Source organism: Oryctolagus cuniculus, chromosome X, assembly GCF_964237555.1.
Source record: "Oryctolagus cuniculus chromosome X, mOryCun1.1, whole genome shotgun sequence".
In the NCBI taxonomy this organism is placed as follows: domain Eukaryota; kingdom Metazoa; phylum Chordata; class Mammalia; order Lagomorpha; family Leporidae; genus Oryctolagus; species Oryctolagus cuniculus.
In genome coordinates, this window is record NC_091453.1 from 46,875,424 (window position 1) to 46,947,512 (window position 72,089).

The window sequence follows — 72,089 nt, forward strand, 5'->3', positions numbered from 1 at the left end:
AGGTCCTTGCTAATGCACCTGGGAAAAGCAGCAGAAAATGACCCAAGGACTTGGGTCCCTGCCACACACATAGGAGACCTGGTTGGAGTTCTTGGCTCCTGGTTTCAGCCTGGCTTAGGCCCTGCCATTGCAGCCATTTGGGGAATGAACCAAGAGATGGAAGATCTATCACTCTCTGTCTGTCCCTCTCTCTAACTCTGCCTTTCAAACAAATAAATACAAATAAATCTTTAAAAATTAATAAACACATTAAATAATCTAAGTTCACAGCTTAACAAACTAGAAAAAGGAGAAAAAATAAACAAATTGAAGCAAAAGCAGTGATACTGAAAATTAAAAATTAATATAATCCAAAGCCAGTACTTCAAGAATATCAACATAATTGGTAAACCTCTAGCAATACTGACACACAAAAAAAGAGAAGATAGAAATTACTGGTAACAAGATTGAGTAATGGTATATGACTGCAGGTCTAAAGATTATCTTATGTAAGATGATATAGCAATATATTTTAATAATTCTATACACACAGTCAACAATACGGTGATGAAATAAACAAATTCCTCAAAAATCACAAATTACAAAATTCATACAAAATCAATTAGATAATATGGATAGCCTTATTATGATTAAAAATGAATTCATAGTAAGAAATCTTTCGAAAAAGTTTTCATTGACAAATTCTATCAACTATACCAATTTTACATAATATCTTTCTAGCTAGTGAAATAAGGCAAGAAAAGAAAATACATACAAACTGGGCAGAAATAAATTATTTTGCCATTACTTTTGGAGGCATGACAGTCTATATAGAAAAAATCTCAATCTATGGAGTTGGAGGTATGCTAGAACTAATAAGAGAGTTTAGCAATAATATAGTATATAAAGTCAATGCAAGGGGCCAGCGCTGTGGCACAGTAGGTTAATCCTCTGCCTGTGGTGCTGGCATCCCATATGGGCACCGGATCTAGTCCCGGCTGCTCCTCTTCCAATCCAACTCTCTGCTATGGCCTGGGAAAGCAGTACAAGATGGCCCAAGTCCTTGGGCCCCTGCACCCAAGTGGGAGACCTGAAAGAAACTCCTGGCTCCTGGCTTTGGATCGGCGCAGCCATTTGGGGAGTGAACCAGCGGACAGAAGACCGACCTTTCTCTCTGTAACTCTATCTCTCAAATAAATAAATAAATAATCTTAAAAAAAAAGTCAATTCGAGACAAATCAACTGCATTTTTATGAACAATTAGAACATCATATCATTTGTCAATAGCTTCAAATAAAATAAGATACTTAAATGTGCATCTAATAAAATATATACAGGATCCATATGCTGACAACTACAAAATCCTAGTGAAAGACATCATTAAAACCCAATAAATGGAAAGAAAACATTATTCATGTATTGGAAAAGTCAAAGAAATAAATTCTCCCCGAATTGATTGATATGTTCACATCATTCCTTCCTACAAAAATCTCAGCTTTATTCCATGTTATATACTGAAATTCTTAATCTAAAATTATATGGTACATCAAAGGAACTAAAATAGGTATAAAAATTTTGAAAAAGAAGAATAATGTAGGATAGCTCACTCTTCCTATGTTAGTGCTTATTGTAGATCTACATTAATCAACTAGGGCATTATTGCTGGGGATTTGGAGACACATAGGTCAATAGAACAGAAGAGAGAGTCCCAAAGTAGACTCAGACAAGCACAGCCAACCACATTTCGACTAAAAACGTAAAAACAAGTCAACAGATAACAGAGAGCTCTTGAATTCAACAGTGGTTAGGCATCCACACTCACTCCCCCCATATAGAAACTTTGATCTCAATCTCATACTTTATATAAAAATTAACTCAATATATACTGTGGTTCTAAATATAAAATGCTGGATGGAGCACAGTACTATAAAGGGCACTATCAGGAAGTTCTTTGAACAATTCTATATCCAGATTGTGGTGGTGCTTATGAAGATCTTTCTACAAATGTGATAAAAGTTGATAAACACACGCACATACATAAGGCACAGTAGAGAATGTAAAATGCTGGTGAAATGTGGGTTGAAGTGTACATGGAAACTATGCACTAGTTTAAAACTTCTATGTGGGAATAAATATATTTCAAAACAGAATGTTGTATGAGACAAATGGAACATGTTTGAGAAGTGTAATTCAAGGAAAAGGAAATTAAATGAAAAATAAAATCAGAAAATGAATTTAATAAAGTGGAATACAGGGGCCGGCGGGTAAAGACACTGCCTAGCAGTGAAGGCATCCCATGTGGGTGCTGGTTCGAGACCTGGCTGCTCCACTTCTGATCCAGCTCTCTGCTATGGCCTGGGAAAGCAGTAGAAGATGGCCCAAGTCCTTGGGCCCCTGTACCAGCGTGGGAGACCAGGAAAATCTCTTGGCTCCTGGCTTCGGATCTGCGCAGCTCCGGCTGTTGTGGCCAATTGGGGAGTGAACCAGCGATGGAAGACCTCTCTCTCTTTCTCTCTTTCTCTCTCCCTCTTTGCCTCTTCTTCTCTCTGTGTGTAACTCTGACTTTCAAATAAATAAAATAAATCTTTAAAAATAAAAAAGTGTTATACAAATTGGATGGAATGATGTAGAAACTGAAACAAGACAAGAAATACAGTATAGATTATCAAATGGAACGAAATGGGTATTAAAACAAAAGACAATGAAATCTGAAATACAATACAAGATAGGCTATGAATTAAAACAGAAAATGAAGGAGTCAGCATTGTGGTGTGTATGGTGAAAATGCGGTTTACAATGCTGGCATCTCAAGTTGGAATTCCAGTTTGAGCCCGGCATACTCTGTTTTGAATTCAGCTCCCTTCTAATGCACCTAGGAAGGCAGAAGAAGATGGTGGAAGTACTTGAGATCATGACACCCACATAGGAGACCAGCATGGAGTTCCTGGATTCTGGCTTTGGCCTGTCTGCTGAGGCCATTTGGGGAGTGAATCAACAGATAGAAGATATCTATTATCTATCTATCTATCTATCTATCTACCTACCTATCTATCTTCTATCATCTATCAACTATCCATCTCTATCTCTCAATCCCCTGTCTCTCTCTGTAGCTCTGCCATTCAAATGAATAAATCATTAAATAAAAGCAGAAAATGCAGGGGAAGGTGTTTCACAGTGGTTAAGATATTGCCTGGGATACCCAAATCCCACATTGGAGTGCCTGAGTACAAGTCTTGCCTCTACTCTGAATTCCAGCTTCTTGTTAGTGTGCACCCTAGGAAGCTCAAGTGTGTGGGTTCCTGCCACCCAAAGGTGAGAACCAGGTTATGTTCCTGGCTCCTGGCTTTTGGGAGTGAAGCAGCAGATGGGAGATCTCTTCTCTCTCTATTGCTCTCTTTCACCTTCTTTCAAATAAATAAAAATAAATAAACAAAATACTTTAAAAAAATAGTTCCTTTCCTCCATCATCATGGATGGTTTTGCTACTAGTCAGGCTTTTTAAAAAAAATACTTTATTTATTTGAAAGACAGAGTTACGGAGATGGATACAGAGAGAGAGAGAGAGAGAGAGAGAGAGAGAGATAAAGAGAGAGAGAGGTATTTTCCATACACTTGTTCACTCCCCTAATGGCTGCAATGACTGGGGTGGCCCGGGCCTAAGCCAGGAGCCAAGAACTTCTTCCAGGTATCCCAGGTGGGTGCAGGGGCCCAAGGACTTGGGTCATCTTCCACTGCTTTCCCAGGTGCATTAGCAGGGAACTGGATTGGAAGAGGAGCAGCCGGGACTCGAACCTGCGTCTGTATGTGATGCCGGTGCTGTAGGCAGGGACTTTAACTTACTGTGCCACACCACCAGTCCCTAGTCAGGCTTTGTTGACTACCTGTTTGTCTGATCTTTCTGTTAAGCTTCTGGCAAATTTGCTTCTGTTGGTGTCTGTTATGGGCACAGAAGGACTTTTCTCCCCAAAATTCATGCAAATGTTTAAACTCTGATATATTCATGTTAATGATTGATTGATTGATGGTGACTCGATCCGATGATGGAATCTTTTTTTAAGATTTATTTATTTATTTATTTAAAAGGCAGAGTTACAGAGAGGCAGAGGCAGAGAGAGACAGAGAGAGAGAGAGAGCGCAGAGAGAACTTTTCTATGCGCTGGTTCACTCCCCAGATGGCCGCAACGGCCGGAGCTGCACTGATCCGAAGCCAGGAGCCAGGAGCTTCTTCTGGGTCTCCCACTTGGGTGCAGGGGCCCAGGGACTTGAGCCATCCTCCACTGCTTTCCCAGGCCACAGCAAAGAGCTGGATCAGAAGTGGAGCAACCGGGACTCGAACCAGCACCCATATGGGATGCTGGCACTGCAAGCGGTGGCTTTACCCGCTACGCCACAGCGTTGGCCCCAAATGATGGAATCCGAGAGGTGGGGCTTTTGGAAGGTCTTTTGGTTTTTGGGGACACTCCCTCAAAGGGTAGTTCTCACAAAAAGCTTAATTATTTGAGTTCAAGTTTGAACTAGGTTTCCTCTGCCTCTGCTTCCTGGCTCACCACATAAGCCTGTGCACCCACATGACCAGATTCCAACAGACCCTGGACTTATAGGCCCACCTGATCCTGTAACCTCAAAAATCTTTTATTTCTCAAAAAGCTCCTCTCGGGTACTGTTAAGTAATAAAACTTGGTACTCTGCGTTCTTTTACAGATGGAGACTTTGAGATTAGCATTTGAGTTTCTTCTACTTCAGGAAGGTTTATCATGTTTGAAAACTTATTTTATTTATTTAAAAAGCAGAAAGGCAGACATACATCCTCCATATGGTGGTTCACTCCCAAGATGCTGGAAACAACTGGAGTTGGACAGGCTGAAACCAGGAGCCAGAAACTCAATCCAGGTTTCCTATTTGGGTGGCAGCAATAGAAGCCCTTGAGCCTTCACTGGCTGCTTGTCATAGTGTGCATTAGCAGGAAGCTGGAATTGGAAGCACAGTCAGGACTTGAATCTGGGCACGCCTCTGTGGGGTACAGGTACCCTGTGCAACATTTTAACCACTGAATGAAATGCCTGTCTGTCTCCAGGAGTGTTCTGCTGAGCTGTGGCTCTCTCTACTGAACTTCTTTTTTTTTTTTAATTTTTAAAATTTTTTTTGACAGGCTGAGTTAGTGAGAGAGAGAGAGAGAGAGAGAGAGAGAAAGTCTTCCTTCCGTTGGTTCACCCCCAAAATGGCCTCTGCAGCCGGCATGCTGTGCCAATCTGAAGCCAGGAGCCAGGTGCTTCCTTCTGCTTTCCCATGCAGGTACAGGGACCCAAGAACCTGGGCCATCCTCCACTGCCTTCCCGGGCCACAGCAGAGAGCTGGACTGGAAGAGGAGCAACCGGGACAGAATCTGGCGCCCCGACCGGGACTAGAACCAGGGGTGCCGGTGCCGCAGGCAGAGGATTAGCCTATTGAGCTGCGGCGCTGGCCCTCTACTGAACTTCTACTTGGTCCACCATTTTGCTTGTAACTATTGTGTAGTTACTAACATCTGAATAGATGACCATGAAGATCTTGATTGTTTTGACAGTGTCTGCAAATAAAGTCAATCCAACTTAGGGAGATAGGTGGAACTCTGTTTTATAATATACCTCTCTATTTGGGTAGATGTCTACACCACTACACTTTTGCTGTGGGTGGAAACAGTGAAGCACCACTTTTTTGGAGTGATGCTCTTGCTCTATGACCAAGGTTCCTGAGAAGGCTGGAAGCTTCTGGTCTTCTTGGCTTGCCTCTATTATGAATCATTCACCTTAAGAGTACCTTGGGATGGGGGAAATCAGAGCACAACATTCTTTATGGGCTATCCTTGAAACAGGCATTCTACCCTGAGTTGGAGAAATTGGTCAAAGGCAGGGAACCATAGACTTCTTGGCTATGGTTGCCTGGAATCATTTCTGTAAGACAGAGCTGGAGGCTCATAAATGCCTGTGAACTATCCCTCTCAGGATTGAATGAGAACCCTAGAGTGAGAGCTAGAGGGAAAGGGAGTCCTCTTCTCTTGGGTACATCTGCCTGTAATAGAGCTTAAACACACTGAGCTTGGAAGTGAGGTAAAGAAAGAGTATGGCTTAAATGTTATAGATTCTCATTGTTTTTGCAGAAACTAGATTTCTTAAAAAATGTTTCTTCATATGCTATAAAATCCTGACGTTTTCAAGAGACTGATTGTTTTGTATTTTTAATGGTTGCTTTGCTGGGGGAAGGTCACTGAACACCCCGTCACACTATCATGTAGGTCTCTTCATTCTGTTTTCAAGTATGCATTTTTTATTTTTAATTGATTAACTAGGCAGGGAGGCAGAGCTTACATTGTTTCATGCCCCAAATGTGACAGCTAAGGCTGAGCCAAGGCTGAAGCTGTGAACCAGAAACTCGATCTAGCTCTCTCACATGAATAGCACGAACCCATTACTTAAGCTGTGACAGCTGCCTTCCAGAGTCCACATTAGCAGGAAGCTGCAATCAGGAGTGGAGAAAGGACTCAATCCAGACACTCCAATATGGGATGCAAGTGTTTTAACTGGCATCTTAACCACTAGACCAAATGCCTGCCCATCCTCCCATTTTCAAGAATTGTCTTAAATATTTCCTATACTTACAATGGGAGCTGCATCCTACTTTATGTTGTAACTATAAAAAATAATGGAAGGGCAGGTATTTGGCTTAGCAGTTACGACACTGATTAGGATGCTGGCATTCCACATCAGAGTGCCTGAGTTTGATTGCCAGCTCTGGCTTCGGATTCCAGCTTCCTGCTTATCCAGATTCTGGGAGGCAGAGCTGATGGCTCAAGTGATTGTATTCTTACCACCATGTGTGAGACAAGGATTGAGTTCCCAGCTCCTGGCTTTAGTCACCCCATCCCCAACTTAGCCATTATAGGCATTTAAGTGAACCAACAAATGGGAGCTTACACACTGTCTTTGTCTCTCGCTTTTTGTCTCTCTTTCTTTGCCTCTCAAATACATTTTTTAAAAATTGAAAAAAAAAGGGAAATAAAGTATTGTATTTACCCATTTTGGGGCACATCTTATTACAGTGGAACAAAGGTGGAAGTCTTGGCTCCCCATACTATCTTTACTAACAAAGGTGGAGAAAAATACACTTTTATCTTTGTTTTCTTTTTCCTAATGTTTGGCTGGGTTAGGTCAGTTATTTAGTTATTGTCTAAAAGGTTTACATCTTGCTAGGTTGCCCCTTTCCTTGCAGTTCGACTGGAGGGAGTCAGATTACTTTGGGGACTTTCTTCATCTGTGCTCCTCCTTGGCATTTCTTGGTTGGCTGGATTTTCTCATACCCAACCTGGGATACATGGGGCTAAAACAAAGTCCAGGGAATGTTTATGCTATTCATCAGATCATATGGCTCCAATATCCCTACGCCCTCTCTTTCAGGACCTTCCTCATATTTGTTTTGCATATAATACCCAGGAATTTTTAGTTGCACTTTATCAGGAAGAATAGAAGTACCTCTGTCTTTTTTTGATCTGGGACCTGAAAACTTCAATGGCTTTGCTATGAGGTGAATTTGGATGTAGCTTGATTTCACAGCCTGCAGACTCTGCAGGAAGCTGACATAGAAGAAGCCATACGTATTTGTGCTCAAATTTATACCTGATCCTGGCTGAAAAGCCCATGAGAGTATTTCAGGCATGGAAAGCCAAGACACTCTGGCAAAAAAACAAAAAACAAAAAAAAAAAAAACAAAACAAAACAAAAAAAAACACTTAAATGAAAGATCTCTGTGGCCAGCGCCGTGGCTCACTAGGCTAATCCTCTGCCTTGCGGTGCCAGCACACGGGGTTCTAGTCCCGGTCGGGGCGCCGGATTCTATCCCGGTTGCCCCTCTTCCAGGCCAGCTCTCTGCTGTGGCCAGGGAGTGCAGCGGAGGATGGCCCAAGTGCTTGGGCCCTGCACCCCATGGGAGACCAGGATAAGTACCTGGCTCCTGCCATCGGATCAGCGGTGGCCATTGGAGGGTGAACCAACGGCAAAGGAAGACCTTTCTCTCTGTCTCTCTCTCTCACTGTCCACTCTGCCTGTCAAAAAAAAAATCTCTGTGAGTGAGATCCCAGTGGAAAGCACAGGTCTTCAAAGAAGGAGGTACCTTTCTCTGAAGGGAGGAGAGAACCTCCACTTTGACTATGACCTTGTCTAAACAAGATAAGAGTCGGAGAACTCAAAAGGCTTCCATAGCCTTGGAAACTCGTGACTGGAGCATAGGGAGATTACTGATGCCATAGACAGGAGTGTCAATTGGTAAAGTCAACAACAGGAGTCACTGTGCACTTACTCCTCATGTAGGATCTCTGTCCTTAATGTGCTGTACATTGAGATTTAATGCTATAACGAGTACTCAAACAGTATATTTCACTTTGTGTTTCTATGGGGGTGCAAACTGTTGAAATCTTTACTTAATGTATACTAAACTGATCTTCTGTAAAAAAAAAAAAAGAAAAGAAAAAGAAAAAAGAAATTATCAATTCTCAACTTGACTCTCACTGGGATTAAACATGACAATAGGTCTGATCTGATTTCATCATCATTTAAAAAATCATCTATTATTTTTCACTTTATGTTTCTGTGTGGGAGCAAACTGTTGAAATGTTTACTTAATGTATACTAAACTGATCTTCTGTATATTAAGAGAATCGAAAATGAATCTTGATTTGAATGGAGGCGGGGAGGGAGTGGGAGAGGGGAGGGTTGCGGATGGGAGGGACGTTATGGGGGGGGGAAGCCATTGTAACCCATAAACCGTACTTTGGAAATTTATATTCATTAAATAAAAGTTAAAAAAAATTTATACCTGATCCAATAATTTGGGCTATTTATAAGGGAGGATTTGATACAGACTAGGACGAATACAGGTTCCATCCTCAAAAGGCAAAGCAATAAATTGAAGAGAACGAAAACCAATAGTCTTTAGAGGCTCATTCCTCAACTTCTTCTTGCAAATGGGGAAGCAGGAAAAAGACAGTTGGAAAAAATTTAGGAGATGTTTGGCAGAGTAGATAGATTACCTGTAGCATAGTAAGGAAATCCATTAGTAAGAGAAATGTTCCCTATATGGAAGAGGTTCTTAGTACTGGCTATTAATTAGAACTACCCAGGGAGATTTAAAAAACCTCTTAGATCCAGCCTACATTCCAAAAAGGTAAGTCAGGACCTCTAGAAGTGAAGCCTAGGCTTCACTATTTTAAAAATACACCAGATTGTTCCAGTATAAAACCAAGGTTAAGAATCGCTTCTGGGTTAGGGTGTTGATCTGGTAGTTCGGATGTCCACATCCCATATTGGAGTGCCTGGTTTGCATCCTGGCTCTATTCTCCATTCAGTATTGCTGCCAATGCATACCCTGAGCAGCAGCAGTGATGGCTCGAACAGTTAGTTCCCTGCTACCCACGTGGGAGATCTGGATTGAGTTCCTGGCACCTTGTATAAGCCTGGACTGCCTGTTGTAGGCATTTGGGAGGTGAACCAAGGAATGGAAGATTTATTTCTCGCTGTCTCTCTCTCTTTCAAATAAATTTTACAAAAGAATAATTTCTACATGGATTTTTGACTAGAGTTCGGAAGGTTCAATGAATGTGGATTAGAAATATATCCTATAAAAGATGGTAGTCAGAGGGCAGTGTTGTGGTGTAATGGGAAAAGTTGTTGCCTGCAATGCCGGCATGCCATATGAGCACCTGTTCAAGTCCTGGCTGTTCCACTTCTGATTCAGCTCCCTGCTAATGTGCCTGGGAAAGCAGTGGAAGACCGCCCAAGTTCTTGGGCCCCTGCACCCATGCAAGAGACCTGGAGAAGGCTCCTGGCTCCTGATCTGTATTGCTCCAGCTAATGTAGCCATTTGGGGAGTAAATCAGCAGATAGAACTCTCTCTCTCTCTCTCTCTCTCTCTCTCTCTCTGCCTCTTTCTCTCTCTGTAAACTCTGCCTTTCAGATAAATAAATAAGTCTTTTAAAAAAGATGGTGGGCCGGCGCCGTGGCTCAATAGGCTAATCCTCCACCTAGCGGCGCCGGTACACCGGGTTCTAGTCCTGGTCGGGGCGCCGGATTCTTTCCCAGTTGCCCCTCTTCCAGGCCAGCTCTCTGCTGTGGCCAGGGAGTGCAGTGGAGGATGGCCCAAGTACTTGGGCCCTGCACCCCATGGGAGACCAGGAGAAGTACCTGGCTCCTGCCATTGGATCAGCACGGTGCGCTGGTCGCAGTGCGCCAGCCTGACCAGCGCGCCAGCCGTGGCGGCCATTGGAGGGTGAACCAACGGCAAAAGGAAGACCTTTCTCTCTGTCTCTCTCTCACTATCCACTCTGTCTGTCAAAAAAAAAAAAAAAAGATGGTGGAGAGATAGAATCAAGAAAATATGAATTGGGGACTGGCAACTAAAGCTTCATGGAAAAATTTCTAACAAAAGACAGATCTTCGAATCTTTATACACACTGTTCAATATCATATTGTTACTGTTTTTATTCAGTGCACAGTGGTCTCACTTTCCAGTGTCAGTTGCCTGCAGTCTGAAAACATTAAAAGGAAAATTTTTGAGGTAAACAAGTTGTAAGTTTTAAATTACATGCCATTCTGGCATGATAAAATCCCATGCCACCCCACCCAGGAAGTGAAGCATCTTTTATCCTGCATATTCGTTTTGTACATGCTACCCACTAGTTAGTCAGTCAGTAGCCCTCCAGATTATCAGATCGACAATATGGCAGTGCTTGCTTTCAAGTAAACAAAATGCCAGAGTAGTATGCTGGCAATGTGGATATGCCAAAATGAAGCTGGAAAGTGCTTCCTTTAAGTGAAAAGATCTGAGTTCTCAATTTAAGTAAACTTAAGGTTACTCAACTTAGTAAAAACAAACTTCAAGGGGCTGGCACTGTGGCACAGTGAGTTAAAGCCCCAGCCTACTAGGAGCCAGCTTAGTGGGTAAAGCCACCTCCTGTAGTGACTGCTTCCCATATGGCCGCTGGATCCACTTCCATTCCAGTTCTCTGCTATGGCCTGGGAAACCAGCAGAATATGGTCCAAGTGCTCGGGCCCCTGCACACACGTGGGAGACCTGCAAGAAGCTCCCAGCTCCTGGCTTCAGATCAGCTCAGCTCCAGCCGTTGCAGCCATTTGGGGAGCAAACCAGCCAATGGAAGACCTCTCTTTATCTCTCTGTAACTCTGTCAAATAAATAAAATAAATCTTTAAAAAGACTTCTATCCATAAAATTATGAAGGAAAAAGAAATTGCTGTTAATTTTGCTGTTGCAAATCAGACTGCAAAATTAATAGCCATATCAGGTAATAAGTACAGGAAAATACAGAGTATATGAGTATATGAGTATATAATGTTTAGTACTATGCATAGTTTCAAGGCATCCACTGGGGATCTTGGATTGCATCCCTGTTAGATAAAAGGCTGGCTCCTACAATATTATACTGCTCAATGTAACATTAAACACTAGTGGTGTATATATTATTATTACTGATTTATTGCTTTAACCATGAGATCTGGTTTTATAGACTACATATAATTGAGTAGAAAAACATACCACAATCTATGTTTCTTGGTTGTCCACAATTACAAGAAGCTCGCTTTCTGAAATACAGTTTGAAGATAGGAAATAATCCCCAAGGGTAATCTTAATCAAATTTTATTTAAATGTCAGGATTTAAAAGAACTTATTCCGGCCGGCGCCGCGGCTCACTAGGCTAATCCTCTGCCTGCGGTGCCAGCACCCCAGGTTCTAGTCCCAATTGGGGTGCCGGATTCTGTCCGGGTTGCTCCTCTTCCAGTCCAGCTCTCTGCTGTGGCCCGGGAAGGCAGTGGAGGATGGCCCAAGTGCTTGGGTCCCTGCACCTGCATGGGAGACTAGGAGGAAGCACCTGGCTCCTGGCTTCGGATCGGCACAAGGCCGGCCGTGGTGGGGTGGGCATTTGGGAGTGAACCAACGGAAGGAAGACCTTTCTCTCTGTCTCTCTCTCTCACTGTCTAACCCTGCCTGTCCAAAAAAAAAAAAAAAAAAAAAAAAAAAAAAAAAAAAGAGAAAGAAAGAAAAAAAAAGAGCTTATTTAAAAAGAAGATGGAAAATATCAGTAAAGTTCATGTTCATAGATTAAAAAAAAAATAAAAGACTTGTTATTCACTCAGTTGTCTTCAAACCGCAGTTTCCAGTTGTCTTCTGTTTTCTTCCTCTTTGGGATCTCACAGAGAGTGAATCTACAGCAAAGTTAGGTCTCATTCATTGTGCATTCGTGTTGGAAAGACTAGTAGTGTTCATAAACCTAATATCCTTTGTTTACCAACTGAGAAACTGAGGCCCAGTAAAAAGAGAAAGGACCTTACTTACTCCAGCAAGGGAACAGTGGAGGTGAAATAAGAATTCAGATTTTTTGCATGCTCTCTCAGTGTTACCACTGGGGCAAGGAGAAAGTGTAATCAATATAGTCACTGAGACTACATGAGGATGATTAGCATATTAGAAGCGGATGATGTTACACTGGTGAGTAAAGCTTGGGAACTCCTGAGACTCTCTGGTGGAGCCTTTCAGATGCCACTGTGAGGGAGGGACTCAGGGGGTAAGCATTCTCTTTCCTCTATTAAGGTGGCAGCTGTGGCAATCACAGAAAGTCCTTGGGCCTCAGAGTCACACAGACTTGGGCTGCAATTTCCGTGCATCACTTATTCCTGTAAAACCATAGAAAAATCATTAAGCCTGTCTAACTGCAGTTTCTTCTCTTTTAAAATTAAGATTGGACAGAGCACCTACCACCTATGGACATCATGAGAATAGAATAGGACAAAGAATGGAAATAGAAAAGCGTGGGAGAGGTCATCGCAAAATATTAACTTCTCATTTACTTTGTCTTAACTGTACTATTCCTTAGAAATATTGTTAAGAATGAAATATTTTGGCTGGCGCCGCGGCTCACTAGGCTAATCCTCTGCCTGCGGCGCCGGCACACTGGGTTCTAGTCCCGGTCGGGGCGCCGGATTCTATCCCGGTTGCCCCTCTTCCAGGCCAGCTCTCTGCTGTGGCCAGGGAGTGCAGTGGAGGATGGCCCAAGTGCTTGGGCCCTGCACCCCATGGGAGACCAGGAGAAGCACCTGGCTCCTGGCTTCAGATCAGCGCCGTGTGCCGGCTACAGCGCGCCGGCTGCAGTGGCCATTGGAGGGTGAACCAACGGCAAAGGAAGACCTTTGTCTCTCTCTCTCACTGTCCACTCTTCCTGTCAAAAAAAAAAAAAAAAAAAAAAAAAAAAAGAAATATTTTGCCACTAGAAACTAAAGAAAAGGCTTTCTGGATGACAGCCACATGATTGCACAGCTACCCTCAATAGAGATCCATTTTGTCAGGCAGCAGCTGAACTCCCAGTACTCATGTGCACAACTTCTGAGACCTTAAAAGGATAATTGATAGGTACATAGAAATTTGCCACTCACACTATGAACATAAAGTGAAGTAATGTCATACATATCAACCCAGAAATATGCAAGTGTTCCTAGTCCCTAATAAAAATATTAACAATCACCTAAGAATGCCCTATTTGATAGTTAGATGACTTGTCTGCTGTTTTGATCCATCTTTTCATAAAGATCTGGTTTCTCCACATCCTTCTAGCATACAGAGTGGGAATTTACTGACAGAGACAGGCACAGGCACACACTGACTCCAAAGTAGATAGGAGCAGGGCCGGTGCTGCGGTGTAGTGGGTAAAGCCACCGCCTGAAGCACCAGCATCCCACATGGGTGCCGGTTCGAGCCCCGGCTGCTCCACTTCCGATCCAGCTTTCTGGTGTGGCCTGGGAAAGCAGTAGAAGATGGCCCAAGTCCTGGGGCCCCTGCACCCGCGTGGGAGACCTGGAAGAAGCTCCTGGCTCCTGGCTTTGGATCTGCCCAGCTCCAGCTATTGCAGACATTGCGGAGTGAACCCACAGATGGAAGACCTCTCTCTCTCCCTCTCTCTGCCTTTCAAACAATAAAAAAAAAATCCTTTAAAAAACAAAATAGGAGCTATTCACATATTAGTCCTTCCTCTGGCATCAGTATCATACACATATTAGAGGATTCAACCTCTCCTACTGTACTAGTATTTATAATTATGAGTGAAAATGGAAAAGCCTGGTTGGACTTTATAAAAGGCCATTTTTCATACAGAGGCAGTACAAACACACCATAAGCTCTCGCCTCTTACTTGTGGGTGATTCTCAATCCCTTTTTTCCCCATTCTGTTTTAGCTGCCTCAACATGTCCATTTGTAGCTGCTCTGGCACTTCCTCTTCCCAATATCACTTTTCCTACACCCACCACTGAGGCTGTAGTAGTTTCTGTCTTTCCTCTTTTGGTCTGAGTGATACTTCTTAAATCTTCCTCCTCTATGTTCTTTCTAGATGCTTCTTCTATTTCCTCCATGCTATGTCAAGAGCCCAAAGAGAAGATAACTGAATAGGTCTCAGGTTCTGTTCCTTTGACACTGAATTGAGTGGCATGTGTGTATGCATGTGTGTGTGCGAGAGAGAGAGAGAGAGAGAGAGAGAGAGAGGGATTTAGATTGTGTATGGAATTAGCCCTGACAACACAAGTGTTTGGAAAATAATTAAATTGGTAAACCAACAACAGAGATCGGTGACCAAAGAATTTTTATAAAGGTTTTATTGAGTTATATTTTGTATATTGTAAAATTCAACCATTTCAAATGTACAAGCAAAAGATTTTACTAACTTTACTGAGTGGTGCAACCATCATTAGCAATTTTAAAACATTTTCATTATATAAATAAGATCCATCATTCCTGTTAACATTTCATCATCTTTTCGTATTCCCAATTCCAGGACACCACTAAACTACCTTCTGGTTCTATTAGTTTGTCTTTTACAGATATTTTATATAAATGGAATCATACAATATGTAGTCTTTTATATCTGCCTTCTTTTATACCCAGCATATGCTGAGGTTCATCTACAATGCACCATGTGTCAGAAATTCAATTCTTTATTTTTGTCTAACAGTATTCCTTTTTGTGTATATACTATAATTTATTTATCCATTCATCAGTTAATGGATACTTGGGTTGTTTCCAGTTTGTACCATTTTAAATAATGTTTCTATGAATATTTCTTTGAAAATATTGTGCTGACAGATTTTTCAAAAAATTATTTTTAGTATATAATTATGAGTAGAATTACTGGATCGTATGATTACTTCAAATTTTAGAGGAAGCACCAGATTGTTTTCAAAAGTGGCTATACCACTTTACAATCCCACCAACAATTTATGAGGGTTTCTCATTTCCCCAATCCTTGCCAACATATGTTGCTGTCAGGCTCACAGAATACTAAAAATGGGAAAAGCTTGTTTTCCCTACTGCTTAAATAAAATTAAAGAGAAGAACAATATTCAAAGTTAAATGATGTCTCTTTAGGTGGTCCCTTGAATCCAATGAGATTGTAAACATAATTATAAGCCCTGCAATGGCAAGAAAGTACTCTTAAGATTTAATCACCCAGATGTTCTAGCTAGAAAATGCTTGCATTTAAAAAAATATTCAGAACAAAATGAAAATACACATACATACACAAATTCTTAGAGATTTTACAGACCTCAGAAAAATGTATTCTGTCCTCTCAGAGCTATGGGAGCCTTGACAAGGATCTGTAGCCCAAATGAGAATATAAACGTCATAAAATTTTTTTAAAAACTAGGAGAGCAAGAGCTATAACCAAGGTCTCCTGGGTGATAAGACAGTGAACCTCAGCACATACATCCAGTGATCTGATCTGTGCTCAATGATCAAAGACACATCAGCCAAAGGAAGAACCCTGGTTCTCTGAAAACAGAGGAATAAACAAGATATTTGAGTGTAATTCTGTTTATTGACTAATATGAAATGTTTGCAGAGCATCATAGACTGAACACAACCCTGCCAGCATCCACACATGCATACGGTTCAAGATTTAACAAAATCTCTATAAATAACTCATTTATGAGGAAAAAGGTAATTAAATGTAAAACATCGTAAAACATCAATGGCCTTGATAGTGAGCAGAAGAGGGGATAGATGGGAGACAGGAGAGATGAATATCTCAATGTGGCAGGGCTGTGTGTTGTATGAAGGGGAAGGCAGGGGTGCTTTAGTATCAACACCCTTACCTAGAATGGATCTGAGAACCTTGAAGGGGAAAGTTGCTCTCCTAGACTTCTGTCAAGAACCAAGTCAAGGTGTGTGGACGGGAAAATAATGGATCATAAAATTCAATTCATCTTCAGCAAACACACCCTTTCCCTGACAAACAAAACAACTTTCTTTTGCTAATTCAAATATGGACAAGTCAACTATTTTCTAGGCTCAAAGATATATGGAAAACGTTTCTATCAAATGTATTTTTATGCTTCAACTGACCAAAAACCTCCAAGGGAAAAAAAAAAAAAAAACACAAAAAGTACAGTGCTCAAACAAAGATGTCCCTGCTTTAAAAGCAATAAAAAAGAGATCTTTACAAGGACTGTCCTGGAGAAAACATTCAAATATGACATTGGCCATGGCCAAACAGCAATTATTAAAAAGAAAAGCATCCTTCACTTCACCTTTATCCAAGATACCTTAAAAAACAAAGCAAAGAAAAACAAAACTTATTTGCCCTATTTAAATGGCTTTGAACTTTAGAAAATGGGAACCAAGATGATTCTTGAGTACAACTTGGGATAATCACACAATGTTCATGCTATAAACAAGGTGCAGTGAAGGGGGCTGGATGTAATGTTATCATGTTATTATTATTGTGTTACAATCACTATCTTTCCCACAGAGCAGCAGCATGATATGTGACGTGGGTTTGAACCACAGCCAGGCACATGGTGACCTTTAAGTCCCTCGGCTTGCTCCAGCTCAATCATCCATCCTCTGTTTGGGTACTAGTTCTTCCGCTACCAGAAGGTGTAGACATGATTAATTAAAGTGAGTGGGATAAGAATAAACTGTCCCAAAGGGAAAAGAACAGAGAACCTCAAGGCCAAGGCCTAAACCTTGGCTCACACATATTTGCTAATACCTGTGTGAGACCAGGCTGGTTGATGCAGGCTTGTAATTCAATTGCTTCTAATCCCTAGTCCAGTACAATGGGATCACTTTGCTTTTTCCCAGGTGCTTGAAGCACCCTGATCAATGGGTTGCCCCAGTGGCCCTTTATGTGCATTTGTAGATAGATTAGTGCCTAAGTTGCCATTAATAAAATTCTATAAGCCAAAGTCTTTCTGTAAAGAACCCTCCTTTTATAGTAGTAAGACCTGATGATGAAGGATATATTCTGCCTAAGGTACTTAACTAAACACTAGTTAGACTAGTCCTGTGAGAGAGGACTTGCTGTACAAACTTCAGAAACATCCTCAAATAATAAAGAATAATGCAGTCTCAAAGGAGGTTGGGACTTTGCTGGTCTTCAGTTATATAGCTGGGATCAAAAAAAAAGGCAAAAAGACACTTCAGAAAGACTCAAAGGAGAAAAGGTACTGGGAGAGCTGGGATCAATTGACATGTCAATAAAAGGAGCAGTGGGGCCCTTCCTTCTCCTCACTTAGCTACTCCTAAATGGATTGTGGGAGAGAGAGGGCTGTTTTGGGAGGACTCTGTGAGGTAGCTTGGGGAACCCAAGCCTCCAAGGGAAGGTCATCTTGGCTCAGAAATGTTCTGCAAGGTTCCAAGAAGGCAAACTCCAGGTGCTACCTGCTGGAAGGGTAGAGTTACAGCACATCAAATATAGGGTGAGCCCAAGAGATTCAGAGAGAAATTGCTTGCCCTGCAGTATGCTGCAACACAATACCATTGCTTTTTATACATGTCCAAGACCCTCTGACTGAGCAAGGGAGTGTGGAGCACCTAGGGAAACCTGAAAACCTTATAGACCATAGAAGGCAGGAATTATAGGGAGAGAAAAGCAAAACACCCCTCCATCCTGCCCCAGTTACATTAAGATACAAATGCAATCATGGCAACATTTCAAAAGAACACTACACTGATGCCTCAACTAGACTATGAGGCTAGCTGCTTTTAGCTGGTGGTGGGGAAGGGCTGATTCAATCTCCTAAATTTTTCCCTATGCTCATTTTAAGGGTCATCGAGGCAGTGTCTAGTGAAGACAAATGACTGAAGAAAGCCATTAACACTCCCGCCTGTCCCTATACCATAGGGACAGTTTCTGCTCTATGTCTGCTTCCTTGGTCTCTACTGTAAGTCATGGGATCCACACCTGAGTCTAGGGGTGGATATGTGAGATAAGGAAATTTTCCTTAAATGTTAATTGCTCTGGGCAAGATAGGTACTACTGTTTGGCCTCTGTTTCCTCATCTTTAAAATAGGCATAATGTATGAATGAACCTTTTAAACTGTAATGCACTGAAGTGATATTGACAGTTTTGCTCGAATATCTACAATGTACCTATAGATTTTAAAGATGGGAGAATAGGTCTCTCTCACCTTTGAATTCAAGTTAGAGACTCAAGTTATCCATATGAAAAGCAGAGGTTCCTAAATTGCACAAAGGAGGAATGTGGGGGGACAAGTAGGATGGATGCTCTTACTAATAACCAGCCTTTATTGCCTATTTCACAAGCTAGGTGCAAAAGAAGATATACAGGAAGAAAAGGAAAAAGTCTGTCTGGCCTTGTAACCCCTCTCATTTTCTGACCTCTAGTGAAACAATGTTGAATGGAAAATCTCTTAGCTTCCCAATAGTGTTAGACCTGGCAGAGAATGTGCCAGATTGGTAGTCTGGGGGAGGAGACCTGGGCAGTAAAGAGAGAGGATAGATGTTGTATGATGGGCAAGGACATTACCTCATTGAGTGGCAAGAATAAGGGTCTTATTTTTCTTTCCAACCTTTTTCCTTCAAAAGTGAATTGTTTTCTGGAGCAGATGTGCTAGGAAAAATCAACCTTCTACCCCACAACACTGTCTTCCAGAACATTCCATGATATTCAAGAGTCTGTGAAGGCATCCTAGCCTTGCTGTTCACTACTATATCATTAACTTAAGACCAATCCTCACTTTCCATCTGTGGGACTGTTTTCTCACCTGCAAATTGGGGATGACAATCACTATGTTGCCCACTTCAGGGTCTATGTAAAAATCCAAGGAGATGATGGTTGTGAAAGCACATTGCAAAATGTAAAGTGTGGTGTATATGTGTGCATGTGTGTGCATACACATACCATAAATTCCAGCATTCTTAATCCAGGAAAACTAGACCTTACTTACATTCTTGATATTTACAAACTGAGCCATAACCAACATCCAGAATTAGATAAAGTGCTCCCAAAGAAGCTGGTTGCTCTATTTTTCTGGACGTTGTTTTTTTCTTCTAATTTGACCCATTATGAGGGAATGCACATCAGCCCAAGTGGCCCATTATGGACTGACGGGGAGACTTAAAAAAACAACCCATGAAGCTCATACCTGAGCCCTGAAGGTTTCATCTGTCATGCTCTGGAGAAGCACAGAGAGAGCAGTTCCACTTCATGCTGAGAAGCATGTAAAATTAGTGGCAAGAGCTCAGGAGAAATGGATTGGTTTTACTTTAAACCAAGAAAGCACCAAATGGTCCCTGAGCTGCTGTAGGGCCAGGCCCCAGTGAGAACTCTAGTTTCTCAGTGCCTCTCGTCCCATACCTCATGATCTTCACTGTCACCCCAAAGACAAATGCTCTGAGCTCTGTTTTGGCCCTGGGGATTTACAGACTGAGTTTGGAGCTTTAAAATTCTAGGCAATAGGAAGGGACAAAAGAGGCAAGAATAGAAGAGAAATCAAAATTAAAGGAACTTTAGGAAGTACCATATTAAAGATAAAAAGACATTGATTTGAATCCCCACCAAAGAAAAATAGAGACCTATTTGTGGGGAGTAAGACATTGGCAATCGCAGTGGCTCCAGAGCTATCACAGCCATGAAAGTCTAGGACATGAGTTGGGGAATCATGGCACCAGGCCTACCCCAAGAGATGCTTGCGTGTGTGTGTGTGTGTGTGTGTGTGTGTGTGTGTGTTGAGGAAAGAGGCAGTGCAGAGGAGCTAAAAGGGGAAGAGTATAATTTTTTCCCTGAAGTGCTAGACAGATGTTATCAATAGAGTTCTGAGAGGCTTCCCTTCAGGCCCACCTGACAAAAATGCAGGCCAGAAGATCTTACCCCATTCACTGTTGTTCCTTCCCCTTTTCTTATAATCAAGTCGAGGTAGGAACATGTCTGGCAGTCCCATGTTTGGTGACTCTGGCTCTCCAGGCTAATGCAGGGAAGCAAGAAATGCTGCAGATCAGTCCTGGGGAAATGGCGGAGAATGAATCCTTTGGTGGGATGGGATATGATGTATCCCATTCATAGTGTACTGTCTGTTGCACACACCAAATCCCAGGTCCCTGCTGTTCTTGTGCTATAGGAACAAGGCAGGAGAGTCCAGAGAGAATGATGGGACAAGGCTTCCAGGAGCCCAAGAGACCTAGAGAGGGAGCAGAGCAAGTTAGAAACATGAAGGCAATCTCACCAGCTCCCTCCTCTCCTAATTTGATTCGACTCCCCCCCTCTCCCCACCCCCACTCCACACCGAATACACGGGTTAGGCCAATAGTTTAGGATGCCAATATCAGAATTTGGCCACCTAGCTAGCTAGGGAGATGACAATTTCACCCTATTCTAAACTACTGTGAACATTCTTCATGAAATTGGATCTAGTTCTAAGCCCTCCATACTTCAGAGGAATCTAAAGCAATATTTTCTAGAGGGGAGATGCTGTTTTCAGGCCTGTTCAGGGATATCGCAAGGCAGAGGAAGCAGATGAGGTCTGTGTGGTCCAAGGAACAAATCCAGGACTCACAGATGGGTACTGTTGACAATCAAAGTTTTTTCCTTTATGTTGAGCTCAAATTTACCAATCATATACTATATAGTAGGTAATAGTGAGCTCTCTACCACTGCAAGTATGTGAGTAAGGACTATACAGACTATGGTGAGGAAACAGGTTGAATATCCCAAATCTAAGAATCTAAAATGCTCCAAAAATCTGAAAATCTTTAGCACTGACATGATGCCACAGATGGAAAACTCCACACTTGACCTCATGTGATGGGTTGCAATCAATATAAAGGTGCATTAAAATATTGTATGAAATTACCTTCAGGCTATGTGTATAAGGAATACATTAATTTTGCATTTAGGTTTCGGTCTTATCCCAAGACATTTCTCTATGTTTATTAAAATATTCCAAAATCTGAAAATTGAAACACTTCTGGTCCCAAGCATTTCAGATAAGGGATACTCAGCCTGTATTATAAAAGGGATCTATCCATGAATTAAAGGTCTTGCAGGAGGAATTAGATCAGATGACCTGGAAGGTATTTAGACTAGCTGGTTTGACATTAGTCATATTTTCTTAGGTAGGATGTAGAAAGGGGAAAACTACTGGGGTACATGGCAATATCCTAATGAAAAATTATATGGAAATAGGTGGCGAAAAGTAGTTGGTTAGTTGAAAATTAGGACTCCTCCCACTCTGCTTCATACTGCTACACACTACTGAAGTCTTGAGAGAGTAGTGTTGGCTATGGAATAATTACAATGGTGGCATTGGATGAGCTCTAGAATGAAAACTCCAGGTCTAGGCTTTAGCCCAGTTCTGCCACTGATTTTCTTTATGACTTTGAGCAAATCTCTTTTCCTCTCTGCTTTTCAGTTTCTGAAACTGTGAAATGAGGCTAATGTACCTGCTTAGCATAAAGGGCTGTTATGAAGGTCATATGAGTGTAGTAGATGTAGAAAGGATATATAAAATGTGACTGGAGGCGGGGGGGCGGGGCAGAAAATCTAGCGTGGTTTAAAGACTTCTAATACATCAGACACTGCAAAAGGTACCTGCACAAATGTTTTCCATTCAATCTTCCCAAGACCTTATGAGGAGGGTAGTACTGTTTATTTTTTACAAGTGAAGGCTCTGAGGCTCAGAGAGGTAAAGAGATTTACACAAGGTTCAATAGCTATTAGGTAGTGGAGGTTGATTTGATATATGGGGTTGTTAAATGACAAGGTTTTCTATTTTTCCTACTGTGCTACGCTGCTTGTACACGTGAGAGGATATAAACTGAATCTTTCTATTATACCCTGAATGAGTTTGCAAAAGGCCAGGATGGAGAGACTTATGTCATGGCAGCTTGGTCAGTTCCCTGGCAATTGTTCAGCCCCTAAGTGTGATGTCTGACTCGATCAAAAGATTAGCATTACCACTGTTGCCCCTCTACCCACCACCAGTGTTCTTAGCCTGCTGTTTTTCCTCCATCCCCAGCCATACTGCACAATAGCACTTCAGAGGGAAATTCCTGGAGGGCCATTCCCTAATTTCTGGTCGTTCTGCCCCACCTCTCCAGCTCACCTCAGTAGAGTTAAGGGCTGGCAACTTCAAAGGGCACATTGGGCTCCAGCCTGTCTCCAGAGCTTTCGTCTGCGTTCCCCCCCAACGTCTCAGCTCCAGTATAGGAGGCAGAGCTGGAAAACTTTTGCAGGTCCAACTCTGTGCATTCGATGGGGGTGTGGACCCAGTGGGAGTGGCTCTCTGAGGCGCAAGAGGCCATGGTAAAGGACTCCTGTGTGGGGAAGCCACGAGTCGAGCTGCAGTCGTCATCCAGGATGGGGTTAAGTGGCTGGATCTCAAAGATGCTTTCACTCACTGGGGACTCTGTGCTGGTCTCCTGGCCAGGTGGCTTGGGGAAGAGAGATTCCTCCTCTGCGGCCTCGTCAGCCTCAAACTGCACCGAACCTCCTGCAACTCGAAGCAGAAAGCCACTGGGTCACCCAAAGGCAGGGGCTTTTCTCAGCAGGACACCTGGTTTTCAAGCTACTGCTCCCCTTCCCCTTTGTAGGGACCAAAGTACCTAGCACCAGGCTGAGATAACATGTTTGAGAAAACATACTTACATTACCGCATCAGATTGAGGCTACCTAGTTCTGGCCCAAGAAGAGTTAATTTTTCCAGAGAAAGAGAAATTCTTTGTGGGAGATAGGATTTTGATACTCCCACTGCTACCGTGATCTTCATTCCCTGATGTCATGTCTGAGTATGTTACATTAAATGGCGAAAAGGACGCTGCAGATGGAATAAGGTGAAGGACCCTAAAATAGCAAAATTATTATATTGGTTTATCCAGATGAGCCCAATGTGATCACACATCCTTGAAAGTGGAAAAGGGGGATGGGTGTTGTGGCACAGCAGGTTAAGCTGCTACTTGTCAAGGCAGCATCCCATATCAGAGTACCAGGTTAGGTCCTGACATCTCTGCTTCCATTCTAGCTTCCTGCTAATGCACCTAAGAAGGCCATGGAAGATAGGCCAACTTCTTGGGCCCCGGGAACCCATATGTGAGATGCAGATGGAGTTCCTGGCTCCTGGCTTCAACCTGGCCCAGTCACGGGTATTGTGGGTTGTGGTCATTTGGGGGGTGAGCCAGTAGATGGAAGATCTCTCTCTCTCTCTTTCTCTCTCTCTCTCTCTCTCAATTTTGTGTCTGTCACTCTCTCTGTGTCACTCTTCCTTTCAAGGAGATGAAAATAAATAAACATGTTTTAAAAGTGGAAAATGAGGACAAATGAGACAAAGAGAAAGTGGCAGAGATGTGGCATGAGAAGGATTCAACCTGCCATAGATACTTTTGAAAATAGCAAGAGTCCATGAGCCAAAGCATGTTGGTGCTTCTAGAAGCTGGGAATGGCTTTCAAGAAACCGAGACTGCAGTTCTACAACCCAATGGGACTGAATTCTGCCATCTGCCTGAATGATCATGTAAAGAGAGTATCCCCTAGGGCCTCCCAAGAGGAATGCAGTTCTACCAACATCTTTATTTCAGCCTTGTGAGACTCTAAACAGACACCCAGCTGAGCCTGCTGAACTTCTGAACTATGGAACTTGTAAGATAAGCTATTAAATGTATAACAATTTGTTACAGCAATGACAGAAAAATAATACACCATTAATGCATGAGTCTGATTCAACAGCAGGTTACAGACTGAGAGCCTATTGGGTGGGTGTTTGTTTGACCTCCCCCGTTGTTATTGTAGCTCTGTTGTTTAATCAGACTCTTTGCCAGTGTTTCACACTATTTTACATAACAATCCAGATTTCTGGATTCTCTTGAAAAATTCCCACATGGTAACAAAGAGCTGGAGATAAGTAGTGGGTTTTTGTTTAGTCAAGGTATATGCCCTCTAGTTTGCCACAGACCCTACTTCTCTCTCTTGCACTTTTCACTGGATCTAACTTGCATATTAATCTCACCTACACAGCACCTTCCCCAAGTGAGGACATGCCTAGCCCTCCTTCACTCTATGGAGACTGTGAGGAAGTTGGCAGTCCTCATATTCCCACAGATAGGTACTACATTATTATCTTAATGACACAAGGTGGATTACTCATACCTACTTTGCTGAGGGAAGAGGAAGAAGACAGGTATCTCCCAGATATTCTCTCAAATTCATCTTGCTGGGCCCTAGGTCTCAGATGCTTCATTGTCTGTGTTGCATATCCATGCCTACATACTGGGCAATACTTCTTATTTAAGTCAGACACTGGGTGGCCCACCCAGAGCTACAATGTCCCAGGAGCTACCCAAGAGTAAAGGAGAGGGAAACAGAGTTTAAGAAGTGTCGTAAGGGGACAAAATTGTTTCCTTTGTATCCTACATCCCATGATATGCTAGATTCATCTCTGCATAAGCCAGGGGCATAGCCAAATACACCAATAACTTTTTTTCAAAATCACCTGGGAGGCCCCAGGAGGCAGATCTATATAAGAGGGATCTTCCCATACCAATAGAATGAGGCTTTAAGGCTTTAAAAAGTAGTGTTGTGGGGCCAGCATTACAATGCAGCAGGTTAAGCCTCAGCTTCTAACACCAGCATCCTGTATCAGGATGCCCTTGAGTCCTGGCTACTTTACTTCCAATCCAGCTTCCTACTAAGGTGCCTGGGAAGGCAGCAGATGCTGGCCCTAGTAGTTGGGTCCCTGCAACCCACACAGGGGATTCAGATGGAGTTCTTGGCTCTGGCTTTGGCCTGGCCCAAACCTAGCTGTTGCAGCCATTTGGTGAGTTAATCAGCAGATGGAAGACATCTCTATATCTCCTTCTCTGTCACTCTGCCTTTCAAATAAATACACAAATAAATATTTTAAAAAGTAGTGTTGCTTTGAACTCAGTAGGCTGAGGAGGAATCCTGAGCAATCTTGCATCCAGAAAACTTTATCTTCTTGCTGGATTAACTGATGTCATTGCCTAGCTCTCACTGGTGCTACACTGAATCTTGGTACCCTTGGCTGGAGTTCTAACTCTACCTGGTCCTGATCAGCCACTGTCCCACCTTCTCCATCTTTTCTGTCAGTGAGCTAATCTTTCTTTCCCATATTCTTGGCTACTCGATGAAGTTGTGTTGAAAACAGATCACAATGATATTGCAATTTTAAATGTGACCATGCATGTGGAATTTCATTTGGTCACTTCCTCTGCACTGCTTTTTTCCACTGCATCAATACTGCTTGTGGAAAAAAGTCTAAGCTTGTTAACTCCTTTGGACCCGGGGCTTTGAGTTATTCCCATTTGAGAAATAACTATACGGAGATCAGTGTCCTTAGAACTCATGCATTTTTATTACAGTTATATCTCAGATATAGCCAAGACTTCTCTTATTCTTGACATATGTAGAATCTATTCCTATTGGTATGGATATGAAGGCTTTGTAAAACAGCTTAGAAACCAACTAATCCAGTTCTCTCTCTCATTTTAAAGGTTAGAGAGAAAGAGGCTCGAAGAGCTGACTTGTCTACATTCACACAGTGGTTTATAGATAGATTTTAGATCTCATGTCTCCTGATTCCTCTCCCAAGAGCTTTCCTCCATGCTGTTTCTTTACGAACCCCTGAGAACTAAAGAACCAAGTGCCCTAAACTCTCAAAGTTGGCCTCAGTCATGTTTGAAGTCCCATACTTTCTATTGCCACCCCAGATATTTCCTGAGGCACCCCACTTGGATTTTCAATATGATAGAAAAGGTCCATTAATTCTCACTCCCAGAAAATGCCTCTTTTCTGCCATTAAGAACATCGCTCCTCATTCATGTGAAATGTGAAGCAGCCACCCTTACCACGCTGGCAATGTCTGTTGAAGAATTGCTTGCAGTAGAGGAAGAAGAGCCCCAGGAAGGCCAGGGTAAACACCACTAGCAGACTGCTCACCAGTGCAACAAGTGTGGCCTCCTGAGGGGGCACTGTGGGTGCATCTGCCTTCACTAAGCTCAACTGGAAGGCACCTGTGAGAGAAAAAAGTAGAGGAGGTAGTCAGTGTGAGCAGTCAACAGCTACTGTGCTTCCGGGCCTGGATTTTCTCAGGCCGTCACCCTCCCTGTGAGGGGCCTTTCTCCATTAGGGCCCCTATGCTTGTTTCAAGTTTTTGTAGAATAGGCAAAATTATAAAGAACAAAGCAGTGGCACTTGCCTATATTGCTGGTATGGTATAAATTAGTATAGTTAATCAAATATGTACATATCCTATGGTTTTTCCATGCCATAACTAGTTATATAACCTAGAAAATGGAAATGAACTAAAATGTTTGTGAGTAGAGCTGAAGATAAATAAATCATGATATGACTCTAAGGTCTAATGTTATTATATAGCAGTCAAAGTAAAAGATCTTTATGCATCAATATAAATAATCCAGAGGGAAAAAGAAAATTGTAGAAAGCATATAGTCTGACATCATGTTCATAAACATTATAAAATATACACTAGTAACGTGGATTTCTCATGAATATCCACAAATTCCACAAAAGAATACAAGTACTAAAACCTCAGTGGGAGAGTGTGGCAGAGACCTACAGAGCTCACCAATTACCCCCACACTCCCTTTTGTTCCTCTTTACACCCTTGCAGTAAGGCCATCAGAATAGTTCTGGCCAATGGACTGTGAGCAGAAATAGCATGTATCACTTCCACACTGAGGTAGTTAACAGTCAGTATATCTCCTCCACCTCTTTCCCTTTACTGGCAACTTGAAGCCATACAGAGAAAGGTCTTCATATGGTGAAAAGCAAATTTGTATTGTATTATGTCACAAAGGCCGGGGTTTGTTACTGTAGCATAGCCTACCAAAAGTAGTGGTATCTGAGGAGATAGAGAATGGGACTCAGAAAGTATCAAGAAGAGAATTCTGGGGCTGGCGCTGTGGTGTAGTGGGTTAACTCCCTGGTCTGAAGCGCCGGCATCCCATATGGGTGCTGGTTCTAGTCCCATCTGCTCCTCTTCCTATCCAGCTCTCTGCTATGGCCTGGGAAAGCAGTAGAAGATGGCCCAAGTCCTTGGGCACCTGCATCCATATGGGAGACCTGGAAGAAACTCCTGGCTCCTGGCTTCAGATCAGCGCAGCTCTGGCCATTGTGGCCGTCTGGGGAGTGAACCAGCAGACAGAAGACCTTTCTCTCTGTCTCTCCCTCTCAATGTCTATAACTCTGCCTCTCAAATAAATAAAATCTTTACAAAAACTGAAAAAAAATGGTAAGATTTAGTAACTTCATGTTCAATAACTGAATATTTTGCATTTCTGCATTTAAAAATATTTCTATAGTTTTTAAATAACTCATAATTTTAAAAATATATCAGTAACTTTTAAAAAAATTAGATAGATACTAGAAAAAGATGGCAGGCAAATAGATAAACAGATAGTGATAAAGCCATTTACTAAGCCCTAGTTCTTCATTCAGCCTTTCATGAGTCCTAAGCCTTAGGGATTCCTATAGACTTCACATAATAATAATAATAATAATAATAATAATTGATAAGTATTCAAATGTTGTAATTTAGAAGTGTTTTTAAGCATCCTTTATTTTATTAGACCTAGACAACTATCACATAAGGTATGAAGAAAATTATTATGTCACTTTTTTTTTTTTCAGATGAGGGGAACGAGGTTTGGTGATTTTGAATGATTTGCAAAAGGTTAGTTACATGAATATTACATTGTGAAACCAGGGTTCAAATCTAACTGAGGGGAACTTCAATCCTCAACAGAGGGGAAGTCTTTACTAGACTATCTTGCTGCCACCTAGTGGGTCAGGGAGGAAGCGGGAAAAGAGAACTGGATACACACACTGAACCTCAGAGGTGGGGGTCTGCTTCGTGCAGGGGATGCACTCTTGGTCCTGCAGGCCTCCAATACGTGTCTTTCGGTAAAACCTGTGGTCAACGCAATAAGAAATGGAAGGGTGAACAAATAGCAATGCACTTGGACCAATCTTTCCTGGGATCACCAATAGGCAGCTTCTAAGAATCTCACCCTCCAGAAACCAGCACCTGTCTCTTCTGATGATCTCTTTGGCACCAGCTCTGATTCTGACTCAGAGGCCCAGATATTCCACCTCTTTCCCCATTCACCATCCCTTACAGCAAAATGGGGAGCTAGTCCCAAAAGAGAATTATTGCATTGATACTCACCACTTCATACATTTCTAGGTCAACAGTAAAATTTACCTTGAATTTTGGTCCTGTACTAATAGTGTCAGTATCACAAAACAGCTGTTAGGTACTCATCTATGGCTGACAATGAGCTAGGAACATCACAGAGGGATCTTGGGAAGATACTGTTCTCCCCCTCTAGGAGTTCAAATGAATATGATATGTACAGAGAGAATACTTCAACTAGGGTTTGAGAAGTGAGGATGAGAGACATCTCCAGAGGTTAAAAATGTCCTGGGATGGGCATTTGGTGCAGGGGTTAAGAACCACTAGGGATGATCACATCACATTTCAGAGGGCCTGGGTTTGAGTCCTCATTCTACTCAGTTTTCTGCTAATGCACATCCATCCTTGGGGGCAGCAGGTGATAGCTCAAAGAGTTGGGTCCTTTCACACACATGGCAGACCTGGATTAAGTTCTGGGCTCCTGGATTCAGCCTGGCTCAGCCCTGTCTGTGGAAGGAATTTGGGGAGTGAACCAGAGGATGAATTTATCTGTCTTTCAGTCTCCACCTCCATCTCTCTCACTCTCTCTCTCTCTCTGCATTTCAATGTAAAAATAAAGAAATAAATCAACAATAAATAGATCGAAACATCCCAGAATAGCTTGGCCCAATACTGCAGGCTCACCTGGGCAGACAGTCCCCACAGACAGCATTAGAGGTAGGCGTGCAGTTGGCTTTCTGGACACGATTGATAACAGCACAGTTGATACAACTCTGACATCTGTGGTGGCCCCAGCTGCTTTTATACCTGCGGGGAGGGCAGGCTGTGCAGTATGCATCTCCCCCCTCTCCATAACCACAGTCCTGCCAAGAGATGGGACAGTGATTAACTTTTGTCCAGGAGCTTGGAGAAAGAAGAAGGTATGGGACAAGTAAACATGATATAGAGTAGTATTTTTCAAACTGCAAGTTGCAACCCCATTACTGGGTCATAAAATCAATGTACTAGGTTATAGTCAGCATTGGAAATTGAAATAGAACAAAACAGGATAATGTTATCAAATATTAGAGTACATAGCATGTAGCATAGCTAAGTACTGGTACAGGTCAGCATAGGCTAGGTTATAGTACAGCAAAAAGAAAATCCGAATCCCGTGTCTTAAAAAGTTTATTTCTCACAAACACAATTTTCCTACTCGAGTTTTTCTGAGGGCTCGGCTTTACATTATCCTCGATGAGGTTCCCAGGGTAACAGAGACTTCATCTTTGTGCTGAAATGATTGCAGCATCAGGGAAAAGAGAACATTGTGAACTGTGCACTGGCTCTTAAAGTTTTTCCCCAGAAATGACTCATTCCACTTTGCTCATATGTCCTTTGCCACACATACCAACTAATCATTAGTAACTTCAAAGGGTACAAGATAGTACAGTTGTACCATACGCCAAAAGACAGGGAAATATCTGTCAAACAGCTATAATCACTACCCACAGCAGTATCACCTTTATAAAATTTTTACAGATAAGATGTATGATCACTACAGTGTATATATCCAAAAAGTATGAAATAATTACATCAAAGAGACACCTGCTCCACCATGTATACTGAAGCACTGTTCACAATAGCCAAGAGATGGAGTCAACCAAGGTGTCCATCATAAGATAAATGGATAAGCCAAATGTGGTATGTACACACAATGGAATATTATTCAGCCATAAAAGAAGGAACTTCTACCATTTATAGCAAAATGGATGAAACTAGAAAATGTGTGACATATCCAGGCAAAGAAAGAGAAATACTGCAAACAAACAAACAAAAAAAAAACAAACAAAAACAAGCGAACAAATGCAACCTTAGAACTAGAGTTCTGGAACATCTAGTTACACTGCTGCTTGTGACACTGGTATCCTATATTGGAGCACAAATTAGAGTCCCCATTGCTCTGCTTCCAATCCAGCTCCCTGATAATGTGCATACAAAAGCAGCAGAAGATGGCCCGAATATTTGAGCCCTTGTCACCCATGTGGGAGACCCTGATGGATTTCCAGGCTTTTTTGGCTTTGGCCTGGACCAGGACCCACCACTGGGACCATTTGGGAGGTGAATCAGTGGATGGAAGATCTTTCTTTCCCTTTGCTTCTCTCCCTCTTTCTGTCACTCTTCCTTTCAAATAAGCAAAACAAACTAAAATAAAAAAAATCCCTCAATCTGAACACAGAATAGCACTTATTCGAAGCTGGGAGGGGTTGATGAGGTAGAGTGAGGCTGGATAATGGGTACCAAAACAGAACTAGATATAAGGAATAAGTTTCTAGTGGTATACGTCATAGTGGGTGACTATTGTTGACAATAACATGTATTTTAAGGACAAATAGAAAAAAGGAGCTCCAGGGTTCCACTCATAATGTGATGTCAAACAGGGAGAAATACTGTTTCCCCTAATTTAGCAGTGTATAATTTATACATATTAAAATATCACACTGTACCCATAAATATGTACAATTACTGTTAATAATTTTAAAAAATAATGCCATATACCAACTGCCATTGATCACTATACTCTGAGTGAATTATATGATATGTGAATTGTATTTCAATAAAATCATTAAAAAGTGACAGAGCATCTAAAAGCTTGGATCCCAAAATGAATGAGAATAATCCTCCCACTTCCCAACTTTGATTGGTGTTAGTCATAAACAAAACCTTAATCTATTATATCACAACATCTAAAATGTATTTGTGATAGCAGTTAGCATTACCTGAATTAATACACTAGGTAAGTTATGCCTTCACAGGGGTTAGATTAAGTGAACCTCAGCCACTGAGGTTCTCTAAATAAATATTCCTGCCATCATGCTCCTCTTCTTTGCCTCTTCTGGTCTTAATACCTCACAGCTCTACTCGCAATAATCTTTTCTACTAAGATCCTATTCTGATACATACCAGGGTTCTAAAATGGGTGCTTTCTGTTTTACTTATATTCTGGGTTTCTTGGGAAGGTAAAGGACTTCTTTCAGCCTCTGCTATGTGCAGCAGCAAAATGGTGATAATTGCCATATCTGCTTTACAGGATTAGCTGAGGATCAAAGTAATAAAAAAAAATACAGCAGAGTGATGAAAAATGCTGACCTAGGGCCAGGGAGACCTAACTTTAACTCCTACCTCTACCACTAACAAACCATGTGGCCTTGGGCAATTCACTGGACCTGAGTTTTGTCAATCAATTCAGGAATAAGACTAACTTATATGATTTTTAAGACCACAGGAAATCAAGTGAACAAAGGGAGTATGTCAAAAGAATAGGGAAAAACTGTCCTGTGTATGTTCTGTTAGATACCTGAACTGCCATATGAGAAAAAAAATTATAAAATTTGATTCATTCCTCACAAACTGCACATCAGAATAAATTCCAAATGCATCAGATATTTAAATATAAAAAATGAAACGCTATAAATACTGAGATGAAATATAAGTGGATTTCTCATTAATATGGAGGTGGAGAAATCTTTTCTAATTATAAATCAAAATCTAGAAGCAATAAAAAAGATGTAATTACATAAAAATTCAAAAAAATTTTTGCAAAGTAAAATATGAAAAACAGAAGACAAATGACAAACTGAGAATATATATATGTCATATCAAAGACTGAAGAGAATTTTTAAAAAATAAAATCAACATTTCTGATTTTAAACTATATAAAATTTATATTTATATATCTTATATAAATGATTTTAAAACATATTCTATATTTTGTAATGTCTGTCTACTCAGGTGCCCTACAAGAGTATAGAATGAACAATAAGCAACATATATTCAGAGTAGAAAAAACAATCAGAAACAAATAACAAATTTGGGAATCTAAATAGACAAATAAACAGAAAACACTGGTATATTTCCTTATCAAATTGAAAAAGCTAAAACAAAATCCTCATAAAGCCCTCATAAATTAGCAATTTAATATTACAAAAGAAGGCATAAAAGTAATACATAATGAAACATGCATTATTCATTTATGGTTACGCTTCTGGGATATGGGAATTTTATGCCCTGTTGAAAATAAATGTAATTGTAATGGATATTAGTAAAGGATTTTCAGAAATGTTATCTACTAATATATTTCAAGAATCTTAAAATTGTATCCATTATTTAGCGTGGCAATTATACTTGTAGAAAAATGTCCTGAGGAAATAGTGTTTCTTTTGCAATGATTTATTTTCAATTATATTTCTAATTCATGAGTAAACTTTTAAAATAAAGGTAACCAGAAAAAAAAAAAAAAGAAAAAAAAAAAAAAAACGGCTGTCTCACATGCTGTTAGCTGCTTATCCAAATATCCTCTTCTTCCATAGTAACAGAACATTGATTTCTTTTTAGGTGGCATGATGACCACCCTCAAGAATGGATTCTTGTTTGGTCTTGGGTAATCACGGCAATCCCATTTTTGTTTGCCAGATATTCTTTTGCCAGCCTCCCTTCTAGGTAAGATTGCTACATCACCCAGTTCTGTATCTTAAGACATATAGGGAAATCTGCTGAGGAGCTTCTGGGGAAACACTTCTTCCCTAGTGAAACACAAGTTATGTTGACTCTGTCTCTGCTTCCTGACTTTGCTAACAGTGTGAATACGTGATTCTTTGAGCTGTGGCATTTTTTTTTAATTTTTTTTTATTTTTTGACAGGCAGAGTGGACAGTGAAAGAGAGAGAGAGAGACAGTGAGAAAGGTCTTCCTTTTTCCATTGGTTCACCTACCAATGGCCGCTATGGACGGCGCACTGTGGCTGGCACACTGCGCCGATCTGAAGCCAGGAGCCAGGTGCTTCCTCCTGGTCTCCCATGCAGGTGCAGGGCCCAAGCACTTGGGGCATCCTCCACTGCCTTCCCAGGCCACAGCAGAGAGCTGGCCTGGAAGAGGGGCAACCGGGACAGAATCCGGCGCCCTGACTGGGACTAGAACCCGGTGTGCCGGCGCCACAGGCGGAGGATTAGCCTAGTGAACAGCGGTGCCAGCCGAGCTGTGGCAATTTTGAAGCTATAAGCATGAGGGAAAAAAACCAGGAAGGTGGCCAAGATAGATGAAAGAGTCTGGGTCCTTGATTACACTTTTGACCCGCTCAACAAACCGAAAGGTTATCTATCTCTAGACTTCAGTTATGGTTGAAGTCACTATGTAACTTGCAACTTAACATAGCTTAATTGGTTCAGAGGCAAAATAATTTGCCTTGAAAACCAGGTAGATCTGACTCCAAATTTCTTGTTTATTTTTATCGCACTGTTGTGACTTTGAGCAAGTCACATATTCTCTTTGAGCTTCAGCTATCTTATGCATAAAATGGGCCTCAGAATACCTTCATAATGTGACTCTTGTAAGAGTCAAATGAGATAATGCGCATAAGAGCTGCTTAAAAAGCAGATATTTGACTAGTACAAACAATTTATATAAGGCTTTTGCAGGAGTATACTATTCCAATTCATTTATTTTCTCTGAGCTTTCTAGTGGTGCTGAAGTAAATGGCAGTCTGAGAGGTACTAAACCAAATGTGAATTCCATCATAGGCTTCCTCTTAAGAGTCTGGTACCAGTAGTTTGATAAACAGACTGATTTTTTTCTCCCTTGGAGAGTTCAGGTTTGTAAGTATGAATAGCTTAAAAGTAACAGACATGTGCATGATAGGAACATTTGTAAGGCTTTTTATCATGAAGACTGATGTGATATTTAAAATAGATTTTGTAGGGCTGGTGTTATGGCACCACAGTTTAAGCCACTGCTTATGATGTTGGCATCTTGTATTGGAGGGTGGGTTTGATTCCAAGTTATTCTGCTTCAGATGCAGCTGTCTGCTAATGTACTGGGAAGGAAGCAGAAGATGGTCCAAGTATGGGGGCCTCTGCACTCCATGTGGGAGACCAGACTGGAGTTCCTGGCTCCTGGCTTTAGCCTAGCCCAGACCTGGATTTTGAGTCCATTTGGGTAGTGAATCAGCAGATGGAAAATCTGTGTGTGTGTGTGTGTGTGTGTGTGCCCCCCTCTTTGTCACTCTGCCTAGCAAATCAATAAATCTTTTACAAAAAGATTTTGTCAAGTCAAGCAGCTTATTCGACTGGATCTATTTTAGTATCTAGTATGACCTAACTTCTGGTCTTCCTTGGTCCTAGAATCCCTTGTCAACCATGTTGGCACACCATTGTTGGATATAATGTTATGTATAGTGTTAGTGCTAGTTTATATTGATATCTCTGAGCTTTATTCTCCATGTTTTTGAAATATGGAGGTAAGAAGTACTTATCCAAATAATTTCTATATTTTTTCCAGACACGGGATCATGTCATGCTCTTACCTAAATCCCTCCAGAGTGTTCCTAGAATACTTAGAAAAAAAACTAAAAAAAGAAAGAAAGAAAGAAAATCTCCCATCATACACTTCATACTTCCACATACTCTGGCCCATACCTCCCTCTCTGATCTCATTGTGTACCACTCGCCTTCTCACTTACAGAACCTTAGTTGCACTAACCTTCTTTCTCTTCCTTGAACATGCCTAGCTCATTCTCACATGAGGATTCTGCATTTGCTGTAACCTCCCCCAAGAAGGAATCTCTTTTAGGATGCCCTCTGCTTCCTGATCAAGCTGCCAAATCCTCTGTATATTATCACTCTAATTAAATTCTTATGATAGCTTCATATTTAGAGTCCTCACTTATCTATATATGTATCTTATTTATTATTTGTTTCAGTAATTAAAATGTAAGGTCAATAAGGGAAACATTTTTGTCTGTTTTGCCATATCCATGGAGCCTACAGCCATGCCTACCACTTTGCAGGTATTGAAATAAGTAATTAATGAGTGAATGACTGCATAAAATATGATGCAAATGGGCAGAGACCATCTTCTGGCTAGCTTCCTTCCAGCTCTAGCTGCAGCTCAAAGTTAATACCACCTTTAGGTTTAGGGACCAACAAAGTACCTGAGGCAGAGCTATTATAGAGTTCCAGCCTTGCTCCTGTCTCTAACTTGCTGGTGATTTTCAGCTGATTCTTACCTCTAATAGGGATTCCAGGATCTTTATGGTTGCCCATCCCTCCTTTACAGATTCCCAGTAGCCCACATTTTCCTGGATGGAGGACACACTTCAGCGTTCTCATTTCTTCTCTCATCCCCATTCCTAAGACCTGATATCTGGTTCTTGATATTCAAAACAGACCTTGCTTTAATTGACAGATTTCCTAATGCTAAACAGCCCTCCCATGTATCTACATTCCTCATCTCCTTCTGGGATACCTCATTATCTCATGAAATCTTCCCCTGACCCTGACCCTGCTGAGCTGAATTCTTGCTGGAACTGTGACTTCTATCGTCCACTCTTTGAATCTCATGCTTTAAATGGAGCAGTCATAGTGAAGCCTGACTGACCTAAACTTGGTCCCCATCAGTTTCCAGGTTGGTTCCTAAGCTGTGGGGGGAAAATAAATATATTGACTAGTGTGTCTTACCTTGGAGAGCTCCTGTCCAGGACCACACTGTTGGCAGGTAACACACCGTCCCCATTGGTCCCAGTACTCATTTTCTTGGCAATCCATGGTGGGAAGGCTGTGAGTACAGAACACAAAAACTAGGCAGCTAGTTTCAATGGATACCTAGAAAGTAGTGGTTTCCATGACATTTGGCTTCTGGGTCATCTTAATCTAGTATCTCTGTGAGTTAGAGACCAAGGAAGTCAATCCAAAATAGCTAATGTTTACATAGCCTTGACCATATGCTAAGAACTTTTCTAAAATGCTTTACATATAATAACTCATATAATTCTCAAAACAACCATATCTGGGATTATTATTAGCTCCATTTTTCAGATAAAGAAAGTGAGATGCAAAGGTCAAGAAATTTGCCCAAATTCACACAACTGGTGGCTACAGCAGAAGCAGAACTTGTAGACAATGGTAAGTTGTTTGCTTCTGCCCATAAAGTATAGAATAACCACAATCACTCATGTATGATTTGCTCTTTATGGCTTAGAAGGCATTTTCACATTTATTATTTGGTCAACGTAACACCCCAGTGAATAAGCAGTATAGGGATTATCAGCATGCCTCTCTTTTGCAACAGGGGTTTTTAATATGTCTGAGAACTGCTAGCTGCCTCTGCTTCACTCCTAGGCAGAATGGGATGGAAGGATAACCTATCATGTAGAAATGTCCTGGGACATTAAGGTGTAAAAAAAGGGATGGCATAAGTCAAATTTCAAGGAATATGGATGGCATAGGACAGTAGCATTAGCATTGGACTGGGAATTGGACAATATGAATTCTAATTATGGTTAGCAATCATCCTGGTTTGCTCATGACAAAGATGTTTCCCAGGGCATGGAACTTTCAATGCTAAAACTGAGATAGTCTTGGGCAAACAGGGAATGGTTAGTCACCCTACCTGGTTCTTCCACTTTCAATTTATGATCTTGGATGAATGACTTAGTCTTTTCTGGCCTTAGTTACTTGATCTAAGAAAAAGGGGCCATATGTTCCTCATGTACCTAACATAGTTCTTAGGAGGATTAAATGAGGTGAGGTCCATCAAACTGTTCTGAAGGCTGTGGAGAACTAGACATGGGAAGCCAGGTAGTCTTCTGCAGAGAGGAACTTTAGTAAAGGAGGCTCAGGTAGTCATTACATGGGGAGTGTCCTGCTCAGAGAGAATGGTGGGATGAGATTCTTTTGCTCACTTCTGACCCCATATCAGGGCAAATTTTGGGTGCTTTCTCAAAGCAGTCAAAGTCCTAAAAGTATACTTGTAGTCAAGACAGGAGAGATGTATATATGTACAATTCAAGGCTACTATTTCTCCCCTCAGAAGTTCCCAAAAAAGATGGGGTAACTCATGCTGGGTGACATTCTTGTTTAAGTGAACATTTTTGCACCATCACCTGGGCCTTTCTTTTCCATTCATTCATTCCCAGCAAGTGAGCTACAATATCCATTTTTTTCCAGAAGATAAACATCTTTTCCTGTGTTATTTTGATAACTGTCCCTGGTGTCAGTCTCAGTAAGCAAATTCTCCATGCCTTGCTATCTATCTTTGTCATGAAGACAAAAACATTAGTAGTCTCATAGCTTTCATGACAACGGACCATAGAAACAGGACCAGCATACTAGCCTGGACAAATCTCCCATAACAGGAAAACATTGGTAGTAACCAAAGGCAGCCCATCCCTTGGGATAAACTCCTGACACAGGCATCTGAAATCTCCATGGCAGCTACTACTGGCCTTTAAGTGTGAGAAACCCCGTTATGTTTGGTTTGCAGAGCCACACCCACCTAATAAAGCTCATATGGCATTACCACTAACACGTTCCTTTGTCTAGACAACACAGGCTTATGGCCAAAGTTCTGTATCAGGACCTTGGCAATGAACAGAAAGCTTCTTTTCTCCTCTTTTTAGTCAAGCCATTTATCCAAAATATATCAAAATGAGAAATTTCACAAATTGCCTTTATCAAAGAGAATAAAATCACATAGACTCTAGACTATTCTGAGGAATTCAAGGTAAAGCATACGTATAAAACTGCTTCATAAGGGTTAAATATTAAATGGCATTATCTAGGGACACAGGTAGACCTTACATCAAATTTTCCCCTATAGTTAGCCTTGTCTTGTAGAAGATGCAACAGCCTTCTTATTTTAAGAGGTGGCAAGACAGGAAAACTAGGCTTTAATAAAATCCATGCTTTTCTGAGGTATACCATTAAGTACACCTAGGAACTCTTCGAAGGTATCACAGAGAATGTGGCTGAATCCTCCAAAATGGCAACGTGAACAGAGGTATAAAATTCCCGGAATTAGAGATCACGCATGCCCAGTGCTAACCCTGTACCTAACACAGAGTGGATACCTCAACGGTGCTTGCCAGGGTGAGGAACATCTGACCACGGGCCATACAAGGCCTGTGAAATTATTTGGTCTGGCCCTGCCAAAGCAACCACAGGATGGGACACAAAGTTAAAAAAACCTATAGCAGGCTAATTTCTAAGTTGATCATTTTGTATGGTCTGTGAATGGTGTTATAAATATCCAAATGGCCCTTGCCAGAAAAGTTTCCCAATCTATTAGTTTGTCAGCATGCTATGTTGCCTAATCTATGGTTAACTGTGCATGTGTCTAGCCACCGGGCTTATGAAATCTCTTTCATAATGACTTTCCAAACAAGGTAATATCCCCACATCAAGGAACAGCAAAGGTTTTAGAGACACACAGACTCACGATAAGTCAGACACAAAAAGACAAAAATCATGTTTTCTTTGCTCTGTGGTAGCTAATACATAGAGTACAAAAAATTCAATATATATGAGTGAAATTGACATTTTGAGATTTCATTATTGTTTTAGACCTGTCCATACTAGTGTGAAACAGTGGTCTTTCTATTTTCTACTTGTTGAATTCTTTATTGAGTATAGGATTAAGCCTGTGACTATAAAGTGAATTGAAAGTATGTTATCAGGGCTGGTGCTGTGGCGTACCGGGTAGAGCTGCAGTGCGGGCATTCCATATGGGCACAGGTTCGAGTCCCGGCTGCTCCGATTCTGATCCAGCTCTCTGCTATGGCCTGGGAAAGCAGTAGAAAATGGCCCAAGTCCTTGGGCCCCTGCACCCGTGTGGGAGACCCGGAAGAAGCTCCTGGCTCCTGGCTTTGCATCAGCTCAGCTCTGGCTGTTGCGGTCATTTGGGGAGTGAACCAGCGGAATGGAAGACCTCTCTCTCTCTCTGGCTCTACCTCTCTCTGTAACTCCGTCTTTCAAAAAAATAAAAAAAAAGAAGAAAGTTTGTTATCACAAAAATTAAAAGAAAGAAAGGTGGAGGAAGGGAGAGAGGATGACAGGCAGGGTGTGAAGTATCATTATGGGTTTAAAATTGTATATATGAAATACATAAAATCTGTTCTCTATGTAAATAGAAAAATATATGAAACGCAAAAAAATCCAACTCTAACTAGTTGTGTGCTCATAAAAAATACTTTCACCTTTCTCAGTATCAATTTTCTCATCTACAAAATATAGATTTTATTTATTTATATTTATTTGAGAGGTAATGAGACACAGAGGTAGAGACAGAGTTTCCACCCACTGGTTCACTCTCCCAAATGACCACAATGGCTATGGCTAGAGGTAGGCTGGGGCTGAAGTCAGGAGCTGGGAATGCAATACAGGTCTCCCATACAGGTGACAGAAACCTAACTACTAGAGTCATCACCACTGGCCCCCAGGGTCTATATTAGCAGGAAGCTGGAGTCAGTAACCAGAACTGAGAATAGAGCCAGGTACTCCAATGTAGAATACATGGGTCTTAAATGACATCTTAACAGCTAGGCTAAATACCCACTCTTAAAATAGGGATTTAGGGACAGGTACTGTGGCGTGCCACCTGCAGTATCAGCATCTGGTATGAGCTCTGGTTTGAGTCCCAGCTGCTTTACTTCTGATCCAGTTCTCTGCTGTGGCCTGGGAAGGCAGCAGAAGATGGCCCAAGTCCTTGGGCCCCTGCAGCCACGTGGGAGACCTGGAAGAAGCTCCTGGCTCCTGGCTTCAGATCGGCTCAGTTCCAGCCATTGTGGCCAATTGGGGAGTGAACCAGCAGATGGAAGACCTCTCTCTCTCTCTCTGTCTCTGCCTCTCCTTCTCTCTCTGCATAACTCCAACTTTCAAATAAATAAATAAATCTTTAAAAAATAAATAAAAATAAAATAGGGACTTAAATAATACCTACCATGAGCATTTTTATAGATTTCATTTATTCATTTTATTATTTTATTTTTAAAAGATTGATTTATTTATATGAAAGGCAGAGTTACAGAGAGGCAAAGGCAGAGAGAGAGAGAGATCTTTCACCCAGTGCTTCACTCCCCAAATGGACACAACATTCAGTGCTGTGCCGATTCAAAACCAGGAGCCAGAAGCCTCCTCTAGGTCTCCCACATGGGTGTAGGGACCCAAAGACTTGGGCCATCTTCTACTGCCTTCCCAGACCATAGAGAACAGGACTGGAAGTGGAGCAGCTGGGACTCAAACCAGTGCCCGTGTGGGCACTGCAGGCAGCGACTTTACCTGCTACGCCACAGCGTCGGCCCCGTGGATCACAACACTAAACAGCTATAACTTTAAAATTTTTACCAAAGCTTTTTTAATAATACATAAGAATTCTATAGTTTTATTTCTTTTCTTATAAGAAAATAGAGGTATAAAACTTGTGATCTTGGATTTAGCAACAGTTTCTTAGATGCTAAAGTACAAGTAACAAAAAAATGGACAAACTGCACTTAAATACAGAGCTTAGAAAATAAAAAACTTGTGCTTCAAAGAACACTACTAACAAAATGAAATGACAATCCACATAATTGATAGACAAACATTTGAAGATCATACATCTCATAAGACTTGTACCTAGAATATATAGAGATCTCTTAGTAACTCAAAATAAAAATCATAAATAACCCAATTTGAAAATGGGTCAAGTATTTGAAAACACTAGGACTATTATTTAATTCATTCAAATCTAAAACTCAATTATCAATAAACTTAGGAATAGGTTTCCCATTACAAACAGGAACAGTAACAGCTGGCTTTCCAACAAGATATACAAATGGCCAATAAGCACATTAAAACATGCTCAGTATCACTGGTGATAAGAAGAATGCAAATCAAAACTATAATGAAATATCACTTTTGACCAACTAGTGTGATTATAATAAAAAAAACATACTCAAGTATTGAGGAGGCTGTGGAATAACTGGAACATTCATATGCTGTTAATGGGAATGTAAAATGGCACACAGTCCTTTTGGAAAATGGTTTTGTGGCTCTCAAAATGTTAAACATATAATTACCATGTGACCCAGCAATTTTACTCCTTGGTATATACTCAAGAGAAATGGAAATATATGCCCACACCAAAATTTGTACATGAATGTCCTTATTCATAATAGCCAAAAGTGGACAAAAGTGACCATCAACTATGTGTGTAGATAACCAAGATGTGGCCTACACATACAGCTAGAAAAATGAATGAAGTATTTATTACATGCTGTAATATGGATGAAACTTGAAAACATTATACTAAGTAAGAGAAGCCAGAGATAAAAAGGCAAACATTGTATGATTCCAGGATAACAATAATTCTAGAATAGGCAGTCCATAGAATCAAAAATCAGATTCACTGGTTACCTGGAGCTAGGGGGGAGGGAAGAGGCATGACTGCATAAATGAATATGAATTTTGGAGGGAGCTAATGTAAATGGTTTAGACTTAGATAGTGGTCAAGGTTGTCCAACTTTGTGAATATACCAAAAACCAGTGAACTGTACACTAGCAAAAAGTGAATTATGTGGTATTTGTATTGTGTTTTATTAAGAAGATGATTCTTCAACTTTCTCATTAATACAGTAAACTACCCTACATTTTTAATACATGTTACCTAAATTAATTTCAAAATACTATTTTTCAGAGCTCCTAAGGATTTTATTATATGTGCCTCCAAGTGTGATTTTTTTTTAACCTAACTTTGCACTCAAATATATCCAGTTAGTTCTGTATGTATTTTGATTGGGCTTAACTAGAGGGAGTGACAAGTGGCAAAATACTACTGTCTCTTTATTAAGTCTTTGTTATGTGGCTGCTTTCCCTGTCATGATTTCCAAAAAGCAACCTAGAAGAGTAAGAATGCTCTTCCCAAACAGGGAAGAGGAGAAGCCATGAGGCATGAGGCTGACATTAATAATAATCCCCACATTACCTCATTGTGCCCTGAATAATTGATGTTGGCCAAGTTTCTGCTGGATGTGAGGTACTCAGGCTGCTGGGGGTGCAGCTGCCTCTGGCCACAGCTTGCGACTGCTGTTCTTCTCAACTTGCACACATGCCTGTGGGGTGAAGCATGCTCTCTCTATCTAGGACGGGTAGGCAAGACAGGATGACAGTTCTATATTAAGAACTAAGGCCTTCAGGATATTTGCTTTGCATGGACAGTGCAGGAGGTCTGGGATTAAAAAGGGTGAGGAAGGCGACAACTGGTCCATGCCCTGCCCATTACTCAACTATGAGCCCACCCACCCACGTGCACACAACTGGCAAAAACCAATGTAGTTGCTCATCACAGACTTGAGAAAACGTCTGTCTTTGAAAATCATGCACATTATTTGTATAGTGCCCTCATCATTTCCAGATGTTTGGCTGATAATCCACATGTTGCTTCACCATTTGGTGCTGGCTCTCAACCTTTCCTTTCCTGGTCTGGCCCAAGGCTGCTCCTATACCCAGCTTTCTGTTGACCATAGCCGCTTCCAAAGTATGAAACATGTTAGTTTCCACCTTTTCGGCTACTTGTGAATTTTATATTTCTGGTTTTAGCTCAATACAGTGAGTGGTCTCAGGTCCAGCTGTGCCATTGGTGCTCTATTCAAGGTCCCATTTCTGCCATGAGGTCCATCTCTTAGACTGGCAGTTTTCAGGCTATGCTGCACCTTGAAAGCTCCAAAAATACTGATACATGTTGAGTACCACCCCTGAGATCCTGACGCATTTAGTCAGCCATGTGGCCTGAGCATCTGGAATTCATGCAGTGCACCAGCTGATTTTCATGTACAACCCACGATAAAAATATCACCATTCTAAGGGTTCTTTCGGTTCTGACCTTGTCTGTCTTGTCTGAATATATGGTGTGGTCAGGCAAAGGGTTTTGTCCCCCATATTCAGAGGGAATCTGGTAAAGGACTAACCTAGAGTCTACCCGTTTATTTTTTTTCTATGAAGAATAGAAAGTAAAAGGACTGAACTTATAGTGGTTCCTTTAAGAAATGTTAGATCATGTCACTTCCAACCCCAAGCTCCATTGATGGCTCCCTATTTCACTCATAATAAAAGGAAAAATCTTCTGATGGTTGATGACACCTAGATGATCTGCTTACCTCATGAGCTCTTTCACTCTAAGCTCAACTATTCTTCCCCTTACTCTCTTCATTCCACTCATGCTGGTCTCTTTGCTGTTTTTCAAACTAACCACGAATGCTCTCACCTTAAGGCCTTCATATCTGCTCAAGTCAGCAATGTTCTTCCCCAAGATATTCACATGGCTATCCCCCTCATATTCTTCAGTTCTTTGTTCTTATACCATCTTCTTAGTAAGGCTTCTCCTTTAAAAAAGTAGGAATACTTTTTATAAAATTGCAACTTCCCACCCTATTTCCTTTTCCCCCTTTCTTGTATTATTCATTTCCATAGCACTTATGATCTGACATGTCTGTTCTTTTTCCAACTAAAATTTAGACACCATGAAATCGTGGTGCCTGCTATGTTCACTTCATATGAGCTTAGTGTTTAGAACAGTACCCGACACAAATTGGGCACAAAATTAATATTTGCTGGATAAACAAATAGTAAAACAGTTACAAAGTAATTATAACAATCTCTAGCCTGAACAATAACTCCAGAAAGAAGTTATGGATTGTCGTCAGCAATTAGCAGATTTTTTAAAAGCTGCAGCACAGAGAAGAAGGCTTCCTCTAAGTTTACTTACTTAGTAAGAAACAAAACCAGAACTCAAAGGTAAGTTAGGGCCCATGGTCCAGCATGGTTTTCAAGGCAGTATTGACCTCTAAAATATGGAATGCAGGTCCCTTCAGCCTTCACTAAAATTTTATTTCGCTTCAATAATATTCAAGGTGTGCAAAAGCATCATCTGAAATTAATCTATTTTTAAAATAACAGTTTGATAGAATTACTGCCTTGGCCTTAGGAGATAAGGGTCAGGACAATGGGGGTAGCCATAGGAAAGGGGAAGAAAGATATGAGTCACAGAAAATTCTAGAGTTACTGCCTGGGAAACCAGGAGAATCTCAGGACCATGAAATGTGTGAAATGGGAGTTGCTTGGCAGACAAAAGACAATGCATGATTTTGCAACTATGTTAATTATGTAGAGTTGGAGAGGACAGAGGATTATTTCAGTGGTTGTGTCCAGTAGGTAATTAAAATATCTATAACACAGGTTGCAGTTAAAGATGAGTTAAATGCATAAAAAGGCCAGAACAGCAGCTTTCAAGTGGGTTAAGCCACCACTTGAGATGCCAGTATCCCGTACAGGAGCCCTGGTTCCAGATCCAGCTGCTGCTCCACTTCTAATCCAGCTTCCTCAAATGCTCCTGGGAAAGCTGTGGAAGATGGCCCAAGTACTTGGGTCCCTGCCACCCAAATGGGAGATCAGGATGGAGTTCCAGGCTTTGACCTTACCCAGACCTGGGTGTTATAGCCATTTGGGAAAGAACTAGAGGGTGGACGATCTCTCCCCCCCCCCCTTGCTTTTCAAATCAATCAATCAATCAATCAATCGTTTTTGAAAAAAAGAACAGCAGCTCTTGTTCATGACTACACATTAGAATCATTTGTAAGACTTCTGAGAAAACACCTATGCCCTAGGCTAATCAAATCAAAACTTCTTGGGAGCTGAGAACTACTCGCCCTGGTAAATAATGTCAGAAGCTTGGATGAGTAGGGAATGGTGCTGTGGTGCAGCGGGTTAAAGCCCCAGCCTGTAACACCGGCATCCCATGAGTGCCAGTTTGAGTCCCGGCTGCTCCACTTTCAATCCAGATCTGCTATGGCCTGGGAAAGCAGAGGAGGATGGCCCAAGTGCTTGGGCTCCTGCACCCAAGTGGGAGATCAGGAAGAAGGTCTTGGCTCCTGGCTCCTGGCTTCAGCCATTGTGGCAATTTGGGGAGTCTACCTCTCTCTGTAACTCTGCCTTTCAAATAAATAAAATAAATATTAAAAAAAAAAGAAATTCACTTTAAAAAAAAAGAATGCAAAGAACAGCACATTGAAAGACACCCATATTTTAAGCTGGAAGAAGAAGAATAGAGAGCGGCAACCTAGAAAGAAAAGCTAGGAAAGAAAGAATAGAAACTGGATAGGATAATATAGGACAACATTTCAAGAAGGGGTGTCTGCTATTGGTACAGGGAGAGAGGAGGGCCAGGACTGGTGAAGTATTATTTTATTTCATGGGTGTGTGATAAAAACTAAATTGTTCAAAAATGTTTGAATATGACCAAATATGTCCAAAATGTTCAAGTATGTTCAAATATGTGCCTGGAATAGAAATAACTCAGAGACCACAGGTGGTTACCACACTTTTAACAGGCTTCTCTTGCCATTTACAAAGTGGCTGAAGAACTCAACTGTTAGTGATAGCAACATCTGGTCCACCAATGTCAGCATGAGCACCTCAAAAAAAGAGAATGAAGGAAGCTGTGGAAAATGAAAGAAACCCCATCTATTTATTTTGTTCTTCATTTCTGTGCATAAAGCATGATTAAATGCCCCAGCAGGGGTAGAAAAATAAGGAAAAAATCACATTAAACCCATTGTCACTATACAGATAAAATTAATAACCAAATGAACTGGGTTATTTCCACTCAGCCAAAAGCAAACACCAACCATATGAGTCAAATTCTTTCTCCTTCAAAACATGTGTGTGCATGGACACATAGAACAATAAAAGCACAAACCTCAAAATACAAACACAGCTTAACAGACTGTAAACCGAGCAGAAGAAAAAGCTAAAAATTGTAAATATTTGGTTAGTGTCTGGCAACTACTAAGAAACAATTGTGAAAGGGAGGGAGGGGGGGAGGAACTCTGTAGCCAAGAATACAGAGATATCATTAATAAAATAAATAGGATGAAATTAAGAACAGCAAACTTTGGGCTGATTACGAGGGGAAAATAACCTTTTAATGATTGCTGAAACAATCTTCCCAAGTGGGAGCAAAGACACAGAAACTTCCTTGGATGATGTTCAAGGGAAAAATGAGATAATATATGTGAGAGTGCTCTGGAAACTCCAGATCCTGCTACACATTTGAGGGATTGCTGTGATTGTTACTATCCCACCCACAGCTGAGGAGCAAAGGGCACTGGAGACAAGCCACAGGCCAGCCACCCAAGCCCTCTGGTTTGCTCTGCTGTCTCCCTAGCCAAAGTGAATCACTTGCTCATGTACAGACCACCACAAGATGTCATGAAATTATGGCATCATCGAAACATAGTTACCCCACCAGCAAGTACTGGGAGTGGAGATTCCTTGACTTCTCAAGGAGGCTTTTGGCTGAATTGCCCCAGCTGGGAATTGAATTCACGGTATGACTTCTTTTCAGGGCTAGGAACTGGATAAAACTCCATCGAGTGTTCTGATTTCTATTAATTTGTTTGGTCTTGCCTATAGTTTTTCCATCCTGTCCTGTGTATGAAGTAATTTGGAATAGCTATATCTCTCTGAAGATGTCAATAAGAACAATCTCCCTTTTCCCATAGCAATCCAAATTCTATGAAGTACTTCATCCCTTCCTCCTATGCCAAGGAATGAACTATTCTAAAAGAGTAGGGATACAAACTAATGGGCATTTGCTAGCAAAACCTACAGCCATATCCTTACAATAGGACTGGGAGAAGTAGCCCAGGGAATGAGGCCTATTTGTCCAGGATGAGACATTACTGCCAAAATATTTCTTGCCTTTTTTAGAGTGCACGTGGAAAGGAAACAAAGATATAGAACTTGGTAAGGGTTGTAGAGAGAAGGTGAAACTGACTAACAAGCTGCCTATGATCTTACATATAAATGCACATTAAAGTCATCTTAGTCCCAGCTGCTTGTTGCCTAGTAAAGATATACTGTCCGGATCTGCTTGAATCCTTTTTGTAATAGGCACCTTAGTACTCACAAGACAGCACATTACATTATTGTTTATTTTTTCTCCTCTTTGGAAACTGGTAAAACTTCAAACACCTAAAGAATTGGATATCTATAGTCATAAAATCACAAAAGTATTCTTCATAATTACTGAACACCTCCCCCTCCGATGATCTAGATGGGGAAAATGAAGATCAAAAAAGGGATAGAGTTTTCTTAAAGTCACATAGTTGGTCAGTAGCAGAGCTGGGACTGGAATCCAAGTCTCCATATTCCAGGGCTTGCGGCTTCTCTATTTCCCATATTTAAAGAGAGGAGTGGGCTGAGCTATAAGACTGATGAGTCAATGACTATGCTACCAAGGCTCCAACGTCTTTTTTCCCTCACACCCACAGTCCAATACTGGCTCATTTTACCCTGAAGAGGAACAATTCCAAAGGTTGGGCTGGGTCAGGGAGGGATGCCTCATGGAAGGGAAGAAGTGCTGCCCACTCTTTTTGGCTTATCCACCATGATGACTCACAGCCTCCTGAAGTAACGGCATCTTACTGTTTATTACACCACATATTACATGACAGCTCCTTTATTTTTGAGAATCATGTGATGTCTTTGGGGTACTGGGAGATATCATAACTGTAGTCAACCCAGGTGAGAAAGATGGGATTTTGGTTCCTCAAAACTCACTTGATTAATACCTTCCATGCTAAGCATTATATTACGGCAAAGTAGCAGGAAGGCAATCCAAAGTGGAAAAAAGCTGTTCTCCACCTTTAAGAGGTCATAGTCTTGTGTCAAATGCAGAAAAGAGACGGTTAATTATATTCCAAGACTGACTACAGCCATCCTGATATCTCCCACAAAGGCTGAAGAATAACAGGCTTATTTTATAGACAGATGGTGAAACTATCCTGAATTTTTCCTGCTAAGCTTCCAAGGGAAAAGTACATGGATGGTACCCATCTCCAATGCGAAAGCAGAAAAAAAAAACCAGCTTCTGCTTTAAAAATCAAGCTCTACTTCGGAGGCTCCAAAAGATGCCTCACTCCCTGCAGAAGACATTCAAGTGGAGCAGGTAGAAAAGACATCTAAAGGAGGGCTTTTTGGCCTACCAGATGGTACTTGGAAAAAAGTATTATTTATTCCTCTCCTGAAACTAGGGGCTTGGTCTCCCTCAAGAGCTTCCTTATTGAAATGTTTCAAAGATTTGACTAACTAGTGTAAGGCAACCAGGGGATGGATCTTTCTCTTGTCTCTTCCTCCAGTGTCAGTCTAATTGCTCAGCCATCACCTTAAAACCAAACAGCTGTGGAAAATGAAAAACTACAGTAAATCTGGAGTAAGAGAAATCTGGCTTTCAGTTCTGGCTCAGAAACTTACTAATTAAATGATCTCTGGCACGTTTCATCTTCTCTGGGGCTGTTTGGCCACCTGTACAAATTAAGACAAAAAGATCTGCACGTTTCCTAGTTGGCATGAGGAGTCAGTGGGATGATGGGTTTGAAAATACTTGGCACCTGGTGGGCAAAATGATACAAGATAAATTATAAGCAAAGAGTTCACATTCACCCATCCTGTTCCTCTGGCAGTGTCACCCACTGCTATGAAGTTGCCACCATCACCCGACATTATATAGTTTCAAAACTTCAGAGTTGTATTGAATTTGACAGCATGTCATGTTGGAAATGGAAGTAACCGGGTTGTTTGACCTGGGAACAAAAGGTATAGGGAGTTCTGGTCTCTGGTCGTAAGAACTCTGAAGAAATACTATGGAAGTCAGAGTAGACTGCTCTGGGTGGCCCCAGGAAAATGACAAGGACATCTGAGTGCAAGCCATTAAATTAAGTTTAGTGAAAGGAAAAGCTTTTAAACTGTAAAGGTTTTCCCTGAAGGGAATGGGCTGTCTCAGAGCAGTAAGTAGAACTAGAAGTGTTCAGGCAGACCAGCAAGGATGCCTTAAGGTAAAATCAATTGGGGTAAAAGACAAACATGATTCATGAAAGCCTACTATGTGTCAGGCACTGTGCTAGATCCTTTACAGGGTTTATTTCTTTTAATTCTTCCAAGAACACAAGAACACTATGATGTACTATTCTCCCTATTTTTCAGGATAGAAAACTGAAGCCCAAAGAAATTCAGTATTTCTTATCAGACTTATTGCTGATACTATAGGTGAGCGGAAAGAATAATTCCATGTTGTTTAAACTGGTTGATACTAAATGCAGTAGCACCTCAATCTTCATTTCTAAATGCTGTATGAAAATACTGATCCTGGTTGGGAATACCAAATGCAGAATGTATTCAGGATTACAGACAGGTAAGTAGAAGACCAGGGACTTGAAGACAGCTATGTCTAATTCAGAAGATAAGTATCCTTTCTGTTGCATCATTTACAGAAGTGGGATGGGAATGCATAACCTTTTAAAGTCTAAGTCAACTCCAGGTGATTGTGATTTTCTCATTTACTTTCCCAATAAATTTACCGAGTTCTAACTTCTGCAGACTCAACTTGTGTAATGTTTTATTAAGTTAACTGCCCCCTTTATATTCCCACAGCCATGCCTCAGTTTCAGGGCTGTGTCCCCTCTCTGCATCTAGTTTATCCACTTTTGGTGTTTTCTTGTTCCAATCTGGCTGACTCACACTTACCAGATTATCCTTCCTAAAGCACAGAACTGACCTTTTCTTTAGTTCAGAAACTTCCAATAGCTTTCACTTTTCCCCAATCCAATCAAAACTGTTGAATCCAGAGTCTTCTGCGGTTTTACCACCAATCAACCAGGGCAACTTTAACTTCCCCTTTCTCCCTAATTGTACTCTAAAATCCAGCTCAGCTGGTGTTCTTTTCACATGCTTGAGGCTTCCCTGCCTTCAAGCAGTTGTTCCTGTTGTTTTCTATGCTTAAATTGCCTTCTCTTCCCATCTCCACCTGTTGAAATCTTAGCTGTGCTCCTTGGTCTATCTTAAATAATAATAGTTAACATTTATTGGGTGCTTATTTTGGGTCAGCCCCTGTGCTAAGCATGTGCAAATATTTCACATGGATTATCTCATTTAATCCTCACAACAACCCGATGAGGTAGGTGCTATTATTATCTCCACTTTAGCTGTGAGTTAAATGAAGCTCAGCAAGAAGGAAGTAATTCTGTTTGTCCAAGGTCATACAAATTAATAATAGGCTCTGAACTCAAGTAGTCTGGCTCTGGAGCCTTGGTGTTATAATTTCAAAAGACAAACAAAAAAACTTTTCTGATTTTTCTCTTGCTCAACTTGATATAATTTTTATTTGACAACCTTGGAGCATTTTTATTGCACCTATAAAACCTATTTTGTATATCTATCTGCATTCCTATATACCCACGACGAGACAGTCTCCCTCCAAAGGGCACAGCCTGTGTTTTAGGTATCTCACTGTTTCACACATGATGGCAAAAAGTAGGTGCTCACTGAGTCTGTTAAGTTTAATTGAAGGCATGTGGGAGTGAAGAAGTTATCAAGGGGAGATGCTCCACACTTTCCTGTCCCAGCCACCCTGCATGACATTGGCCTACGCTGTTAACACCTGTCCAAAATCAGACCCTGCAGCCTGTTTTCCCAGCCAGGTCTCTGGCGGGTCTCTTCTTGTCCCCCAGTTCTCACAGCTGCCTGGGCCTTGGCCAGTGTTTGGGTGAGGCAGGATCAAAATATCACTGCCCCGGGCTCAGCTTCCAGGAGTGAGGGATCAAGTGAAACCCAGCCCGGCGGGTGAGGGGGTGGACTGAAAGCCCCCATAGAGAGCCAGCCAGCAGGCTCTTTATACAAGCCCTGACTTGCCCAAGAGCCACGTGGGTGGGCCAGCAGTTCAGCTTCCCTCGGGATGCTCCACATGTCTGACCCACCCCCAACTTCCCTCTCCTAACTCTCAGGCTCCTTCTCCTTATCTCCCAACACCAGATGCTCAAGGTAGTTGGACAGGTCCGGGCATGTTCCCAGATGCCGCCCAGTCCAGTAAGAGCCTGTACAGGCAGGAACTAAACTTGCCGTGGCACTGAGAATATTAGCCTAGGTTCCTGGCACCTCAGACAGTGCTCTCTGGACACAAATTTACAGACAGACGGATGGCCACGGGGCACCTTCCCAGCCTGACTTTCTAACTAGTAGGAACATCCTGACCATTCTGTGCACCCACACCTAGGTGCCATAGATCTCAGCTTCCTTGTCACGCTAAGCAGTATTCTCAGACGTGCCCCGTACTGGCTGGCTGGGTGGATCTTGCCACAACTAAATTCCGGAACAAAAGCACCTCAGCTCAGACCAGACATCCCACCCAGGTTTCACCCCTCAGCCCCCCACCCCCGGCCTGCATACCATACTCACAATAGATGAAATCCCGTTGCGATCAGAACTCCGTTTGACTCATTTCACATCCATCCACGTGTAGCAACGGCAGCCCCCAAACCAGCCCTCTATTCCTTTCATGCTACGCCTACTTTCTCCGCCCCGGTGAGACTCCGAGAGCAGCTATTGGTCTACTCAGTGTATCTAGGCGTGGCTATGCAAAGAAATCCTGCCCCTGAGAGGGACACTGTGAGTCTGGGGGGTTAACAGCGATCAAGCCACTGGTAAGGCAGGAGCTGTAATGCTCTGGGGACTGAAGTGGGGGCGAGAGGGCAGAGGGCCAGGGAATTGAGTCCAGCCCAGTCTGTGGGAACAGAAGGAGTGTCAAGTGGTTGGAGGCGCTCTGCAGATTTCATTTCTTGTGACTCGTTCACAGTTGAATGCAGCTCAGCTCATCCAAATTTTGTGCATGAGTTAGCAGAGTTGTAGTTTGACAGAGAAAAAAATTAATGTTGGAAAGGTAAGGAATTTCAAACACATAGAAAAGCCACTTCCCAGCTCTGGCTCTGTTTTTGTTATTGCTGTTTGTTTTTGTTTTGTTCTGTTTTATAACCCTCCAATCAGCAGGGAGGTGGGATTTTGATGAAGGAGGGGAGACATTAAGTAGGGGAAAGGCCACTAAAAAATGAAGGAAAACTGGATTCTGGACCTAGGACTCTGGGGCCCTGGATCTTTGTCTATACAAGGAGGAGGTTAAACTACATTGTCTTTAAGGGCCCTCCCAGCAATGCCATTTTGGGAGTTTGTGAACCTATGATCTCAGAGGCAGCAGTGGGGAAGTCCTGAAATGTTACTAGTCCCTGACCTTGAAGAACTTGCAGAGAAGTTAGGAGATAATAGCACCCAGAATAGGATGAAGGACAAAACTATGGAGTACAGGCTAGAAGGGCAGTTGGGGGTGGGGGCAGAAAGAAAGAATAATAGAATATATGGCCGTGCAAGGCAAACGATCTTCAGTGGATTGCAAGGGCTCAAAAGAGGTGGAGAAGCAAATAGCATGGCTACAGGGAAAGGAAAGCTTGAACCAAGGTAGAGGGTGGGGAACAAGCAATATGCCGTTAGACTTTAAGGGGTCTCAGTTGTGCTAGGCAGAGGCTGTATGGCAGAAGCTCATGTAGAGCATGAGTATGGCAGACTCTGTAGACTCTGCAATGACCTTTAGTGGAAAAGGACTGAATAAGCCCTGAGATGACATTGAAACTATCCTAAATGAAGTCCATATCTGTCCCCTTGTTAGAGGTGAGACTAGAATGTGACCATTTAGACTGCTTACTGTGGGCTCAGGCACAGAAGGGAAACAGCTTGAGTTGGACTCCCAGGCCCGCCATTACTAACTGTGTGACCTTGGGCAAGTTACTTAAGCACTCTATAGCTCAGTATCCTCATTTATGAAATCGGAACAATAATAATTACTTCCTCACAGAATTTTTTGGAGGATTATATGAGACAATATACAAACAGTATTAAAATGTATAAGGGGCTTAGAATAATGTCTGGAATATAATAGGATACACGTGTTTATTAAATATAAATAATGAAATGCAAGGATGGCTCCAATTTAGGGCCCTCTGCTAGCTATAATATTAAAATGAAAATAGCTACCCTATGCAATTTTTAATTGTTATCTAAAGAAGCAGAGGAGGAAGCTTCTGCCTTTTCTCCATCCTGTGTTACCCACAGTGATTCTTGTGTAGTAGAAAGAACTCTGGGTAGAGATTAGGAGTCTTGGCAAAACTAATGCATGTGAAAAATAAGTTAAAGGGCTGGCACTGTGGCGCAGAAGGTTAAAGCCCTGGCCTGAAGCACCAGTATCCCATATGGGCGCCGGTTTAAGTCCTGACTGCTCCTTTTCCAATCCAGCTCTCTGCTATGGCCTGGGAAAGCAGTAGAAGATGGCCCAGGTCCTTGGGCCCCTGCACCCAAGTGGGAGAGCCGGAAGAAGCTCCTGGCTCCTGGCTTCGGATGGGTGCAGCTCCGGCCGTTGTGGCCGTCTGGGGAGTGAACAAGCGGATGGAAGACCTCTCTCTCTGTCTGCACTTCTCTCTGTAACTCTTTCAAATAAATAATTCTTAAAAAATAAAGAAAATCAAATGAAAAAAATTAAAAACAAAAAAAAGAAAAATAAGGTAAGTCTCTTTCTAGCTATAATGTGAAGAGGAAAGAGGTTGTTGAACTAGATGACCTGGAAACCATAGATCTACTCTTCTCACATGTTAATAAGCACACAAATCACCTAGACATCCAGTTAAAACAAACTGTGATTTATTAGTTATAGTGTGGGGCTGAGAATGTGAGAATGTGATTTTCTTTAAAAAAAAAAAGATTTTATTTATTTATTTGAGAGGCAGAATTACAGACAGAGAAGGAGGGACAAAGAAAGAGGTCTTCCATCCACTGGTTCACTACTCAAATGGCTGTAATGGCTAGAGCGGGGCCAGTCTGAAGCCAGGAGCCAGGAGCTTCTTCCAGGTCTTCCACATGGATGCAGGGCCCAAATACTTGGGCCATCTTCCACTGCTTTTTCAAGCCATTAGCACAGAGCTGGATCAGAAGAGGAGTAGCCAGGACATGAACCAGCTCCCATATGGGATGCCCATGCTGCAGGCAGAGGCGTAGTAGCCTGCTATATATGCCACAGTGCTGGCCCCGAGACTGATTTTCTGATTTTCTAACAACATTCCGAGGCTGATGCTGCTGGGCTACACACCATGCTTTTAATAGCAAGGGTCTAGAAGTTGGGCAGGAACAACATTTACTGAGCAACTGTAAATCATGTCAGTGTGCCCATTCATACCTGACAATTGTTCTTTGACACATGAAGAAGCTGCTTACACTCCGTGATGCTTCCTGGAAAGATGGAAGAAAACCTGAGATAAAGCTACCAGGGAAACTTCAGCATCCACAGGCTGTTACATGATTTTTTTGGAAAATGACTATATAAGAAGCATATGAGAGGCCGGCGCTGTGGCTCAATAGGCTAATCCTCCACCTTGCGGTGCCGGCACACTGGGTTCTAGTCCCAGTAGGGGCGCCAGATTCTGTCCCAGTTGCCCCTCTTCCAGGCCAGCTCTCTGCTATGGCCCGGGAGTGCAGTGGAGGATGGCCCAAGTGCTTGGGCCCTGCACCCCATGGGAGACCAGGAGAAGCACCTGGCTCCTGGCTTCGGATCAGCGCAGCGCACCGGCTGAGGCTGCCATTTGGGGGGTAAAGCAATGGAAGGAAGACCTTTCTCTGTCTCTCTCTCTCTCTCTCTCACTGTCTAACTCTGCCTGTCCAAAAAAAAAAAAAAAAAAGAGAGAAGCTACTGTCCTTCACTATAACTTTCTAGTAATACTGTAATAGTAGCTGAACCTCATTGGGCACTGCTGCAAATATTTTACATGAATTAATTAATTTCATTCTCTCAACAATTTATGAGGCAAAAAATATTGGAATCATCTTCAGTTCTCCTTTTCTGTTTTTTTCACACATGTACAGTAAATTTTAAAATACTCACAGATCATTAAAACTATGGTAGTAGTATATTATTCTTAGCAATTTGACAAAGATATAAAACAAAATATGACAATTATATTTGCAGCATACTGTTACACAAAGGCATATTTTTATTTTTTTTTAAATTAGGCCTTTATTCTTCTCCCTTTCTGTAACTCTGACTTTCAAATAAATAAATAAATCTTTAAAAAATTTTAGGCATCACATATAAGGGAGAACATATGATATTTGTCCTTCTGTGTCTGGCTTACTTCACTCAACCCGATTGTCCTCTGGTTGTAACCATTTTGGTGCAAATTATAGAATGTCATTCTTATTCACAGCTGAATAATATTCTACACAGCCACTGTGCAAAAAAAATATGGAAATTTCTTAAAAAAAAAAAAAAACTTGAAATAGACTTGCCATATGATCCCGCAATCCTACTACTGGGTATATACCCAAAGGACACGAGTACATTGTATCAAAGAGATACCTGCACCACCATGTTTATAGCTGCACTGTTTCAATAGGCCAGATATGGAAACACTCAAGTTGTCCATCATCAGATGAATGGATAAAGAAAATGTTAGACACACACACACAGAAAAGCCACACACAACTTTGCCTCACCTCTTCTTTGCACCTTGCATCCAGTTCATCAGCATATCTATCTTCATCTCTGAACAATATTCTGAATCCACCACTTCTCAGAACCTTCACAGCAACTACTCTGGTGCAAGCCACCATTACGTTTCTCCTAGGTTATTGCCATAGCCTTCAACAGACCTCCTTGTTTTTGTACTTATCCCACTCCTATAAATTTGCAGCATAGCATCTAGAGTGATCCTGTGAAAATGTAAATCAGTCTAGTTCAGCCCAAACCATTCCACTGTCTGGCTTCTTATTTAGAGAAAAAGTCAAAGTCCTCATCTACAATCTATAATAATCTACAATCTACCCCCACTCTACCCCCCACCTAAAAACCTGCCCGTATATCTCTGATCTCATTTACTACTCTCCTAAACCACCACATCCAACCGCATTGGCCTCCTTACTCTTTCTTCCAAAGTGTGTTGCAGACACTGGACATTGAAATTCTGTTCCTTCAGCCTGTACAATTCTTCCCCCAGATATCTGCATGGCTCCTTCCCTTACCTCCTCCAGATCTCTGCTCAAGTGGCACCTTATCAAAGAAGAATTTCCAGAATACCATATATACCATATATAAGCTAATGGAGTGACAGGGCCTTTAGACTCCACTGGGTAGACGGACTTTGTTAAGCAGTAGCCCTAAGTATCAGGTACGATGTGGCAGTGTTAAGGGTTAAGATGCTCAGCTGTGCTTTCTATAGGCGCATCACTCTGGCCCCATGTACTTGGGCAGCAGAACTGTGGTGGACTCATTGTGGGAGAGGGTTCCCTAACTCCTCCTCTCATGATAGCCTAAGTTATTTTGTGGACCCAAACTGGAAATTCCCTGGTGAAGGGTTTATCTGACTACCCTTCACCACTGGAACCAGCTGAATCTGATAGTGGGATAGGAAGGAACAGTATATCCCTGCTAATTTCTGGGGCCCAAACAGGTTATTCCAGGGTCAAGTGGGAGATTTGGGGGCTCCCCATTGCTCTCCTCAGGGTTTTTTGGAGGTTATCTAGGGTCACTCAGGGGGAATATTGACCTTGATTGTGTCTCAAAGAAATCTGAATACCCTCTAATTCTAGGGTTCCATGTAGACAACACAATCTCTCATGGGAAAGCCTTATGGTTATCCAGGAAGACAGGAGGCTTTATAGCCCACTCTGGACTGAGACATGGAGAAGCAATAAAGCCAGAGCTGTGGCCTGTGAGGTATCCCCTATGGATTCCAGAATCTCTAGGGATATCCCTAGATAGAAGAGCAGCTTCTGGAGCCCTTTAAGCCATCCTGAAGATATGTGTAGATAACCTTAGCCATGGATGTCTGATGCAATGGCACATATAGACTCGGTTCTTCTGGATTAGAAAGCTAAAGTGTACTCTCATGGGCTTTTCAGCCAGATCCGAATGCCTTTAGGGCTGATTCTGAGGCCAGAGTGCTATTTAGGGCATCTGCCATTCTATGAGTCTGCTGAGTATCTCACTTCCCATGTTGGATCACTCTCCCCTTTATTTACTCTATCAGTTAGTGTTAGCAGGTACTAGACTTGTTTATGTGCTCCCTTTGACTCTTAGTCCTTTCATTATGATCAATTGTGAACTGAAATTGATCACTTGGAATAGTGAGATGGCATTGGTACATGCCACCTTGATGGGATTGAATTGGAATCCCCTGGTATGTTTCTAACTCTACCATTTGGGGCAAGTCAGCTTGAGCATGTCCCAAATTGTACATCTCTTCCCTCTCTTATTCCCACTCTTATGAGAGTATTTCAGGCATGGAAAGCCAAGACACTCTGGCAAAAGATCTCTGTGAGTGAGATCCCAGTGGAAAGAACAGGTCTTCAAAGAAGGAGGTACATTTCTCTGAAGGGAGGAGAGAACCTCCACTTTGACTATGACCTTGTCTAAACAAGATAAGAATCAGAGAACTCAGAGGGCTTCCATAGCCTTGGAAACTCATGACTGGAGCATAGGGAGATTACTGATGCCATAGACAGGAGTGTCAATTGGTAAAGTCAACAACAGGAGTCACTGTGCACTTACTCCTCATGTAGGATCTCTGTCCTTAATGTGCTGTGCATTGAGATTTAATGCTATAATGAGTACTCAAACAATATATTTCACTTTGTGTTTCTATGGGGGTGCAAACTGTTGAAATCTTTACTTAATGCATACTAAACTGATCCTCTGTAAAAAAAAAAAAAAGAAATTATCAACTCCCAACTTGACTCTCACTGGGATTAAACATGACAATAGGTCTGATCTGATTTCATCATCATTTTAAAAAAATCATCTATTCCTTACTTAATGTATACTAAGCTGATCTTCTGTATATTAAGATAATCGAAAATGAATCTTGATGTGAATGGAAGGGGAGAGGGAGTGGGAAAGGGGAGGGTTGTGGGTGGGAGGGACGGTATGGGGGGGAAGCCATTGTAATCCATAAATCGTACTTTGGAAATTTATATTCATTAAATAAAAGTTAAAAAAAAAAAGAAAGCTAAAGTGTAAGAGTTACTTCAAGTCCTGGGATTTTTTTTTTAACTTCAGTTGGGTTCTAGCATAGTTCATCTTTTCTCTCATCCTTAATCATCTTCCCTTACTCTTGTCCCAGATGGTTTTTACAAACTCACTCCTCTCAGTCAAGCACCAAATACTATTCTCAAATTTCTAGCAGACGGTTTCACCTCTGTTTTTTTTTTTTTTTCTTTTTGACAGGCAGAGATAGACAGTGAGAGAGAGAGAGAGAGAGAGAGAAAGAAAGGTCTTCCGTTTCCATTGGTTCACCCCCCAAGTGGCCGTTATGGCCGGCGCACTGCGCCGATCCGAAGCCAGGAGCCAGGTGCTTCCTCCTGGTCTCCCATGCAGGTGCAGGGCCCAAGCACTTGAGCCATCCTCCACTGCACTCCCGGGCCACAGCAGAGACTGGAAGAGGAGCAACTCGGATAGAATCCGGCGCCCCAACCAGGACTAGAACCCGGGATGCTGGCGCCACAGGAGGAGGATTAGCCTAGTTAGCCGCTGCACCAGCCTCACCTTTGTTTTTACTCAGAATGTAAAAGAGTACTAGGTTTGAAACATCTAAACAACTTCTGAGCTCTCCACTTACAAACTCACCCTTGTCTCTTTTTGCAGAGCTTCTTCCTGTCCCAGAATAAATATTTGTGTTCATTCCTTCTGTCTGCTCTACTTTGCTTTATCTCATACTGTCATAGTGTCTCTTCCTCTGCCTTCTTCCCCTAAGATTTGCCTTTCCATTCCAAGCCAAGAGTCTGGAAAAGGTTTTCCATGGCCATTGATTCTATAACCTCACCTCTTCAGCTTCATTTCTAAGTTCACTATATTATGTTCTTCAAAAGGTTACTCCTCAAGGTTACTCATTACTTGCTATGAAACCAATGGATTCTTCCTATCTTCTTAGTTGAATTCTCTTAAAACACCCAAAATTGATTCCATTCCTGCTTGACTCTGACTTTCATGGAACACCTGTCTCCAGTTTCACTCCTTTCCCTATAACATTTTTATAAATTCTTCTTCTCTACTTGTCTCTCAAATGGAGTTTTCCAGATTCTCTCTATCAGCTTATGTGGCAGAGACCTTAATTATTATCTCACTGAATAATTTCCACATGCAAAACAGCACCTTTAGCATATAAAGTACTCAATAAATCTTTACATATTGTATACTGAATAATATGTCTGTTGAAGAAATGAATTAACAAATGATTGAATGGGTGGGTCTAAGGTGTGGAATGCTCACCTTTCAACTGATCCTTCTGGAATGATCTGCTAAGCTTTAAGTGGGCCACCATGCAAAAGACAATGGCCAAAAACCAAAAATTGAAGCCTACATACAATGTAATCATAACTAACACTTGATCCGTGCTTGATCAATTCTATATTTCAGGCTCTGTGTTAAATGTTCTACATCTGATATCCCATTCAATAATCATAATGACTCTATGAGGTAAATAATATCACTCCTATTTTACAGATGAGAATGTTTAGGCACAGAAATGGTAGGTAACTTGTTCATGGTAACTCGCCACAACCACAAATGGCAATTGGCCCAGAATTCTCAAGAATAGTTTCTGTCTAAATTTATCACTGGTACACTCACAAGTACAATCCTTTCTTTGCTTCCCAATCAGAAGCTCTTCCATCTTCCCTAGAGAGCCATTCTAAGCCTCCACATTTATCCTAAAATGTGTACTCTGGCACCAAATTCTCTGTCAAGAAAACGGAGCTGTGTTTTCCTCAAAAAGAAAAGAGATGTGGTTAGGCATTTAGTCCCATTTCCACCTCTTCCCTTTTTACCTATTTCTTTCTCTACCCATACTAGCCTTTTCTCTTGGAGGAAAAGAGGAGAGAATAAACCACTTCCCCTTCTCTGTCTGCTATGGACCAAAGTCCAACAATTATCACCACTCTGTTTGGCATGATTGTTTTCTGTCCCTCTAGTGCTCAGCCCCTCCATGTACAAACATATTCAAATACCTCGCACTGCAAAATAAAACCAAACAGACTTCTATCCTGACTCCTCCCAAACTAACAGTCTCATCCCCTTTTCTCAGCCAAATTTCTAGCCGGAGTAGTCTCCACTCACCACTCCCATGTTTTAACTTTCCATTTGTTCCAAATCTATTATAATCTGACTTCGAGCCCTATGCACTTTCCTTGAGGCCATAAGGAAAGTTTTTACTGCAAATTATAGGGAACATTTCCACTTACTTCCTTACTTTTCTGTAGGCTTTTCCAATGTTGGGGACCCTTTTCTTTATCTGTAGCATTTTCTGATGATGGTGACTCCTTTTTTCTTGTGTTGGAAAAAGAAAACCCAGTCTCATGGTTTCCTTCTGTTTCTCTAACCCCTGCAGATTGTGGCACTGGATATTTTTGTCTTACTCTGAATATCTGGTTGAGTCGAGGCCCTCATGGCACTTTATACGCATGAACTCATTTATTCCATGAGACACCCAATTGAAGTGCATTATTATTTATCATCTACACGGGAGCAACTGAGAATCAGAGAATTTGACTGAATCGTCTAACAACACACAGGAAGTACAAGCTCAATCCGTAATGAAAGCCAAAATCTGAATCTAACCATACCACATCACATTGTTTTTCTTCCCTGAGTAAGGCCATGTAGTAAAGTGATTTTGGATTCTGAATTGGGATCTTAGATCATGGGCAAGTAACTTTACCTCTTTGAACCTCAGCACCCTCAACTGTAAAAGGGAAAGAAGCAAGGTTTCTAGAAGGATGAAAGAGGAATGTTTGTAGATTCTTTAACCCAGTTCTAGACAGAGGAACTCAATAATTGAGATCTGGTAGGATTGTGGGGATAATGATGACTATAGTAACTTTTTCGCCACCTGCTATGCTATAAATGTTTGTTTTCTCCAAAATTCATATGTTGAAATCTAATACCAAATGGGAGGGTATTTGAAGATGATCCCTGGGTGAGGTAAACAGGTAATGAGAGCAAAGGCCTCATGACATTGGTACTCTTATAAGAAAATTCACACACATACAGATCTTTCACCCCTTGCAGCATGTGAGGACACACAAGAAGGTGGCCATCTATAAGAAACAGGCTCTCAACAGACATCACATCTGTGGGCACCTTGATTTTGGACTTTGCAGTCTCCAGAACAGTAGAAACTAAATTTCTGCTGTTTGTACGCCACCCAATTTATGGTATTTTGCTATAGCAGCCCAAACTGAAACACTCTCCCCAACTAATTTTTCAACCCTTAGTGTAACTTTAACTTATCAGTCTACTTCCTTGTTACTATTTCCTGGTTTTGCCTGCCTCAGACCTCCTCTGAGAGGAAAGTAGCCAAACCCCTGTGTTTTTTCTACACACTATCTCATCAGGCCCAATTGAGAAGCTCAGCACACACTGACCAGAAAGCTCTGCAGTTCTTGCTCTTACACATTTATCTGTAATACTATCACCTTAAAATAACGTGGGGCCTAGGCCTTTAGAGTTCTGTACATGTGCATCTCTTTCAATTTTCAAATAACAAGAAGGTTGTGTTACTATTTATTATGCCAATTCATTACTTGAAAAGGGCAGAATTGCCATTTGTCAGATGTAGTCACTCTGGTAAGCAATTTAGATGTTATTTCACTAACCCTCCCAGAGCTCTTCCATGATTGGCTCCAGTTAAAAAAAAATGAAAACAATGAACATATAAAACATTAAGTGGGAGTGAGATCAGCAAGATGGTGGAATAGGACTTGCCAGCACTCAGGCCTTTGCAGAAACATTAATTTGAAAAACTATCCAAGCATTAAAATACCTTTACAAGAGCCAAGAAATACAAGCGAGAGATTACAGCACCAGTTTGTAGCACAGAAATAAGGTCGGGCACATCAAAGAGTGTAGGAAAGGAAGTTTCACATTAATTACAACAGCCCTTTCCTAAGCTTGGGTGGCACAGTGTGGGGAAAGACATCCTCTATGTGGAAGAAGGAGAATGAAATGACCATAGGCACGTCCCAGTGAAAGTGGGGTCCTGCCAGCCCCATGACGCCAGGCTGAGATCTCAGGCCCACTCCAATGCCAGGACAGCCCCTATGGCCCCAAGTTAGCTCCCATCACTCCAGGCTTCAGAACCATCCCAGAGTCAGGTCAGCACTCAAAGACTCAGAATCCAAGCTCGTCCCTGTGGTCCCTTATTCCTAATACTAAGGGACCAAGCCTTCTTCATTAGATCTCAGTGCCAAGCCAACCCCATGACCACAGTGTCTGGGACTGCTACCACACAGATCAAGGTTCCAGGATGGACCCCACAGCTCCAGGACACAGTCCTGCCTCATAGCCCCAGCCTTCAAGCCTACCCTATTACCAGGCCAGCCCCAAGGACCCATGGACCCAGGCTCCAAGTCATTCACTACAGATCTGGTCTCCAGGAAAGCTCCTTTAGACTCAGGCACTAGATCTTCCCAATGGGCCCACGTTCTAGTCCCATCCTTGTAAACCTAATTGATAGGACCACCAGAGTGGGGCCTGGCACAGAAAGACAAACACTTCCTGATCTCACCTATATGTTGAATCTAGAAAAGTTGAACTCACAGAAGCAGAGAAAGAGGCTGGTGGTTGCCAGGGGCTAAGTAAGAGTAAGCAGATTGTGGGGAGCAACTCGGACTGGACTAAGTTACTGGAATTAAGACTTATTCTATGCATCTGCTCTCCCACAATATGGCGCTGGGAGAGGAGAAAGCAGCTTCTACGCAGCTGCCTCTTGCCAACTTGAGTGCTGACCTCCAGGAGCTGATCCTGCTCCTGATTGGAGGAGAGCAGCGTACTCAGCGTATGGGCAGCCGAGTTGAGATTGGCGGAGGAGGACTATAAAGGAGGAGAGAGACAACATGCACCAGGAACATCTAAGGGGAACATCTAAGAGGAACACCTGTGCAGCCCCCGAGAGAGCCGGCTGGCGGTGTGCCGCTCCCCCGCGGAAGTGGGGAATGTGGCAGGGGGAACCGCCCTTCCACGGAGGTGGAAGGGACGGTAGCCAACCCGGGAAGAACCAGCAGCAAACCCGGGGAGGGCCGAGCAGACGAAAGAACAGCGCAGGGTCCTGTGTCGTTCCTCCACGAAGACGGGGAGCGACAGCAGATGAATGGAGATATGTAGGTCAAAAGGTACAAAGTTTCACTTATGTAAGATTAGTAAATTCTGAAGATTGATTGAACACCAGGGTGACTATAGTTAATAATAATGTATTTAATTCTTGAACATTGCTAAAAAGATAGCTCTTAAATGTTCTTACCACAAAATTATTATAAACATATGATGCTATTGGTATGCTAATTAGCTTGGTCTGATCATTTTGTAATATACATATACCAAGACATCTGGATTATACCATAAAGAGCACACAAATTTGTCAGTTATACGTTAATAAAGCTGATAAAATCAAGTAAAACCAAAACCATTAACTGACATCCAAGCATGCACAGTATGCTAAGCTGAGGTGTTGACATTTGAATATGAATTTGCTAAGGCAATCCCCAAAGCTCTTTTCACTGTACCATACTGCTTCTCCCCTACAAACAGCCTATAAAAGTTTGCAATTAACTGGGGATGCAAAAATAGTTTTAGAGACTTCTCTCTAAACTACTTTTAAGCCAAAGGCCATACAGCTCTGCAGCAGCATTTGTTCAAAAGTTTAGGATTTTTTTAGCTTGTGTCAATATTTAAAAACAAAACATGGATTTATTTATTTGAAAGGCTGAGTTACAGAATCAGAAGGAGAGACAGAGATCTTCCATCCACAGGTTAATTCCCCAAATGGCCACAACAGTCAGGCTGGGCCAGGCAGAAGCCAGAAGCCTGGCATTCCATTCTGGTCCCCCATGTGGTTGGCAGGGGCCCAAGCACTTGGGCCATCTTCTGCTGCTTCCCCAAGTGCATTAACACAGAGCGGGATCAGAAAAGGAACAGCAAGAACTTGAATCGGTACCCATATGGGATGCTGGCATTGCAGGCCGTAGCTTAAACCACTATACCACAACACCAGCCCCTCTCACTTCAATCTTTAAAAAAAGCTGAAACATGATTTGGCTGGCACAAAAAAAAGTAACAAAATAAATAATAGAAAAAAAAGGATAAAGATGTGGGAATTGATAACATTAGGAGATACATAATTACATATAAGATACATACTCAAGTAAGAGATTTACCTAGTGTCCAGAAGGCAGATAATAAAATTATTTTTTTAGTTTGTTAATGTTTATTATAGTAATAAAACATGCATTTTTAACATCACCATATCAATTTCTTGTTAAAAATGTTCCAGCATTTCCTACCAAAGCATGTCAAAAGTTATAAAAAAAATCTCTTTTAAACTAACAGATACTAATATTCTCATTCTGCTTAGTATTGATCGGATACTCATTGCACTAGCACTCCTCCCACTGTGTGTAGTCTGAGAAGACTCAGGAGGACTTGGTCACTTTCTGTCACTATCTGAGGAGCTCTCACAGGGTAGAAGAAATAGATGAGTTCTTGTGATTTAAGAGGGCAAAGTGAGGACCTGAGGATAGAAGGTACAAGCAGATAAATTTGTGTTCAGTAGTAGATAAGTAGATTATCTAAAAATAATCAAATTGAGGCTCAGAGAGGTGAAATGATTTAACCAATGCCATGTAGTTAATAGTGCCATCTCCTCAAGATCTTTTTTTAAATTGTAATTTTAATTGGAAAATAAATATACAACTTGGATCAGATCTGTGGCAAATTGAGCCATAAGCAGATTTTCTTTAAGTGGCTAAAAACAGTTTTAAAAGCAAGTAGCAAAAAATAAGATATTTCTGGTACAGGATCAGCAGTACAAAAAAAAATACTGCTTGGGCCGGTGCTGTGGCGTAGCAGGTAAAGCTGTCGCCTGCAGTGCTGGTATCCCATATGGACGCCAGTTCGAGTCCCAGCTGCTCCGCTTCTGATCCAGCTCTTTGCTATAGCCTGAGAAAGCAGTAGAAGATGGCACAAGTCCTTTGGCCCTTGCACCCATGTGGGAGACCAGAGGAAGCCCCTGGCTCCTGGCTTCGGATCAGCTAAGCTCTAGCCATTGTGGTCATTTGCGGAGTGAACCAGTGAATAGTGAATGGAAGATAATTCATTCTCCCTCTCCCTCTCCCTCTCTCCGTAACTCTGTCTTTCAAATAAATATTTTTTAAAAATTTAGTGTACAAGTACCTGCATAATACACTTGCTTTACAATAGTGCAACTGTTAAGTACGTATTGTTGATTCTCCATAGTCCACACAGTGTTCCAACTCCATACTTCAACAATAACATGCTGACAGTTCCTAAAGAAAAACTACTTTTTTAAAAAAAGCATAACCCAGATATTCCCTCACTTGACTAATGATATATATGTTTAGATGTGCAGAAGTATTTAGATATATCCAGAGTAAGCCATATGCAATATGTTACTTGATAAATTTCTAAAATAATGCTTGTGGGGAGCAACTGGGAGCAACTCGGACTAGACTAAGTTACTGGAATTAAGACTTATTCTATGCATCTGCTCTCCCACAATATGGCGCTGGGAGAGGAGGAAACAGCTTCTACACAGCTGCCTCCAGTTCAACCAATAAACTGTAGGACCTGCTCCTGATTGGAGGAGAGCAGCGTACTTGGCGTGTGGGTAGCAGAGTTGGGATTGGTGGAAGAGGACTATAAAGGAGGAGAGAGACAACATGCACCAGGAACATCTATCTGAAGGAACACCTGTGCAGCCCCCGAGAGAGCCGGCCGGCGGTGTGCTGCTCCCCCGCGGAAGTGGGGAAAGTGGCAGGGGGAACCGCCCTTCCACGGAGGTGGAAGGGTCGGTAGCCAACCCGGGAAGAACCAGCAGCAAACCCGGGGAGGGCCGAGCAGACAAAAAAAAAAACAGCGCAGGGTCCTGTGTCGTTCCTCCACAAAGAGGGGGAGCGACAAATGCTTCAAGACAATAACATTAAGATACAGGAAGAAGGGCCGGTGCCATGGCTCACTTGGCTAATCCTCCGCCTGTGGTGCTGGAATCCCTCCCATATGGGTGCCGGGTTCTAGTCCCGGTTGCTCCTCTTCCAGTCCAGCTCTCTGCTGTGGCCCAGGAAGGCAGTGGAGGATGGCCCAAGTGCTTGGGGACCTGCACCCGCGTGGGAGACCAGGAAGAAGTGCCTGGCTCCTGGCTTCGGATAGGTGTAGCTCCAGCCGTAGCGGCCATTTGGGGAGTGAACCAACAGAAGGAAGACCTTTCTCTCTGTCTCTCCCTCTCACTGTCTGTAACTCTACCTGTCAAATAAATAAATAACAAATCTTTAAAAAAAGATACAGGAAGAAAACATGAAAGAAAAAGGTCTTAACAACTATATATACATATTTTTGAGAGGACAGGGGAGCCTTTAACAGATAAGTTACAAACTAAGAAAAGGGAAATAAGTAATTTTGTACAAGAAATATAACACATTCTGTACCATGTCTTCACTGTTATGTCATCACTTTTACAAACTTCATAGTTTAATTGACTGTCACCATCAATATCTGCTTCCCTGATCATTTCGTCAACCTCGTCATCTGTTCACTTCTTTCCAAGGTTTGGCATCACATAGAGAGGCTCTCCATCACCATCCTTATCAAACACATGGAATCTTCTCTAATTCCTTCAACACAGCCTTTTAAGTATTCTTGCCATCATTGTCAGAGATGCAGGGAAGTCAATTGTGTTATCACCATCAGTATCTACTTATTTAGTCATGCCCTGTAACTCCGCTTCTGTAGGATTCTGCCCATGACACTTCATTATAGCTGCCGAATCCTTTGTTGTTACAGTACCATCATCATTCTTGTCTAATAGTGAAAAAAAGTTCCTTTGATTTCTACAATCTACTCTTCAGTCAGCTGCAAGCTTTACCTGGTTCCCGAGACTCAACCATCACAGCCATTCAGCTCGCTCACACTACTCAAACTCCCAACATTGAGATTGAAGCACAGCTTCCATTTTGACACCAAACCCCTTAATAACTTTAACTGCTATGAAGTCACTAACATGAGCCATGTGTTAAGCCAGGTATAGTTTGAAAATACTAGCAACCAGCAGCAACTGCTATTTATCAGGATTTAATATGGGACCAGCACTAAATTAAACTCTTTCTGTTAGTTAATTCATTTAATACAATCATATCATGAGATAGATACTATATCCGCACTTTATGAGTGAACTATTAAAACACAGAAAGTGACAGATCTATGGTGGCTATGCTAGAAAGCGCATATAAAAATTGACATAGAACCAGTTGTCTCTAACTTAAAAAGTCTTGCTCTTTCAGTTATAGAATCTTGGCTCCATCAATCAATAGTGAAATAGGATTAGGATATCATAGAAAGGACGTAGGCTTTTTTTTTTTTTGACAGGCAGAGTGGACAGTGAGAGAAAGAGACAGAGAGAAAGGTCTTCCTTTGCCCTTGGTTCACCCTCCAATGGCCGGCGGCGGCGCACTGCGCTGATCCGAAGGCAGGAGCCAGGTGCTTCTCCTGGTCTCCCATGGGGTGCAGGGCCCAAGCACTTGGGCCATCCTCCACTGCACTCCCTGGCCACAGCAGAGAGCTGGCCTGGAAGAGGGGCAACCGGGACAGAATCCGGCGCCCCGACCGGGACTAGAACCCGGTGTGCCGGCGCCACAAGGCAGAGGATTAGCCTAGTGAGCCGCGGCGCCGGCCAGGACATAGGCTTTTTTGAGAAAGAATCTTGAGTTCTCTACATATGTATGACTTTGGGCAAGTTTCTTTGTCTGAAATATGAATGGAACACTAAGCCTCTAGAGCTTTTGTGATAATCAAATGTGATTGTAAGTATTCAGCAACTGCGAATATCAATCTAACACCTTTCTACCTCATATCTTTTTACTGGAGTCAGTCCCTTCCTTTAGATCCCTTATGTGCTACTTGCTACCATTTAGATGAGCTGTTTGGTGAAGGTGGAGGGTAAGTAGGGATTAGTCACCTAACCACCTGGGTAGTTATTTCTCTACAACTGCTGATCCACAGGCTCCTTGTACCACTGCTGGAAATACTCAGTGACCATGCTACCTGAGTATGCTCTTCTAGAGCAAGCCTTACCTCCTGCCTTGCCATATTCCTTTGACCAAATACATTTACAAATGAAGGAGGTAAGTACATTGGATTTGATAGAGGATGGAAACGCTACAGTGCACTTTTACTGCACAATTTTCTAGTTTCCTCATACCGTACTAGAGGAGGAAGCCTTACCACTTAGGTCTACAGGAGCATACCGTAAGCTCCTGTTTTCTCTCCAGTTTCCAGACATTGTTTTTTCTCTCCAGTTTCCTCCTGCTGTTGCTCTTAAGAGCCCTGTTTTTCAACATCCTTAGTTGGGGTTTCTCATCCAATCTATATCCCCTACTCTTACTTTGTTTTGCTAATTCCAGTACTCTAGACTTTGGCTGGTTGCTAAAAAAGCTTTCTGCCTGAAGACTATTTTAAAGGCTAAGAGGTGAGCTCTGGTCCCACGTATGAGTGACAGGTGAATAATATGATTTCAATACTTTCATATCACTAGGTGAAATTACTGAGAATTTCAGCAGTAGTTACTGTCTTAGTCTGCTTGTGTTGCTATAACAGAATACCACAAACAGGGAAATTGATAAGGAAAAGATATTAATTTCCCATACTTCTGAAGGCTGGAAAGTCCAAGCTTCTGATGTCCAGTGGCGGGCTTCTTGCTGTATCATCACATGGCAGAAGATAGAAGGGAAAGCAAACCAGCTAACTTTTAAAAAAGATTTATTTATGTGTTTATTTATTTGAAAAGCAGAATTACAGACAGGCAGAGAGAGAGAGAGAGAGAGAGAGAGAGAGAGAGAGAGAATCTTCCATCTGCAAATTTACTCCCTAAAACAGCCACACCAGCCAAGGCTGAGCCAGGCCAAAGCCAGAAGCTGGAACCCAGGAGCTTGTTCCAGGTCTCACATGTGGGTGTGGGAGCCCAAATACACAAGCCATTTTCTGCTGCTTTCCCAGTCGCACCAGCCAGGAGAGGCTGGGAAGGGGAGCAGCTGAGACTTGAGCTAGCACCCATATAGGATGCCAGTGCAAACCAGCTAACTTTTTTTTAAAGATCTATTTATTTATTTGAAAGTCAGAGTTACACAGACAGAAAAGGAGAGGCAGGAAGAGAGATCTTCCATCCACTGGTCCACTCCCCAGATGGGTGCAACAGCCGGAGCTGGGCCGATCTGAAGCCAGGAGCCAGGAGCCTCCTCCGGGTCTCCCACGTGGGTGCAGGGGCCCAAGGACTTGGGCCATCTTCTACTGCTTTCCCAGGCCACAGCAGAGAGCTGGATTGGAAGTGGAACAGCCCGGACTCGAACCGGCCCCCATATGGGATTCTGGCACTGCAGGCGACGGCTTTACCCGCTGCACCATAGCACCAGCCCCCAAACCAGCTAACTTTTAATGCATGGAGCCTCTTTTGTAAGGGCCTTAATCTCACTCATGAGAGAGGTGCTCTTATGGCCCAATTACCTCTTAAAGGACACACTTCTTTTTTTTTTTAAATTTATTTGACAGGTAGAGTTATAGACAGTGAGAGGGAGACTCAGAGAGAAAGGTCTTCCTTCCGTTGGTTCACTCCCCAAATGGCCATTATGGATGGTGCTGCGCCTATCCGAAGCCAGGAGCCAGATGCCTCCTCCTGGTCTCCCATGCGGGTGCAGGGCCCAAGCACTTGGGCCATCCTCCACTGCACTCCCGGGGCCACAGCAGAAAGCTAGACTGGAAGAGGAGTAACCGGAACTAGAACCCGGAGCCCATATGGGATGCCGGTGCCACAGGCAGAGGATTAACCAAGTGAGCCATGGCACTGGCCCCAAAGGACATGCTTCTTTTATATCACATTGGGAATACCTGAATTTTGGAGGGAACATATGGCATTCTACTCTGGGCTGTCCCCTCTCCCAGTAAATTCACGTCCTCACATATAAAGTACATTGATTCCATCACAATAGCCCAAGTCTTAAATGGTTCCAGCATCAACTCAAAAGTCTGAAGTCCAGAATCTCATCCAAATTAAATACCAGTGAGACTCAAGGCATGTTTTACCCTTACGCAAATTTCTGACCAGTTATGAACCTATGAAATCAAGCAAGTTACATGCTTCCTAAATATAGTGGTGGGATAGGCAGCACCAACTGATTTTTCCATTCCAAAAGGGAACAATAGGAAAGAATAACAGTATTGGTCCCAAGTAAGTCCAGAACACGGTAAATGTCATTACATCCTGAGGTTTCATAATGGTCTTATTTTACTCCATGTATCACCTTCTAGATAGATGAGGGTGGGAATTGAGTCCCCAAGGTCCCAGGCAGTCCCATAAGCAAGGCTTTGCTGGATGCAGCCCACACAGGTACTCTCATCAGTTGTAGTCCAGCATCTGAGGCTCTCTCAGGCTGGTATTGCATGCTGGTGGCTCCACAATTCTGAGGTTTGGGGAAGTAGCCCTGATCCCCAACATTTCATTAAGCATTACTCTAGCAGGGGCTCTCCAATGGACACTCTGTCCCTTCAGCAGTTCTCTTTGTGGGCCCTGAAACTCTCTGAGGCATCCTCTGAAATCTAGGTGAAGGCAGTTATGCCTTTACAGCTTTTGAACTCTGAGAGCCTGCAGAATTAGCACCATGTGGATGCCACCAAGGTTGACAGCTTGTGCCTTCCAGAGCAGTAGCCCAAGCTGCTCTTGGGCTGGTTTGAGCCATGGCTGGGCAGCCAAGGAACACTTCACTGGAATGTGGGAAGCAGTGATTAAAGGCTGTTCTGGGCATCAAGCCCCTAGTTCCCATGTCCTAACACCTATTAAAAGCCCCAGCTCTTAGTACTATCATATTGGTAACACTTGAATTTTGGAAGGGACACATTAAAACCACAGCAGTTACTTCGATTATTGCTGTTATTGCTACCCCCCCCAGATTATCTAGAGCATTAACTTTTCCCAAGACAGAGTCTAGTTCCACATGAGGGCTATTGAGGGCTAATTTTTAAATTACTAATTTTTTATGGCCCATGAGTGATGTTATAAATATCCAAATGTCCCTTGGCAGATAAAAAAATTCCCCATCCATGATTTTGAAGGCCTAGGGAGTGGTGTCTGGGTGTGACTTAATTGACTATTCAAAAGGGGCAGAATCTGGGGTGGAGATTTATTATGGCCCATTTCCATGTCCTTCTAGTTGACACTACAAGAGTTGCAAAAATCTCTACTTCGGATACATATTAGTGTGACTTGCTTCTCTACCTCCAATCAATTATTTTCTCATTGTTGTATCTTTCCTTTAACAGATAAGTAGGTGGAACCTAATATCATTAATTTTAAGATCTCTCTCTCTCTCTCTTTCTCTCTCTCTCTCGTTTCTCATATCTCTCTCTCCCATCAGAGGAGAAACTGAATAACGGATGCTTATTATTTTTGTGAATAGACACAAATATATACAAGTGATTAATACATATACATTGTAATTTGAATTGTTGATAAGCACTAGGAAGAAAAAATAAAATATGGAAAAAGAGTATATGATGGGGGTTTCAGAGAACATTGTCAGAGAAGGCCTCTGAGTCAGGGCCATCTGAGCAGTGACCTGAATGATGTGGGGACTCAAACCATGCTAAGGTCTGGGGTGAGAGTGTTACAAACTGAGTGAACACTAAGGGCAAAGACTTGGAGGTGGGATGCTTGAATAAGAAGAAGAATGCCAGATTAAGAGGTCAGAGGTTGGTAGGTGGCAGTTGTTACAGGCCATGGAAAGGAGTTTGCATTTTATTCTAAATGTGGTGAGAAGATATTGTAGGGTTTTTGTCAGAAGAGAAACATAATCAGACTTCCATTTTAATTTAAA

General features: G+C 42.0%; 1 protein-coding gene and 1 pseudogene across 19 annotated transcripts; both read right to left on the reverse strand.

Annotated features, from left to right (window-relative positions):
* Positions 1-14,643: 14,643 nt before the first annotated feature.
* On the reverse strand, positions 14,644-52,469 carry EDA2R (ectodysplasin A2 receptor). Of its 19 annotated transcripts, XM_070066359.1 has the most exons (9): positions 51,540-52,469; positions 48,564-48,700; positions 43,516-43,633; positions 35,958-36,054; positions 29,156-29,334; positions 28,161-28,246; positions 26,163-26,327; positions 22,409-22,801; positions 14,644-20,485 (listed from the first exon to the last, which is right to left on the reverse strand). In XM_070066359.1, exons 3-8 carry the CDS (start codon positions 43,527-43,529, stop codon positions 22,419-22,421), a joined length of 924 nt encoding a protein of 307 aa, XP_069922460.1. In that variant the 5' UTR covers positions 43,530-43,633; positions 48,564-48,700; positions 51,540-52,469; the 3' UTR covers positions 14,644-20,485; positions 22,409-22,418. The 19 variants fall into 19 exon arrangements, with proteins under 19 accessions (XP_069922460.1, XP_069922474.1, XP_069922470.1 ...); XM_070066373.1 differs by lacking the exon at positions 48,564-48,700 and having other exon boundaries at positions 22,704-22,795; positions 26,254-26,327; positions 28,168-28,246; XM_070066369.1 differs by lacking the exon at positions 48,564-48,700 and having other exon boundaries at positions 22,409-22,795; positions 26,254-26,327; positions 28,168-28,246.
* Positions 52,470-63,657: 11,188 nt separating this feature from the next.
* On the reverse strand, positions 63,658-66,985 carry LOC108178688 (calmodulin-like; annotated as a pseudogene).
* Positions 66,986-72,089: the final 5,104 nt, after the last annotated feature.

Excerpts from the sequence above, each read along its gene's own strand:
- EDA2R (XM_008272728.4), bottom strand. Across the intron at positions 29,335-35,957 it reads CTGGACAGGAGCTCTCCAAG|GACTGTGGTTATGGAGAGGG; the intron begins GTAAGACACACT and ends ATCTCTTGGCAG. Across the intron at positions 26,328-28,160 it reads CCCCACCTCTGAGGTTCAGT|GTGCCTTCCAGTTGAGCTTA; the intron begins GTGTGTATCCAG and ends TTTCTCTCACAG.